Source organism: Myotis nattereri, assembly GCF_964212035.1.
Source record: "Myotis nattereri genome assembly, chromosome: 2".
Classification (NCBI taxonomy): Eukaryota; Metazoa; Chordata; class Mammalia; order Chiroptera; family Vespertilionidae; genus Myotis; species Myotis nattereri.
In genome coordinates this window covers 181,875,832-181,947,920 of record NC_138076.1, presented here as the reverse complement: position 1 = coordinate 181,947,920, position 72,089 = coordinate 181,875,832, and the positions used below count along the sequence as shown (strand labels likewise).

Below are 72,089 nucleotides of genomic sequence, written 5' to 3'. Positions count from 1 at the left end.
GAAGCATATTACATTGGGCAAAATTAGATTTTTCTTCTGTTTGTAGATGTCTGTCCATAGGTAGAATACAAAAAAAAAAAAAAATCTGTGACAACAAAAAGCTTTTAGACTTTAGAGAAAAACATTTTCTAACACTTTAAACATTAGAATGATCTACAGGGCCAGGTGCTTCACCTGTTCTGATGATAGTTGAAAAAGAAAAAATCCCTATATCTGTGCTGGTTTAGAGGCAATCCAGACCAACATAAGAATTGCTTCTGGTCTACAATACAACAAGAACCATGTTTCTGGTGGAAGCTAAATCCAACTGACTTGACTCTCAGATTCCTAATTTCAGGTTCTAGAAAACTTACTACATCAGAACTGGAGAGGGATAACTCCTTGGAGTCCCTGGGGCCCAGCACCACACCTGCAGTACCTCCTGAGAATTCTCAGGTACTACAGGTTATCAGCCAACCAACCGTCATCGGCACAGAACTTACTTTAATGTAAAAGGCAGCACTTATCTAAGTTTGTATTTTAAGAAACTTGTAACAGCTGCAAGTTGGCTGGGAATCTTGTTTTTCTTTTTTATTGTATGTATATGCCCAGAGGCTCTCTAATAGCTCTAAATATAAAGAATAAATAGTGTGCAGGAATTCGGTAATTAAGTCTCCTGTCATTTCCTGTGTGGTAATGTTCACAGAGACCACCATGAGGACTTACTCACACAAGGCCGAGGCAGAAAGGAAGTGCCAGGAGAAACCTCGGAAGGAATTAGCAATTTAGGAGGCAAATTTCATAATCAAACTTGCATATGTTAGGTTTTGAGCAAACTCAAGCCTACTAGTATCTTGAGTTTCGCGATGTAAAGTCACTTCAACTTTGGAACAAATGCCTTCATTTATAAAATTGAACCTGCCTGTCAAAGCACTCATTTCGAACCTCACCAAAGCTTCTTGGTACTATCTCCATTTTATATGGCTCTGTTCAGCTGAGAAGTGTTTAGAGCGGCGCTTTCACATTGGAGAGTGCAGATCAGTTACTGTGTTAAAATGTGGATTTCTGATTCAGTGGTTGAGCGTCGGCCTATGAACCAGGAGGTCATGGTTCGATTCCTGGTCAGGGCACATGCCTGGGTTGTGGGCTCGATCTCCAGTAGGGGGCGTGCAGGGGGCAGCAGATCAATGATCCTCTTTCATTATTGATGTTTCTCTATCCCTCTGCTTCTCCCTTCCTCTCTGAAATCAATAAAAATATATGTTTTAAAATGCATACTCTCTGAAAATAACTAGGCAATAGGAAGCTAGGGTGATTTTCAATGTCAAATGGTTATGCCTCAAGAGCAAGCTGGCAGACAAAAGCAGGGCCACGCAAGCCTCCACCCTGTGGAGGTAGAAATCAGTCCAGATCACCATGTCCAAGGGGTTATAGCGAACAGGTCTAATCAAGGCCATTTCAAAAAGGAAGAGCTGCAGTCTCGCTGAAAGGGTCCAGAAATAACCATAATGAACAAGAGGCAGTGATTTGTTTCAAAAGTGTCACTCTAGGTTGAAACTGGCTCCATCTATGCATGGGTGACCAGAGATAAAATCCAGGCTTGAGGTGTCTGGTCCCCCGTCAAATGGACTGAGACAGTGAGCAGGGTGAATACTAAAGTGATGAATTGTACCTGGGCAGAAATCCAGTAAATTAGGATGGATGGACACACAGGTTGAGGGTTAGGGAGAAAGCTCAGTGGGATCCCAACAGCTCATCCAAGAGACGCTAGATCAGTGGTTCTCAACGTTGGCTGCACATTAGAATCACCTGGGAATCTTTTTAAAATCCTGACTTCTGGGCCCCATCCTCCAGAAATTCTGTTTCTTTGTTATGGGGTGGGGCCACAACATTAGTAACAAAGAAACAGAATTTCCGGAGGATGAGGCCCAGAAATCAGGATTTTAAAAAGATTCCCAGGTGATTCTAATGTGTAGCCAAGGTTGAGAACCACTGCACTAGATGCGGGGATTAGGACAGCAAAGCTAATTTCATGCCCCTGAACCTCAGCTGTTATGCAGTATCAGAGCTGTTTCCAATTAATTCATGAATTGGGTGAGATTGTACCCGAATAAGAGGAGAATTATTCAATATTTGGAATTAAGTGGTACTTCGAAAAAGAAAGGTGTGGAGCTGCCAAATACTGTGTACCTAGGCTAGGCAAGCTGCTGGGTGCTTAATGATACTGTACTTCTTATACATGACTAAAGTAGGAAAACAGAATGAATAAAGCGTAATCCTTTGAAGAGTTACTAGTTATGTGGAAGAGTCAACCATTGACATAATTACAAGTTCTCACAGTCACCTAGATGAAAGGGGAAGTATAAAAGCAAAACTGGCTGTGGCCATCCTACACTTGACTGAATACAAGTCATTCAAATCAATGATTAGCAAGAAGAGTAACTTTTGAATAATATCGGGAGGAGGATTATTGCCATTAAAGAAAGTTTGCATTAAACTGCGGGAAACAGCCTTGCAGGAAATGCAAGCATTAACCTTGTGATCATGACAAAAGCAAGCCCAAGAAAAATACTGTTCCTTCTCAGAGGAAATATGAAATCACCTTCTTCTCCCCAGAGAACAACTAAACTGGTGAGGAGCTATTTTGGATGATCTCTGTCCCCATCACTTATCCTCACTTGGCTTCTTATGACCTTTTACTAGTATATTCCCTTGTTAAATCTCTTTGGAGAAGCAGACCGATTTATTCTATTTATTTAGGAGTTAAAAAAATATATACAGTAACTTGCAAAATATAACTTTAATATATGGGGGAGATAAATAAAAGTCCAAATGATTACAAAGATGATTCTAAATTGAGCATGATAGTAAGTATGGATTTGAACCTGGTTGCCATGCAGTGTGAAGTCAGCCCTACATTTAGTAAATCTATGAAACTGAATTTTATCAGGATGCTTCTTACCTAACTAAATTGCCCACCCCTCAAGTACACCAAAAAGGGAGTTCTTTCAGTCTACTGTGGCCACATAATATTTTCAAGGCATGCATTCAGGCCACAAACACTAAGCCAATGACATTTTATGGAGTAATTAGTGGCCCAACACAAATATTTTTCTCACCGATGCCTGAAATTTCACTGGTGATGCCTGCATTCATTTAGTTAGTTTGGGTTGTGCAACTTTAGCAGTCCTGAAATTCTTATTTTCTCTTAAGAACTATGTTTACAATTAGAGAAAATTATTGCTGGTACCTTATATGATTAACACTAGGTGTGACTCAAGTTAAATAATTTGACTCAAAAGGGAATAAAATTGCATATCATTTTCTTTCTTAGGAAGCCATAAGTAAGAATATTGTTGTTGTATTAGGGTTCTATAAAGAAACAGAACCAATATATATATAGAAGTCATATATATTACATAATATATTATATATTTTATGTATATAATGAAGACCTTCCGTATGTATTACACACCATGTGGTAAAAGTAGGTTTACAGCTGTATGTGAAAGAGTTTATTCTTACATTTTTACTTATAATTGTATTATTTTCCAGGTGAACAACTGTAAATCTTTTGCCCCAACCTGTATGACAAAGACCTTTGAAGAGCATATCATGGGTTTCAATATAATAATTAATTAATTTAAATTATTTATATATATATAAAAGCCTAATATGCAAAGTGTCCCCTTGGGAGTTCAACCAACCAGGAGTTTGATCGCTCTCTATGATGTGCGCTGACCACCAGGGGGCAGCACAGAATGAAGGAAGGCCCCAGCCAGCAGCTGGCAGCCGTTAGGGACTCTACTCGTGCACAAATTTTGTGCACTGGGCCTATAGTATTAATATAATAACATATATATGACAGAGAGAAAGAACTGGTTCATCAAATTGTGGGGGCTGGCAAATCCATAATTCATAGGTCAGGCTGACAAGCTGGAAATTAGATGAGACATTTCAGTCTTGAATCTGAAATCCACACCACAAGCCAGGCAGGCTGGTGACTCAGGCAAGGTTTCTATGTTACAATCTTAAGGCTGAATTCCTCCTTTTTTGTGTCTTAAGGCCCTCAACTGATTGAATGAGGCCCACCCTCATTATGGAGAGCAATCTGCTTTACTAAAATTCTATCAATTTAATTAATCACATCTGAAAAAATAGCTTCTGGTCCTGGCCTGATGGTTCAGTTGGTTGGAGTGACATCCTGTACAGCAAAAGGTTTCGGGTTTGATTCCCAGTCACAGTACACACCTATGCTGTGCATTCCATCCCTGGGCTGGGCACTTATGAGAGGCAACTGATCAATGTTTCTCTCTCTCTCTCTCTCTCTCTCTCTCTCTCTCTCTCTCTCTCTTTCTCTAAGATCAATTAAAACACACTCACAAACATATCCTTGGATGAGGATTTAAAAAAATACCTTCTGCATAGCAACATCTAGGCTAGTGTTTGGCTGAACAACTGGGCATCATGGCCTAATCAAGTCGATGTATAAAATTAACCATTATAGTTATATTCATGTGGAATATGAAACATAACTCATATTTGTAAAAACTAAAAACAACTAATTACTTTTTAATAATTTTATCAATCATTGTTTAATCTGGCCCTGGCTTTTACATCTGGGCTTGAGCTTCAGTAGATCACACATTCATAGGCTCCCCAACCAAGCACTTTAGGGAAGCTAGATTATGCCACTTATCCTGTGACAAGTGTTCATGCTCTGGATGTAGGAACATTCACCTTCTCCACCAGTCACAGAGTGAGGAGCTGATCACCACAGCATCTATTTGTGAAGTATCTATTTGCCCAGACTTTGAATTCATTCACTTATCCTATATAATAAAAGGCGAATATGCAAATCAATTGAACGGCAGAACGACCAGTCGCTATGATATGCACTGACCACAAGGGGAAAGATGCTCAATGCAGGAGCACTCCCATAGGGGAAGCGTCACTCAGCCACAAGCTAGGCTCACGGCTGGCAAGAACAGCGGTGGTGGCAGGAGCCTCTGCCACCTCTGTGGCAGTGCTAAGAATGTCCAACTTATGCCTCCTGGACTGCAAGAGGGCACAGGCCAGGCTGAGGCCCCCCTCACCCTTTCCACCCCCGAGTGCATGAATTTCATGCACCAAGCCTCTAGTTTTGAATAAAATTCCACCAGTTTACACTTTACACATAAACTGTTAGAAATTTTTTATAATATTAACTCATTAACCTTTATTACCCATGAAGCTGGTACTATTATGATCTCTAGTATAAGTAACTGATTCAAGATCACAGTGTCAATTGATGGCTCTTAACCACTCTCTTAATTATTAGACAACCTACATGGCATCAGCTTAGAAGAAAAAAAAAATTTAAAGGTTGAAAATTCACCCTTGCTCCCAGACCACCCCCCATTGTTTTGCTTGTTAGTAAACCAATGTAGAAGAGACACATTCTACCGTGAAGGAGACTGCTGTCTCATCTGATAAATCAGAGAAGCTCCAGTGAATGTATGTCGTCACCCCCAGGAATGACAAGTCTATCTTTGTCACTCTCGTGGGATTTGGGAGTTATCACTGTAAGAAACTTGACTAACGACCTTCTCCTGGGCCTTCCAAACTCGGCACGCAACTTCTTGACAAAGATCTTCATAAAGGCCAATATTCTCAGTTTGACAGGGTCTGGAGAAGGTCATTGAGCACTTTTACACTTTTACATTGTTGATAGTAACTCCTTGAAAAAACTTAGGTTTTGCTGCACTTGCAATTACTGACCCAAATCATTAAAAAAATGAATATGAAATATGTGAACCTCACTCAAATATACTGCTTTTGGCTTTATTCTTTCAAAGATATATGCGTATGAGGACAATTTATACATACATGGTTTGAATAAAAGGGCACATCATTGATGTTCACTAAGTTTAGATAAAATACCTTTTACTTTATAGTGTCTTTTATTCTAAAGCTGGCTAGCCATATATGGGTGTGTTGTTTTATCAATGAAGTAGATTAATTATAAAAGTGAATGGCAAGAAGTGATCTATTCCCCGATTCTGTGCAAAATTCCAAAGACAAAACTAAACTTTACTAACGATAGATTCATACCTAAAATAAAGGACAGGCCTAGTTGGTTTAGCTCAATAGATAGAGCATCGGCCTACGGACTGAAGGGTCCCAGGTTTGATTCCAGTCAAGGGCACATACCTGGGTTGCGGGTTCAATCCCCGGTAGAGGGCATGCAGTAGGCAGCTGATCAATGATTCTCTTTCATCATTGATGTTTCTACCTCTCTCTCCCTCTTCCTTCCTCCCTGAAATCAATAAAAAATACATTAAAAAAAGAAAGGACAATGCACATTGTATTTCTTATCCAAATGTTTGAAAATATGAGACACATTAATACTCTTCCCTGATGTATGGTTTCAGGTCTTTCTGGTGTACTCAATTCTTTTCATTCCCTCAATGTCATTTTGGTTTTAAAAATGCCACACTACATTTACATCCCATCACCAAAAACCTTGGAACAGCATGAAAAATGATAAGTAAGCATTATTATTTCATGCGTCTAACCTTGCCAATTTCAAGGGACTACACAAACAAGATTCTTTTAGGTTGTTTTATTGATGACAGAAGCAATGCATAATTAAAGATTTGAGGAACCTGCAAACAATGAAGACATTATTCCAGGTCCTTTAGACATTACAAAGTTCTTTCACACCACATGGTTCCTATGTAACAAAGCCATTTTATAAGGTTTAATTGTGCTTCTACAAAACCTTCAAAGAATGAGATAGTTTCCTTTACCCACTACATTTTCCACAATTTCATCATAACACTTTTAGTGAGCTTAAATCCTTTCAGTATAACCTTTCAACAATTTTTCATGAAAGCCAACTTTTCTTTACAAAGTGTTTATTTCCTTTTACTTGATTTTTTTCTTAAAGAGAATTTCAAGAATCACTACACTAGAGAAATTTGAGACTAGCAATGGCTGTGGTTTTTCACTACAATCAAATTTAGATGTGAGAACATGTTCTAAAAATTCCAGAGTTAAGCTGAGATTCTCCTTCTATATCTTTAAATTCTGATTTTAAAACTTCCTCAACTTAATTTCTCTCAGCCACCATAACAAGCAAGCACAAATTCTTCAGAACAGAAGGTTGGGCTCCATGTATTAGCTAGTTGAGTGCACTGCAGGGTCATTCATTCTCATAGATCAACATGGAAACAATTTATAGATGCAAACAGAGTGGTCAGCTTATTTTTAAGATAATCCAAAATCTACTTACAGCCATACTCTTAAGAGAATCCTTGAACTCTTCAAAAACTCATCAATGAAGTAGAAATTGAAGCAGTTATCTGAATTTCTTTCTTAACCCTGAGAATGACTTTTATGACTACGTAAAGTTAGCTCAAGGAAACTGCATGTTGTTGCACATTTTAGTTAAAAACTAAATGATAATCAATTGATTTCTAAATTGGTATTATTTGCCAAGGAAAGGGGATCGTGGTAAATACCATTTCTAAGGAGGAAAAATAGTCAGTCTATTCCAGTCACAGTCTACTCCTTGTCACTTATTTTTTTATTCAGCCTCAAGAAGCTTCACAGATCTTGGAATAAAATGATTGAAGAATGACACAACAGATCTTGTAGAATATGCAATTATAAAATGAATTGTTATCCAAACAGGTAGTAATCTAAGTGATTTCCATGTAACAGAACTCTCATCTTATTACCTGATAGCAATGGCCTAATTCTAATATCTGATGAACTGCCACTATATTTGGTTGCTTCCCAATTGGCACTATTTATATTTGTCACCTGTGGAAATCTGAAGATCCCGATGGCTGACAGAATAAGAAAAAAAGCTCCTTTGGAGAATGCAGAAGCAAGCCTGGTTCGTTGTGTCTCTTATCATTCTTTTCTTCCTCTACCTCCAGTTGTTCTTCCCTGATGTCTTCTCTAGATAAATGTTTCTCCATCATTCAATAATGGGTAATGAAGAACCTAGCCATTGTGATAGTGGATATGCAGGGAAATATGTCAATGAAACTACATTTTCATTCATTCCCATACACAACTAAGAGTTGATTCTTACCATCCCAACAGCAGATTCCATAAGTCGAACTCTAGTTTTAGGTTCTACTAACTGGATCTACACTGGGATAAAAAAAATATATAATTTTAGGCAGAATAAGTTTACTTAAAACTTCAATACTAGTACCCAGCAGATTTTAAAGACCACTTCATTTTCTAAGACTAAATTATATGCCTTTATCATTCATTAAATCAAATGTTTACATATATCTGATCCCAATAAATTATTTACCTACAAACACTATTAGTAGTATATCCTGTTGCTGTTTCTTTACCAACCGCCACCCCTCCCCCAAAGAAATGTGAGAAGTATCATAATGTATCCTGAAAATGAAAAATAAATCATCTTCTTCTACCTTTGTAGATTTAAAAGAGCCTTTTTGGCAAGGATAAAAATGAATCTCTTTGCAATAGTTTAAGTGGTCTTTTAAACCTCAAACTGTGAAAAATCATTATTAAATTAAAGTTAATTTCCCACCTGATTTTTCCTGAGTAGCTGGACCCACTTTTTCAAGCTAACTTTCTAAACACTTTGATTCATAATAGACATTTAAATAAATCACAGTAGGAACATTTTATTTCGGTATTATCTGACTTTAAGATCAGCAAAGATGCTGTAATTTGAAGTATTCCCTTGTTAGATGTACCATGACAACTCAACAGTGCTCCAAAAAAATGCAGTTAACAAGTGGGCTAGAGGTTGGCAGTAAGTAGTAAAACAGGAGGAGGTAATGCACATCTAACAGACAGTGGCTGAATGACCACTAACTACCAACTAGACTGAGTAGTTCTGACTAGAGGAAAGAAAGGAATGGAGAAAACAACAATTTTTCTTTAAAAATGAGATGAAAATATTTGTGATTTCTTGTTAACAGATGTGCTCTGGCTTTTCACCCCTTGTTATCTAGCTGCATTAAATGCTACTTTTATACCTAAAATTTTGTTAAGTATCATTTAAATAGCATGAGGGTAATATATGTACATATACCATTTATTTTCTAAAACTAACTTCCTAATCCCTTTTGCAAGTTGTGTTAGATGTACATTTGTGAGAACTCAATCAACATTTATCAAATTAACTGATCAACTTAGCTGTAATCTCCATGATCCTTGTCAATGAATAGGTTATGATTATTGAGAAGCTAGTACCCTTTGTCTCCTTTTTTGGGAAGATATCTGGAAAAGAAATAGCTGAACAAATTCTACTTGTAGCAAAGCAAAGTAAGAGGTGTTATAAAGTGTCCTCTGAAATTACTTGCCAGCATTACTATTTGTAACTTAGTTTTTTGCAAAGCCACATTACAAGGAAGAATTCTCCTTGATCATATTTAGAATCAGGACATGAAATAAGTGATCCTTACAATGTTCCTCTAACCCCTAAGCCCTTCACTTTAAGATATTCAATGAATATTTACGGCCTTAATATTTTCAATATCAGTCATTGAAAGTGGACAAATGCTATCATTTTCTGTTTAAAACACATTTTCCCCAATCAGAAGGATAAAATAAACACATATTTTTAAAAAGAAACTTTTTTTTAAGAAATAAAGAATGGAGTGATTGCACAGAGTGGGGAAAATAAATAAGCTTATTTGGCAGCTGATTTCACAGCACAAAGCCTTAAAGCAGAGTCCAAACTGCAGCTTCAATAAAGGGCTCCCACAATTCTTTTGACTAAGATACTTATCAATTGCCTTCAAGTGCCCCAAACTGGTCTGATTTGAGAAAAAGCAAGACTCTTTGCTTAGGTACAACTATATCAAGAAACACAGCTGATATGGTGAAGAACTTTAACCAGGGTGTATAGTGTGGGCTGCCCGTATTTCCAAGGCATGCTGACATGACATGTCATATAGTTGACATTATACTGCACTTTCTTGCTAACTCTGACCTTTTTGTTTTCTTACAAAAACAAAATCTATATATATATATAAAACCTTAATATGCAAATAGACCAAATGGCAGAACAACTGAACAGGTCGCTATATGCGCGGACTACCAGGGGGCGCACGTGGAACATGGCGGGCGTTGGTTTCAGCGAGATGGTGGAACAGGTAAGCGGGAGTGCCAGACTAAGGCAGGGCACTGGTCGTTGTCATCGGGGTTAGCCTCTGGTAGTTACTGAGAATTCTTTGCTCCCGCTTGCCACAGTCCCACCTGGTGCTTGCACCTGCTGCTGGCGCCTGTCGTCTGCCCCAATCGCTCAGTGCCATCAGCAGATATGAGCGGCGGCTTCCAGCCCCAATCACCCCTGAGGGCTTCTCCACCTCCCCCTGCTCCTGAGGGGCAATCGGAGCAGCAGCCGCTGTTTGCACCTGCTGCTGGTGCCAACCCCAATTGCTCCTTGCCGTCAGTGGGTGTGAGTGGTGGTGGCGGGAACAGGGCTGCGGGCAGAGAGGGGACAGGGGGCCGAGGCGGGAGGGGCCGAATGGGGGCATAGAGGATAGGCTGAGAACTGCCCCTGTGCCCACTGCAGCCTTGTGGCCCAGAGTTCCTTTCAAGGTGCACAAATTCGTGCACTGGGCACCTAGTTTTTTGGTTTTCATTTTTTTTTAAAAAAGCCTTTTGAGAAAAGAATAAATTCTGTTTACCAGGGAGGAAAAACATGATTCTCTAACAAATTTTCTTGGTCACTTTGCTTTTTGATTTTCCTTTGTGCTTTTGAAAGCAAAGGGTAAAGCAGGTATTATTAATTTATCCATTCCTGCCAGCTGCGTGGTCCCTGATATGGACTCTTGCTTTGGTGGACCACGAGTTAATCCTTAATAAATCACTATAACTTAGAGGACATTTCTAATAGCAACTATTTTTAGGAAATGCTCATGTTGAGTCTATGTTGGAATGCTTCCTTTTAAAATCTTGGTTTCTACTGATGTGCTTTGGAAAAAGCTTACAAACTTGGTCTGAAATGAAAAAAGAACCTGAGAAAATGTGGGAGGAAGAGAACATGCAAAGTAAGTTAATCATTATCATTTCAAGTGCCACCAGTTCTGTTTATATTCATGTACATGTGAATTGCTGAATCTCATTTGATCTACCAATTAAACATTAAATAGTTGCAGCCAATTATGCAAATATCAGCAACAATATTAATTTGTTGATCTTTTTGAGCGATTAGCCTTACATGTTCCTATGCTAGACTATCTTACGCCTTAAATGATCAATTAGTGTTACAATAACTAAATCTCGAAGAATGGATAATTGCCTAGTTATAATGTGCCACTCTTGCTGTATTAATCCACTGCAATTAAATAAAATAGTACACAAGGAAAAAGGCTGTGCAGATGTTCCCTTTAAATCTATTTCACAAATTAGCATGAAGGTCAATTTCTCATCTTATTACTTAAAGGGGAATGGCAGATTGTGTTCTCTGTTATATGAGGCCTTCAGTTTTTTTAAAATATGTATTCTCAAATGTCACAAGTCTGATGGGAAGGGCTTAAAATGCTCTTAAATTTTGAGAAAAGAAATCATACAGACGTAATGTCAAAACGTCGTTCTCTAGCTTTTGTAATGGACATGTCTTGCCATACTAAATTTAGGGATGCAAAGTATAAAAAGCATTTAGAGCAAATAAATGATTTCTATTTCTCTTAGGAATGTGGGCCTGGTCATGCATGTGCTACTTGAGGTTAAAATTACCGGGAAGTCTTTTCTAGAATACTGTATTAAAAATGAGTTCCCAGGATTTAGCCAAGGCGAACACATACCCTTAGCGTGCAATGTGGGGAAGGAGTGTGGAGGACAGAGAAAACTCCTGAGGGCTGAGAAGAACACTCTCCCAAGACTTCAGATCAACAATTAAAAGCCCCCTAAAAGATATTTTTGCCATTCTTTTTCATCTTATACTTCTCTAATTTTCATTTTACCATTCCTATCTGAAAAGACCCCGTGGCCAAAAATCTTGGGAAAGAATCAAAGCCCCATTTGCTATGTGCTGCTAAATGCCTTAAGGAAAAATTTTCAGTGCATCAAACTTTTAGAATGTTATTTTCCCTTGCTTTGAAAAGAGAATAAAATATGATCAGCAAGATGAAAGTTATTAGTACCGAAGGAAACCAAAACAGAATGTCTGAGAGCTGACCTTCCAAGGGTAAATGTTTCTATTTTATTTTCACTTTCCCCTAGATAACCAAGATACAATTTTAACTCAGAGCTCCTAAACGAGGAAAATATCATCCATAATTGCTCTCCCAGTGCCCTAACCACGTGCTCATCCAATTCCCATTCAACCGAAAAGATCAACTGTAAAACCAAACATATAAAAACCAGAGCACACCTCTCTTTGCTTCCCACTAAAAAACAAAAAACGAACAAAAAATAACTCATTATGATGATTTATTTTTTATTTAACACATAACATTTGTCATTTCCATTTGGTAGGAATGATATCATGACTTCTCTGTAGAGTTATACTTTCAATTCCAGGACAGTCTTTCCACATGATGTAATTCCTCCAAGGAACGGTGCCTCTGAGTATCTCTAATGACTTAGCAGTCCATGGAAAACAATTGGCAATAAGAGGTAAAAATACACAATGTCAGGATCAATCACCATTCTAATAAAGAGGTTTCATAATATAGAAACAAAGAAGGTTCACTTCTATAGAAGGTAAATATTCATTTATTCATTATTTACTGAGTACCTACTATGTGCCAGGCATTGGGGATACAAAGATCTCTAAGGCACAAGGCCCTCAGTGTTGTTGTGGAGCCTAACAAGCAGCCAATTACAATACAATGTGGAAATGTGCACGGATCTAGCTGACGCACAAGGAGAGCTAAGAGCAGACTGCAACATCAGGAAGAAGGAAGACATTGACCTTAAGGTGGACTTGGGGGCCTGCAAAAAAAAATGAGACATGAGGAAATCCAGTTTTTCAAAGTTTTTGATTAAAAACAACAACAACAACAACACTTTCTGAGGATGAAAACATGTCAGAGGAAGTGTTACCTATAAAATTTACTCAGATCAGTTTTCCAACACACACACACACAAATTCATTTGGTTGAGGAGCAGAATGTAACTTATGCTAAAGAATAAACAAACATTATTGTATCTGAGTGACATACTAAGGGAGGCACTAAATTATTGAGGGAATGCTATGCTATATGGCTTAGATTGCCATCTTTCTAAGGGAAGGTGAGATAAGCTTCTACTACCAAGTTTACAAAACACCATTTGATGGTTGCAATTCATTTTCTCTGGCATGAGGAGACAATCACCCTGCTAACCCTGATAATATATACTACATTATGCACAACTAAAAGCAGCTAGCCAAAGAATCTATCGTAATTCAAGAACAACAGTCTGTCCCATTAGCACACAGAAAATATCCTGTATTTTCTATTCAGGATAGGATGATTGTCCAGTCGCTCTCTTCTCTTCCGTACTGCAACAAAAACAAGAAAACATGTTTCAGTTTATCAGCTAACAATGCTGGAATAGTTTATAAATAAACTCAAAATAAACAACATTGTACAAAAGGTTCACTTCTGTTTTGAACATAAAAAATATATTCACATGAAAAATAAGATTAGACAGCCCTAGATGGTTTGGCTCGGTGGATAGAGCATTGGCCTGTGAATGGAAGGGCCCTGGGTTCAATTCTGCTTAAGGGCACATGCCCGGGTTTCAGGCTCGATCCCTAGTAGGGAGTATGTAGGAGGCAGCCAATCAATGATTCTCTCATCATTGATGCTTCTCTCTCTCTCCCTGTCCCTTCCTCTCTAAAATCAATAAAAATATGTTAAAAAAAAATAAGATTAGACAGAAACAACCAAATATCTGGAGTCACAAATCTTATAAATTGTTGTTGAACTCAAATTTACAGTTGATATAGGTCCCTTCTATGCTCACATGCATGCTGTTTCATTACCAGTTAGCTTCTGCTCTCCAAATGGCATAACTGGGTTTAACTCTGTCATCTTTACTCTGAGTATACACTGAATGGCCAGATTATTATGACCACCCCATCAGTACTTCGTTGGGCCACCTTTTGCATTCAATACTGCGGCGATTCTTCTTGGCATTGATTCCACGAGATGTTGAAAGGTGATGCGAGGAATCTGACACCAGGACTGATGAATAGCACTGTCCAGTTCTGTGAGATTTGATGGTTGTGGAACCAGCTGCCTGATGGCTCTTTTAACTTCGTCCCACAAATGCTCAATTGGATTGCGATCTGGTGATTGTGGGGGCCACCTAAGCAAGGTAAAGTCTCCCTCGTGTTCTTAAAACCACTCCTGCACAATATGAGCACCGTGGCATGGCGCATGGTCTTGTTGGAAGGAGCCATCTCCATTGGGATATGCCATCAACATGATAGGATGAACTTGATCAGCAAGGATACTTAGGTATGTTGTGCTATTCAGATGTTTATAATGATCTGGCCCTCTAGCAACTTCAGCGCGAAATTATAGCTAATTTGCTTACAAACGTCAGATGGTCGTAATAATCTAGCCACTCAGTGTATTTCCCAGATGAGTACATCAGTGTCACCTGGCAGCATGTTAGAAATGCAAAATCTCCAGCACCACCTCAGACTTCCTGAATCAGAAACTGGTCAGGTGTGTCCCAGCAGCCTGTGTTTCAGCAAGCATTCTGGGTGATTCTGATGGGAGCTATGGTTTGAGAAGGACTGCTGTAGCATCCCCCTACCCCCTTCTCCAGAGCCTTTTATGTTCACGGACAAAAATATTATATTAACAAGCCCAGTGGGTTTGAACAATGACTTTGTTTTTTTAAGTGAAAATTGTGTTATGTTAGCATCCCAATTTTTCTTATCCCTTCGAAAATCATGGATCTGCATCATAATCACAATTAGATTACCTGCATCAGCAAGTTAGCTTTCACCGACCTAAATTTTCATATTTGAAATGGAATTAAATGAAAGATTAAAATATTCCAGATGTCAGAGACAGGAAGCCAATTCCATATTCATGTGTTCATTCATTTGTTCAACAAACATGTGTTTAAATGAGTGCTCACCCTTTGAGCAAGTACTGCATGCCAGTACCCGTGCCAAGAACCTTACAGGCTTATTACCTCAGTTATTCCCACAGTAATCCCAGATAGTAGGTGCCATTGTCAATCCCATTTTATGAATGAGAAACTGTATATCAGGGACATTAAATAAGTTTCTTAAGGATGTGGTTCGTAAACGGGAGAGTCCAGACTCCAGCCAAGGTCTCTTTCACACCAAAGACCAGATTCTTGACCACCATCTGGATTTCTCTGCACATGTTCACATAGTCATGCGTGGAGACAGACCTGGAACCGACCCTCTCTACCCAAGTAGCATGCCATGAAGTCTGCCACTAGGCATTTGCCTGCATCAGAGGATGCCCCCTTTTCACATGAATTGGCTCTGTAGTCCTAATCTCACTCGGCTGAAATTAATACAAAACACCTGAAAATTCTGAATTGGAAAGAACCTTAACAATCCTCTTATTTGGATGAACCCAGTAAGTGGGGCTCTGGTTTTTACTTCACTTCAGAATAATTCCACTTTGACTGGTTTTGTATACTGGGATTCCAGGAAAGATTCCTTTTGCAGAAAGCACTGCTGCTTAAAAATCAACTGTGAACTCATAAACCAAGCTTCTCATTGTATATATGAGGACACTGAGTCTCTAGGAAACTTGTAATCGCAAGTTCAGTTCTCCTACGTCACATTGTCCATGTGCTGTGTTCAAGATCTCAGTGAGCAGAAACTACCGAATTGGAAAAATTACCGGGAGCCGAGAAAGGGCCTACCTACAACCTTCTGGTTTACATGAAAAGGAGAGTGAAGGAGCCCAGTGACTGACTGTACCTGACCCGCTTCATCCACATCAGAAATGGATACCTGAAGAGTGTGGCCTCCACTATTGACTCTTGCTTCATGGCGAATGCTGGATAAAACGTTCCCAGATTCTGCCTGATTTATGTACGGTGTCAACATGATGGAAGGTAAGAGCAAAATATATGTTTTATTTTTCTTATTTGTATTCCCATTAATACATTAGACACCTTTCCCATTAATAACACTTGGATGTCAGCATATTGACATTTTAGTAGATCTATAGAACTATGATTCATGACCACTATAATTTCACCTTCAATCTCATCAGTTAAAGTAAATTTGCGTTCAATTAGTTGTTTTAGTTTTAGAACCATTGGAAAATCAATTTTGGTTACAATAATAGTCATAGGCCATATTGCTCTGTGAACCTGCATAATATGTATTAAGTTTTACCCCTCTCATCCTGCAATTTAGGCTCTTATGTAAAATCACAGCATTCTGAGATGTATCCCAGAGATAGGATAATATGGGTAATTCATAATGCTAGACTTAGGCAGTTAGCAATCAAACTTTTCATGTGCATGATGGATAATTCAATTTAACTTTGAAAGGGAAAATAATTCAAAGTAGAGATGGCAGATTTTAGCAGAGATAACAAATTATATGTTTTCCCCAAGAGTAGGTGTCCCGAGGAGGAGGGGAAAGAGAACACGTGCCTGCCTGGGCGAGGCTGTCCTTATACCATTGTCAGTGTCATTACAAACCACAGCAGCAGGCCCACCCCTTCAGCACTGGGCAGGCCTTCTGTAAGTCACATTTATTAAGTTTTGTTCATCGGAATCAAAGATGGTGACTGCCCGGCCTCCTGAGACTCGGGTAACCAGGGCCGGCTGAGTCCTGCGCTGCGGCAGTGGCAGCAGCAGAGGTGTGATGGGAGCATCACCTTCCCCTGATGGCTGGGTCACGTCCCACCCCTGAGGGCTCCTGGACTGTGAGCAGGCCGGGCTGAGGGACCCCCCCCCCCCCTCCAGTGCAAGAATTTTCATCACCGGGCCTCTAGTAAAAATATAATAAGTGCTGTCTGCCAGGTAACAATCTGTCATTCTTCTTCAAATCCTATTCAATGGCCTTACAAAGTTCTGTAATGCCATAGCATGTGAAGAAGTGTGCATTAGGAAACAAGGAGAGGCTGAGAAGCTGGTCACAGGCCTGCATCCTTAAAGCAACCAGGAAATGTTCACTCAGAATGCACACACTTTGAAGGACAGCTCAGGACATCTACAGGGAAAAGGTGGAGCTCTACCTTCTTATGCAACTGAACGGCATCAAGCTGTTACACTGAAAACAAGAAAAATTCCATAACCACAAAGGGTCTTCCAAAGCTGTAGCGTCTAGTGAGAAAATAGATTTTTCTGTCAGCCTTTTCTTTTTCTTTTAATGTTTCAAACAGACTATCTTTTTTTATTAATACTCACCAGAGGCTATGTTTATTTTGTTGTTGTTGATTTTTAGAAAGAGGGGAAGGGAGAGAGAGAAAGAGTGAAACTTTGATATGAGAGAGAAACATCAATTGGTTGGCTCCCAAAACCCAGGTATGTTGTGCCTTAACTGATAATCAAATCCACAACCTATTGGTGTACAGGACGATGCTCCAATCACCTGAGCCACCTGGCCAGGGCTAAACAGACTATCTTGAAGTTAATTTTTCAAATTAAATTTATTGGGGTGACATAGGTTTTAAATGCACATTTCTATGATACATCATCTGTGCATTGCACTGTGTCTTGAAGTCACTACTTCTCCCTTCCTGAAACCTCAGAAGCAGCACAGCCAGTTACTCAAACATGCTCCCCTCATAGTTAAGACCTGGGTTCCAGCTTCTAGCTAATTCCGACACCAATCTTGATGTGTATGTCATTTTGAAAAATTCTAAACCAGATTCTCTGAAAAACTTTTGAAGAATAATTTGGCATTATTCAAGACCTCCTCCCACCTCCTCTCAGAATGTGTTAATATACAAGACCAACCCGTTTTTGCTCTTTGGTATGTGCTTGGTCTACTCCTCACCATTCATCCCTTTACTCATTTAATCAGGAAACATTCTTGAGTATGTACTATGGCCCAGAGTTTGTGCTGATGACTGGGGTTACAAAAAGAGAATTAATCCCTACATTCAAACAAGCCCAGCTCATAATTTAAAGGCCATCATATAATAATCATGGGTAAAAAGGAAGCTGGAGAAAGAAGCAGCATTGAAGTGGGTGAATGCATGTTTGTACTGAGGGAAGGGAACATTGTTCAAGAGAGATTTCAAAGCTTCCTCGAGAACATGTGTCTTAAGGACAACCAATACCTGACCACGTGGGCACATTGGAGAAGGTACAGAGGCAGGAGGAAGCAGCAGACAGCAGAGCATATTGGAAAACAGAGAAGACCCCAAATGGTCAGAGCAGGTGAATAGGATGGTGAGTAACTGGAGTAGACAAGAGTAATGGGAGGAAAAGGGATCATGGGCAACATGGAGAATGCTCTCCAAGTTTAGGTTTGGTTAAGTGTGAACACAGGATTGATTTTCTTTGTTGTTTAAAAAGAGAAAAAGAGAAAACAAGAAAAAAGAAACTGCCATTTGAAGTGTTCCCCTCCAAAGAGGTATTGGTAGTGTGATCTAAGACCCAGGAAACTATCGGAATGATTAGCCAGATGGGACGAATATTTAGCTTCAGAGATTCTTACTCATATACAAAAAACACAGGTTAAATGACAGTCAAATCTATAGTTAATAAGGAACTCCCACCCCTCTCCCCCTGACCCCCAGTTACCTTGGAAAGAATCTGAAGGGCTCTTTTGGCTGTTGCTACTCTCCTTCAATTTATCAGAGCCTTTCGTAGTTAATGTCCATGTTTCCATGTAATGTCAGAGAGTCAAATGTGAAACGTGACACAGTTCTATGCTTTTCCCTCAATAGTTACTTAAATTACTCCTCTTGGAAAGAAACAGACAACCTAGCAGCTGGGCTGACAGCACCAATTTGCCAACTTGCAAGAGAATAATTGTGAAACTTTGGGTTTTGTGTCCCAAACAAAATCACTGAAGAGGAAAGATGTGGTCTCAGATTCCGCATGATGGTCCTTTGTTACTTAACAGTTTGGAGCAGGGTTGGTGCTCTTGGTTTGTGACTGAATTCAAAATCATTTATATTATCTCATGGGTTCTGTAACTGTCTCCTTTTGTTTCTTTGTTCAGTCTGAGCTCTGAATGTATCATTAGTTTTTAGTGTTACTACCATTATCCATTATACTAGTACATTACTACCTAGGGTAAAAAGCAGAATTATTAACTTCTTCTTAGTCAGAGGCACTAAAGTATATAGAGAAAATACAGGTAAAAATAAAATACGTTTCTTCTCTGTTCTCTCTATCTTTATCTATTTTTAAACCTTTTTACATTGTGTCACATGAAAATTGAGTATTACTTTTGTCCTTCTATACCAGTGTGCTTTGACTACACTAATTATCTGTCCCTTTTAAAATATATATATATATATATATATATATATATATATATATATATATTATTGATTTTTTACAGAGAGGAAGAGAGAGGTATAGAGAGCTAGAAACATCGATGAGAGAGAAACACCGATCAGCCGTCTCCCGCACACCTCCCACTGGTGATGTGCCCGCAAACAAGGTTCATGCCCTTGACTGAAATTGAACCTGGAACCCTTCAGCCCGCAGGCTGACACTCTATCCACTGAGCCAAACCGGTTAGGGCTATTTGTCCCTTTTTTTAACTACTATCACTAGCACTTGAACACCCTGTTTGTGCTTAATACATATATTTGTTGAATGAATGAATGAATGAATAAAAATATCACTCTGTAACCTACATTCTTGGATTCCATAATTTTACTCTCAAAAATGCTCTTTCTGAGAATGTTTGCAATGGCTTCCCATCTTGTCCCAAAATTATGTCTTTGGGTTTCTCTTACTCATACGTTAGGGCTCTGATGCTTATTTTTCCACCATCCCAATGACGATGCACGTCTCTGCTCTTCGCCTTCCTTAGCCAAAGCTTCATGATTATATTTGTTGAACACCTCCACTTAGGACTTCCTTCCAATTCAAATTTAATCTGATTTTTCCCTCAGCCTAACTGACTACTTTTCCTTTCCATCCTTTATAACCAAATCAAGTCAGTTCAAAATTTCTTATGTCATATAATCTCCAAGAGGTAACCCTGATATCTCATTATGTATTAACTGCTATGAAATATAACATTCTTTCTGTACAATTTGTTCAAGAAAGTTGTCCAAATTAGTTTTTGTTTCTTATTACTATAATGCACTTCCTCCCCTCTTAAAAATCTCTCAACTTCTGTTTTGGATAAAGGTTTTTATAATCTAGCAAATTATATATTTTAGTTGTGTTTGTAGTTTTTATTTGAGCAAATCTCTAATAGCATTACTCCCATCAGATTTACTCAGAGAACTCTAAAAAATATAGTGTGTCCTCCCAAAAATGTATACATATACTCTGAGTAAGTATAAAAGCAGTGTTTATTAAAATACATTTTATTTTCAAAATTGAGCTATCAACTGTTAAAGTGTGCATATATTTGGGGGGGAGACACCAAAATATAAACACCCATAAAGTTTCATTAAATTTCTTCAAATTACTTCTAATTGTTTCTATGTACAAATGTAGAAAACAACTCTGAATAGATTTTATGTCTTCAATATTAAGATATTCCTTTATTTAATTTGCAGAAAATTCTTATAGAAAATGTTTGTTAAAGGGTGGAAGTTAAGATAGCTCATTGATTTAAAAAAAACCACTATTATTCTTTCCTTTTGTAAATACTATAAGTTTTACATAAAAGTTGCTAGGTATTCAAAAATACCATTTTTATCACTATCCGAGGACCTCAGTTGCTCTGCAGGACCTGCTGCCTTCCCAACCAACTGAATTTCTGCTTAGTTTTAAGACCCAGCACCATCTGATGTCACCCAAACTATCAAAGTTCATTTTATGTTTCATTATCTCAGTTCCCCTTGGTTATTTTCACCGACTGGCAATTGTGGGTTCAGCAAAATCTTTGAATAACTTTTACAAATTATAGAACAGTCTTGTATTTCCTGGTATTTGATATGCCTACCTAGAAAGATGCTTTAAGTACCTTGTGAGATGCTGGATTGTTACTTAAAAAAAAAAAGGCGCAACAAAGGTAGCATATAAAAAAAAAAAATAGGTGCCCACACTCTTTGACCCAACAATTCCAATTCCAGGAATTTATCCCAAGGAAATAATAAAAAATGTACTGTTTATAATAGTAAAAGAAGCGCTAACAAAATCAATGTATAATAGCTTTCTTTAAAACTTATGGTACATAGGCATAATAGAATTCAATTTAACTTCATATATGGAATTAAAGTTATTTTGATATGAAAAAGCAAATGACTTATTAAATGAAGAAAGCAGATAGAAATTATGTATAATTCCATTTTGTTAGAAAACAAATTTCTCTAAAAATATATAAATGCTTATAAAATATTAAAGGTTGAGATATCGAAAATTAACAGTGGTTATAACTTAGTGCTGGAATCACAGGTGATATTAATTTTCTTCTATGCTTTCTTCTACTTTCAAGATTTTTTTATAAAAGTATTATACATTTTAATGAGATTTATCAAAATTTATATATTTTTTAACTTTTAAATTAATTTTTTTAGAGAGAGAGACAAATAGAGAGAGAAATATCGATTTTGCTGTTCCACCTACCCATGCCTCCACTGGTTGCCTCTTGCATGTGCCAAGACCGGGAATCAAACCCCCAACCCTGGACAACCTTGGTACAACCCTGGTGCATCAGGACAATGCTGTAACTAATTAAGCCACCTGGCCAGGGCTCTCTCTATATGTTTTCTAATGTTAAGTAATTTAGATTCCCTAACAATTATTTTCTTCCTTTTTTAAAAAATATGTCTTTTCTTCCCCATTTCCGTATTGCTTATGCCCACACATACTATCAGGAACATCGTCCTTAAATTTAATTTGTTGACCCCAAATGGCAGTATTTACTCTCTTCTTGACATTGAAATATGATTTGGTTCTATGTGTTGATTAAAATAAAATGACAAAGAACGCCTTACCTGAATATCAGTCAGTTTGTCCAATATCCGGGTTGCAAGCTTAGTCCCATTCTCCACAGATGGAATGTGTAGGGTCTATAAAGAAAACCAGACACGAGATAATGAGGATATTCATGCATACTGTGCCACAAGCATGACACTCCGTGATGCCACTGTATGAAGGCACCTCCTGGAAATAAGAAATAGCTCTATTATAATCTGATTATTTTAGCTCCAAAGCCTATTTTCTATTCTAAATTTGAATAAAAAGTAACTAGCCAATGATAGCTTGTCCATTGCCTACCAACTGATTTTAGGGCACAACTTGTTTATATGCCAGTCTTCCAGATAACTTGAGAAACTGATGAGAAGCTATGGGTGGCTAAAACAGTGGCTAAACTTCAGAGACCCTACCTCTTCTAGCATTCCTCAAATCAAAAGATAAATGGTTGGCTTTCATATTCAACCCTCTCAGCAAGAAATAAAAACTCAAAGATACTTTGCATTATAGTAAGTCATTTAGGGACATAAATTAAAGTAAGTCTATGCCTTCGCAAAAGGGGCTTCTAGCCCTATGTCTGTTACAAGCCAAACTTCCAGGGACCACAGCCTCCATAATGTTGGATCGCATGGTTAAATTCAGGGCTGAAAAAGATTTAAAGACCCTAATTTATATTTCAGTCATGTCCATTCATGCCTCGCTGGCTTGCAGGCCTTTGATAGTGTGATTTTAGCATATAGTCCATGTTCTCACCTTTCTTATTATGCCCTTTAGGATAATAGGATAATTAGATGTACCTTTTGGCTCTGAATGCCCTCTAACACAAGACCATTAAAAACATATTAAATTTTATAAACTTCTTATATCTATAGGTGAAATTATAATTGGACTTAAAGATATCTGATCTAATGACAATCACAGTTCATTAAAAAAGTAACCGATGTCTAGATACTACCATAATAAAATATGAAACAGTAGCTTTAAAATCAGTACAAGCATTGAATGATAATAGAATCATTCTTCTCTCTTGAAAGTCTGTAGATGGAATTAGGTCAGGAACCATTCCCTAAAAGCAAGTTTAAAATTCTCAAGCAATGAAGCAGCCACCATTAAAATCAGCAGAGAAAAAACAAGAGAAAAAAAAATCTGCCAGCTGAGTAAAAAATATTATGGCGTTAATATTAAATTTCAATAAAATTTATATTTAATATAAGTGATTTAAGCCATCTCACATTTTAAGAATAATACTCAAATGATTTTAACTTACAAAGTTAGGTGTTGATGTTAATCATAAGTATTGGATCTTTGTTATAAAGGGGAAAGCAAAAAAACTGACCCAAAAATGGAATTACAGCACATATAAAATCAGACTGGTTTACTGGAAGGAGAAAATTTCTTCCAACTAAATGCTTGAATTGTTTTCTGGAAGATTTTAGTAAATGTTCCAGGTTTGCCAAATAAAAAAAAATTGTTGTAAGTGGTCTAAATAAAAACAACATCAATAATATTAAGAGTAATAAATGCAGGAATTGATCATTCAAATGCATTTCCCATAACTACTAGCCATTCCTACTCCAAGAATTTGGAACTACTTTTGGCAACCAGTAATCAAAATCTAACTACCTGTAGAACCTTCCGTACAAAGCCAGTAGAAAGTAATGAGTGGAAATCTAGTGACACATCTCAAAACCCGAAATTGACAAAAGGCAGTTATCCTTATCCAAGGACAAAACTGACCTCCCACCTTGTTGAAGCTTACACAAACTCACTGAAAAGGTAAGAGTAAGTAATTTGCTAATACAGGTTCATGAGGACAATCCACCCCAGTTAATGGAATGCCAAGCTAATAAATAAATAAATAAATAAATAAATAAATAAATAAATAAATAAATTATAAGCAGATGCTTAGAAAGAGGGGGCTGTCTTACCTCGCCCTTGTACAGGATATCAGAAACTGGGCAAACAATGCAGGCGGTGCCAGAGCCAAACATCTCCTTCACTCGGTTCTGCTCCAAGGCTGTTGTCAAGTCACCCATGGTGAGGTACCTCTCCGACACCTTAAATTCACCCTGTTCACAATATCAAAAATAAAGTGATACATATTTTTAAGGAAAAGGCATGGGGGGGGGGGGAGGTGGAAATGCCCTGCAGTGCTACCTTTCTATTTTACGTTCTTAGAGGGGAAAGCTGTAGAAAGCAACACCATCTGACTGGTGAAACACAGTGAGGTGTTAAGCACCTACTCCAAGGTCACAGGCTCTCTAAATGAGAGGATCAGGATACAAAATATAAGATTATCAGCATAAAATGCACGGTATATTTTTAAGACATGTGTGCTTTTTTTTTTTTTTTTTTTTTTTGGCCTTTTATTTGTTGTCATGGCTAAAGCCAAACAGGTTGATGTACACTGGTGCTACTTAACGTGTACTCTAAGCTGACAGGGTCTTAAGTGCTATTTACTATAAAAGAGAATACATTATCATAACATTAATAATTATAGCTACCATTTATTGAGCATCCATTGCATGCCAACTTCTCTGATTTTTAAGGTGGGTATTATCATCCCCGTTGTATAGATGAAGACATAAAGGTTCAAGGAAGTTGAGTGACTCCCCCTAAGGCCGCACAGATAGTAAATGGCAGGAAGTGGACCTGAATTCAGGTTTAATCCAACTCCCTCCAAATTTGGTCCTTTTTCTATTGTGTCTTTTATGGATTAAAAACATAGACTGAGTTTAAACATCTGGAAGATTTCATTACTTTAAAACAGTGAAAGTATATTTGGACTTTATTTGAGAAATTGCATTGTATATTTTTTCTTCCTAAATTAAACTCACTGATTCAGTTGACTTTACCGCAGTAATCCTCTCCCTTACTCTTAGAATCATATTAGATTTTCATCACAGAATTATATCGATATAACCTCATCAACTTCTGCTGAACTATTGGAACATTTTATTTGCTCCAGAATAGGACATAAAAACAAAAAACAAAATTCTGATTTTTTAAAGCTATTTGGTTAAACTATCTATTTAATACACATTCGTTTATGTTAGTGGTTAAAGCTCAAAGTTTGTCAACAGGCTATTAAGGACAACAAAAAATGGGCAGATTTTTTAAAATAAAATGAGAGTATTTTTTAAAACCTGCAAATCTACAATAGATAAAAATGGAAATCACAGCTCTTGGCAAGATTCAAAACATTAGAAGAATGCATCATGCTGTAAGCATATATTTGGAAGGGTAGGAAAATATGCCTGTGATAGAAATATGGCTTTTTGCAAGTTTCAATTTATCTCAATCTGTAATTGCAATTATGTTGTTCAAAGGTAAATAAATTCCAGAAAATCAGCCAAGTTAACTGAAAACAAGCTGAGCTCTGTATTCTGGAAAAGGAAAAAAAAAAATCTTGTAAATAAACAGAATTGTTTTTCCTCTGCTCACCCTTACTTATCTTTGGACAATTTCCCCTGTCTGGCAAGTAATGGTAACCCCCCACATGGCTCTTGGCATTTATGTCTCACTGTTTTAGAATAGCTTTTAAAATAAATTACAGCTAAGGAGTCAAGAAAAAACTTCCACCATAATAACCTATTTTCATGCTAGCAAATCATTAGTGTGGGAAAGCATTTCCACTTGCAACTTGTCATCAACCCTTCTGTACGTGGTTGAATTTTTTCTCTAATAAAACAAAAATTACTGAGCTTTGAAAATACATCTTTGCAACTGCAAACATATTTAGGACAGGGCAAGCTGTTTGAAATTATACAAACAGTTTGTAAATGCCATGCCCAATGTGCCAGCCAGCATGTGGCAGCTGTGCTATAAATAATTCTACAAAACCCCGAAGTAGACAAGGCCCATTTCCTCTATTTCCAAAGTCTTTTTCCAGAGGAAATGTACTGGTGCTCTCCTAGATAATGTGTGTTTCTAAACATTTGCCTTATTAGTACTGTTTGACCACAGAATGCTCACAGCCTTTTCATGTCCCTTGGACATCAGTTTAACACATGGGTCAAAAGTTCCATCCAAGAACCTTTGCCAGATAACCAACTCATTCAACATTCATCTTAAGTATGTCATTTCCAATACTAAATAGTTTAACATGCTTGCCTGTGTCACGTGAATCAGAAAGTCTACTGAAAATAATTTTACACTTGCTTGAGTGTTTTGATTTTAAAGTAAGTATGTATGAGAATTTGGAAGGACAGGGAGCATGAAGGAGGGAAGGGAAAGGCAGCCAAACTAATAATGTTATGTTAGTAAACGCTTATGCCAGTAGAATTCTTTAATTTCTATGATAAGTATGGCTATGCTGGAATAAACAGAGGAAGAGGAGAACTACAAATCATTGCCATGTGGAAACAAGACTTAGACATGAAAAGTTAAGGACTGGCTAAATGGAAGCACGCAAATTAGAAACCAGGTGAGTTGGTGGGAGACACCTGATATAGAGCTTGAGATTAGTACTAGAATACTTCTTCACCAGGACAACTTGACAAACTGGTTTCTCTCTGCCCTCCCTATAAACAATGCTTATTTGATAGTCTTGCCAAGATAGTTCTCTTAGAAGAGTTCTTTTCACTCAAGTTAAGATTAAAGATTAGATAACATTGGTTGCAACTTCAGGATAGTATTTCAACACGAAGCTGGGCTTATTTTGATTACTTTTTGTTTCCTGCTGAGAAAAGATTGCTCATGTCAAAAACCCACCCACTTGCGTGCCAGGTCCAGAATGCTCTGCCTTGTCACTCCCGGAAGAATGATGCCATCTAGTGGAGGAGTTGCCAGTTCTTCTTCTGTCAATTAGAAATTGGAATATTTTCAGACTTTAACTATATTAGCCATGCCTTATACCAGCGGTTCTCAACCTGTGGGTCGAGACCCCTTTGGGGGTTGAACGACCCTTTCACAGGGGTGGCCTAAGACCATCGGAAGACATAGATAATTACATATTGTTTTTGTGATTAATCACTATGCTTTAATTATGTTCAATTTGTAACAATGGAAATACATCCTGCATACCAGATATTTACATTACGATTCATAACAGTAGCAAAATTACAGTTATGAAGTAGCAACGAAAATAATTTTATGATTGGGGGGTCACCACAACATGAGGAACTGTATTAAAGGGTCACGGCATTAGGAAGGTTGAGAACCACTGCCTTATACCAATAGCCATTAAGACGACAACAACAACAACAAAACAAGCAAACAACAACAAAAAAGCACCTGTGTCTTGCAACTTGGCTAGTAATAAACATGAAGATGTTACTGTTCTGCATTGTCAAATTTCTCAACTCAATTCACACTTCACGTAGATCTTTATTCGAAGAAAAAGATGAAGAAGAAGGAGGAGGAGGAGGAGAAGGGAAAAAAAAGAGAAAGAGAGAGAGAGAGAGAGAAAGAGAGAGAGATACTACTCATCCATTTATCTTCAATGTACCCTTAACCAGTAAAAAATGAGATGGTTTTCCACTAACAAACAAGAGTTATAGACTACTCTTAGGAGGAACACTGTGAAGTCAAAATTTAGTTGGTTAAAGCTAGTTAGTAATTAGAATAATATAGATAGGATCATACTTGGGAACACTGGTCATTAGCAAACCTTTTAAGAATACTGTGGCCCTAACTGGTTTGGCTCAGTGGATAGAGCATTAGCCTGTGGACTGAAGGGTCCCAGGTTCAATTCCTGTGAAGGGCATGTACCTTGGTTGCAGGGACATCCCCAGTAGAGGGTGTGCAGGAGGCAGCTGATCGATGTTTCTCTCTCATCGATGTTTCTAACTCTCTATCCCTCTCCCTTCCTCTCTGAATAAAATCAATAAAATATATTTTTTAAAAAATTAGAAGGAAAAAAAAGAGTACTGTGGAGGAGCCCACTCCCAAGAAGAGTGGGTGCCTATTCAGGCCAGCCACTGCTCCCATACTACCCCTTGATAAAGCTCTCTAGAGTGATTTTCAAACTATAAAGTGAGTATACACATCATACATAGAATCGTTGACTTCACCCTCTGAGTTTCAAATGTAATAGGCAGGCTCAGGATGGGCTCAAGCACATATTGGCTAACAAAAAAAGAAAGAAGAAAAAGAGAAATCCAAAAAACAAAACAAAATTCTATAGGTGACTCAGAGAGAGCCAAGGCTAAGACACTGGTCTACTTCAGCGCAATCCCAGGCACTCCAAACCACCGTTCGGTCTGGCATGACTATCCATCTGCAAGAGCCAGTGTGGCCCATGATCCACAAACACCCCTTACATAAGGGAATCTCTGGTTCTCAACATCCCTTTCCCTTCCCCACCTCTGGCACCCAGGAATCTGCATCTTGTGAGAAAGTCAATCCTTAAATCATTGCTTTATAAAGATGTTGAACCTTGTAACAGACCATATGTTGCCCAGCATGTGTATTTAGGGGAATTCACAAGGTATGCTTGTAAGAATCACTAGGTAACAGAGGCTGTGCAGAAATCACACCGGTGACTCTGAGCTCCCCAAGTCATGTTCTGCCGCTGAAAGGGACTTTGGAAATCACCGAGTGCAATCCTTCCTTTACAGAAGTAACTAAGGCCTTACAAACAGAAGTGACTTGCAAGGTTGGTGACAGTGGGGGACAGTCAGGACCAGAGCTTCAGGGTCCCAACATTGGGGCCTTTCCTTTATGACGGGATACTGGGGTCTGGGCTCACCTGTCACACTGTGGTTACATCACACATCCCCAACAAACAAGCTGAATATGTTTTGGAAGACCAAAACTCTATATTCGTTCCTGTGTCCCCAAAACTCAGCATTCTGCCTGGCTCAGAATGGATGTAATACGTGTTTTTGAATAAAAAAAATAAATAAATAAATGAATAATCTCTTTGCTAGGATATAGCAGTACGATTTTCTTTTTTTGAATGTGTCTAAAAATCATCTGAAAGATGCTTTCGGGAAAGAGGAAAACTTGGTTTTGGCAACGTCCTTGGGGCTACTTGGAAATGTTGCTCTCAAAATAAGCCTGTGTTTTGCAAGAGCTAGCTAGACACACGAATGTATGGCTCTACATGTGTGTGTATATATACGCACACACTCCACACATAGAGACAAACATACTTCCAGTGGCCCCAAGCTGGACCTTTCCCTAGAGCCTGCCGAGCTCTAAGACTCCTTCAAGTTAAATGGAAACAGCGGCCCCGCCTGAGCAAATGCAGTTTTGTGAAATATATTTAACACCCAAACTGTAACCACTAGCCTGAGGTCAAGGAACAGAACATCTGTTTCCCTGGTTGCCAGACAGAGATGATGACATGACAACATTTGGGTGAGAAATATTCATTCTCCTCTGCAACCACAAACATGCTTAGGGGAGCCAGAACTGGCTCCAGATGGCCCAACATGAGGAAAACAGAGCCTACAAATGCAGCTTGTTTTTGACAGAGAAATCATTTTTAGAAGCTGAAGAATTTAGAAGCAACAACAGCAGGATTCATCTGTGACATCCCAAAGTCAAGCACTAATGGGAACCAGGAATGTGGGTTTGCGTAAGAGCCCTAAATATCATCAGCACCATTATTCATTTACTCAACAAGTATACAGATGGGCCTGGCCTAGCAATGCTTTGACATGATTTTTTTTTTACTTTTAAGATGGTGTGAAAGTGATACTCATTCAGGAAAAACCAAACTTTGAATTTTTTTTTTAATATATTTTATTGATTTTTTTACAGAGGGGAAAGGAGAGGGATTGAGAGTTAGAAACATCGATGAGAGAGAAACATCCATCAGCCGCCCCCTGCACACCTCCCACTGGGGATGTGCCCGCAACCAAGGTACATGCCCTTGACCGGAATCGAACCTGGGATCCTTCAGTCCGCAGGCCGACGCTCTATCCACTGAGCCAAACCGGTCAGGGCCAAACTTTGAATTTTGACCTTCTCCCAGGAGACAGATGTTTAGTCCGATGCTCTCATGGATGCTGGGCAGTGGCAGAGAATCGCAGCTCCCAGTCAGCCTTGTGATCTCGAGGGTAAACAACTGATACTCTGTGTACTGTGTGGCCAGCGTTTTGGGATATTGTGTTCTAAGCACAATAAGGTAGGCGAGGCTAAGCCATGATGGTTGGTAGGTTAGGTGTATTAAATACATTTCGATTTATGACATTTTCAATTTAACGATGGGTTTATCAGGCTGCAACTCCATCATAACAAGCATCTGTGTATTGAGTGCCCACCATATGCAGTTGGCTTATCTCTATACCCAGGATAAAGCAGTGTACAGAACTGACATAACTCCCTGCTTACTTTCTAATAGGCAGATGCAAACAATTGTTATGTTAAATAGTGTATTAGACGATGAAAGGAAAAAAGGGGCAAGGTGATAAATGCTGTGAAGTGGAGAGAGGAGTTTGCAAATATTTTTAAATGTATTTGTATTGATTTCAGAGAAAGAGGGAGAGGGGGAGAAAGAGAGAGAACCATCAATGATGAAAGAGAATCATTGATCGGCTGCCTCCTACATGCCCCCTACTGGGGATCGAGCCTACAACTCAGGCATGTGCCCTGACCAGTAATCAAACGGTGACCTCCTAGTTCATAGATTAATGCTCAACCACTGAACCACACTGGCTGGGTGAGTTTGCAGTTTTTAGTAAGGTGCTCAGGAAAGCCTTACTGAGAATAGGATATGTGGGCAAAGACTGGAAGGCGGGATCGGAGCACACCAACAGACGTCGGAGGGAGGAGGGCTCCAAGCAAAGTTGGTGTAAATGCCTGATGTCCAAGAAGGCTCTCAGAGCCTGAGTAGACTGAGCAGCATCAACACTCACTGCCAGGATCAATCATTCTCCCAAACTATCTGTGAACTCAACCACAGGAACTGGGTCCAATTCTCAGGGTGGCTCCCGTGTCCAGTAGAAGATAAAAATTATTCCAACAATCATATTAGTCTCTGCAAGTGTATGTGTTAAATTACTCATCCACTGAGTAAAAAGGAGAATCGAGGCTGTGCGATCTTATTACTGGAATCAAAATCCACACGAGTTACGGGACAATTGCCACATACAGTCGTCATGCAAGGCATGGTGCTGTGAACAGATTATCTACTTTAGTGACCTTTCAAAGGCAGCAGAGAGAGTGGGTGTGCATGACAGACCGCAGGTTATTACTAAAAGAACTCTGCATATACCTGCTTTTGGTAACATTTGTAAAAATCAAAATTTTGCTGATTTCCATTATTCTTTATATTTCCTTTTTCTTTTTCTAATCCTTACCTGAGGATATTTTTCCATTGATTTTTAGAGAGAGTGGAAGGAGGGGGAAAGACAGAGAGAAACATCAATGTGAGAAAGACTCATCAAATTGTTGCCTCATGCACGCACTCTGACCAGAGCCAGGGTGGAGCCTGCAACAAGGTACATGCCCTGGATCAGAATTGAACCTGGGACCCCTCAGTCCTCGGGCTGATGCTCTATCCACTGAGCTAAACCAGCTAGGCCTCTTTATATTTTCTTAAAGGCACATGGTATAAATCAAAGTTACTATAGAGTTGCCTCAATGTCTTCTGGTTTTAGCCCAAAGGTTATTCCTGGCATTCTACTGCATTTTCTCATAGTATTACCCAAACATTTATTCCATTTTCTTTCTCCTTTAATTTATATTTAATCTGTTAAATGGACACCCTCAAACTGAAGGGGCACATTCACATTAAAACTAAAGTGATCTCAGGCAATCATAATCTGAATAATAACTCTTAAGGTCTTGTATATTTTGTAAGAGTCAGAAGACAAATTCACTCATTTCTATTCTGACCTTTAAAAGCCATAGTGGAAATGGTCCATGACAATTGTTTGGATAAGGCTTAATTTTTCACCAGGCCTGTTTCTGGTTAAATCATGTAGCTCTGATTTAGACTGTGCTTAAATCCTGACATCTCCCATCCTTAAATGATGATGTAGACACTTCTGACTGATGTAACTGTTTTTGTTTGGAGTTGTGTGGGTTTTTGGGGAGATGATGGTGGGAGTGGACCAGTGGGATGAATGAGTTGAATCAATCTCTTATCTCCTACGTACAGAGTTCAACACTGGCTGTCATCTTTCAAGCACAGTGTATGATATATGTCATATGCAAAAACTCAAATTTAGAAATCACAAATATTCCAGTAAAATTTTTGTTTTTAAATAGTGCCAAGTACAAACAGCAGGGATGGAAGAATGAGCATGAGCTGTATCTGCCTTTCCATGTGCCAAAGATTACCAATGGCCTATCCCAGCCAGGACCAGTGTCCGCACCACACCTACTATTCTACCTCTCACTGGAATGTAAGCTCAATTTTATTAGTCTCTGCAACTAATGCTCAAATCAGGGTATAGCTCTTATGTATGCCGCAAGTCACCAGTTCCCTCTATTTGTAGCCAAATGACAAAAGAGCTACTTTAAAATAAACATTTCACTTAAAATTTTAAGTAAAACCAATAGACTTTATAAGTATCTGGAAACAATATTTTACATTTCTACACTCAGTACTATGAAATGAAAACCCTAAGTATGCAAACAAGCCTAAAAATGTCTCGAAGTTTTTTATGACTATTAAAATTCTAGTAGAAATAAATGCATACATCTGCACCCCCCATCCCCATTATTGGGCATTTAATTCAATACTACAGACATTGAACTTCAATGAACTCCTATGGTCTCTGCCAACTAAGAACAACAACAACAAAAGCAAGCTGCAGAGAAAGGATAAATGGTTATAAAAAAATAACACTAAATTTAAAAAAATAAAGAGAAAAAGTAGCAAAGAGAAATAATGAGCATTCAGGATATTAAAGGAAGTAAGGAAGTACTGATTTTTATAGTAGACATATATTGATAAACTTGAATGAACCAGGATTTAAGTACAATTCCAAAATAGAACAATATGTTCTAAAATTACTATGTTCCAATTAAAGTGAGCTCCAGAGTAAACTTGGAAGGCTTCTGATATATTATCAAAATATGTATAAAGTGTGACAATTTTTGAAAGAATTATAGCAAGGGAGTATAGTAAATTTCATATCAATAAAATCAATAGGCTGTGTTTATTACTATAGCATTTTATACGCACTATATGGTGTATGACCATTGAACTGATCTGAGACCTAACTCCAAATGCAAGGGATTTCCGATAAGAAAAAATGTTAGGAATAAGGTATCAAATCTTCAAATTGTGGAGATTCAAATTCCTTAAGTTGACATCTTAATAATACATACATATAAAGCCAAAAAATAAAACCTTTAGAAATTCTGTAAGCTTGAACTCATGTCTATTGGACAGCAAAAGCACAGCATGTTGTTTAGACATTGGAATTGTGCTACTTGTTTCTTTATTCTAAGGTCCTAGTTCTTTTCTTTCCAATCCCACTGAAAATGATTGAAGGGGGGAAAAAAACCAAGGAGCTGAAATCTGAGTGGATTACCTCCATCTTCATTAATCCAGTAAAGGAAAAGATTCATAGTTCCAACTTCCGTTATCTGATTATCCTCTCCATGGAGCCACAGAACCTGCTGACACCCGTTCTCCACTGCTTCACATTGGGCAAAAAGGGAGGAGCCATAATTCCTTTAAGAAACAGGAAACATACTGATTATAAACATACACTTACCCCATCTTCCACACCAAAATACTAAAGTCTTTAATCCACATGTGGATGTAATCAATGTATTATGTTCTTAATATGCACTATGTTCTTAACATGTTAACTTTCTAGGTAACAGCATAACATTCAATTAGAACCTAAATGATCTAATTGCACTCATCCGAGAGAAAGAACACACACAAAGCAAAATTGTGGAATTCTAACTTGGAAAGTAGAGATATGAGGACACAGATAAATAACCAAATTAATAACAGTTAAAAGTTATTGAATATATTTTTTTTCACTTTCCAAGCAATTTTACATGAATTATTTCATTTGAACCTCACACCAGTATTGAATTAGCCCCCAGGTTAATTTCCATTATTCAGATGAGAAACCGAGGCTTCTGTTTCTCCAACAGATCCACTGTTACCACCCTACTTACCTGAGCCAATCAATCCCTTTACTACTTAAGATGGCTTGAGTTGTTTTTTCAACATGCAACTGAAAGAATATTGACTCATGACTAAAATATTCTAGAACGCTATGAGAAATAGGCACTAGACTACATGGCTATAGCAATCTGGGCAATGATGACATTTACTCACATGGAGGTAATGTAAGAGTAATTAAAAGACCTTCAAACACAGGTAATAAAATATAAATTATTGGTTAATCTAAAGATAACACAACCCTGGTATGTGAGGCTTTTATTTAATAAAAAGTCAAATAACCTTTATTCAGAATCGATGTTATACAGGCAATAACTGAGTGAAATTATGAATATGTTTAAATAATGAGTATTAACCCAACTTTAGGGGGCGGTCCGATAGAAAGGGCATGGGTTTCGGGCCAGCAGGCTAAGGGCAGCTCCTGCACTTCTACTATTTGGCTCTATGTGAACTTAACTGAGTTCACATTTTTGCCTCACCCAATTCATCTGGCAAATAAAAACTCTTGTTATATACTGCATAATGTTGTGTAGAAAAAAATAAAATAACAATAAAAGCTAGGAAACAGGTTATAAAAGCCTCTTCCACGCTAATGAAATTCATTCAAAAAAATAACTATTATATGCCTAGCTGGGCCTCAGAGGTTGAGCATCTACCTATGGGCCAGGAGGTCATGTGCCGGAGTCCATTCATTGTCTTCACTAGCTGAGTGTAGACAGAGACCCCCCAAAAGCTAGTAACCTTTGAAGTCCTAACAAAGGTCAGGACTGCACACCACCCAGTTACTCTAGGAACCACCCAGTTAATTTAGGTAATGGTAGCTGAAGCATCATCCCCACCTTAGTTCCCTTAATTCCTTAGATACTTGTATAGATCCTTATTGATTATTGTTGATCAGATACTCTGCCTATTCCTGGAAATTGTCTACTGATGAGCTAATCAGATACTCTGTATATTCCTGGAAATTGTCTGCTGATCTGTGTGTCATTGAAACCTCCTTACCTTAAGGGCTACTCCAGATCAATAAAAGATTAGAGCGGCCTGAGCATTGGTGGAAGTCCTTCGGGACTTGCCCGCCTGGTCCCCCAATATTGCAAAATTATCTCGTGTCATTTTTCTCTCATTTGCTGTGCGGCTCCTCTTTCAGATACCGAACCCTACTCCACACAGAACATGGAGGGAGTCTTACACGACAGTCATGGTTCGATTCCTAGTCAGGGCATGCTCAGGTTGCGGGTTTGATCCCCAGGAGGGCATGCAGGAGGCAGCCAATCAATGATTCTCTCTCATCATTGATGTTTCTATCTCTCTCCCTTCCTCTCTGAAATCAATAAAAATATATTTAAAAAATAAAATTATAAAAAAATAACTATTATAATTGACTTTTCTCTAGTTCACAGACACAGCTGTTGAGATTTTTTCCATATCTGACAATAGAGAAATGATTTATCTCATAAGAAAAATTCCCTTTACTCTATTAAAAAATGTACAAAATTTTCACAGTATGAATATTTAGCTGTTTGAAGAAGTTTCTAAAAAACAAACATACACTCACTTTTGAGAGTGTGGAAGAATTAAAGCTATGATTCCTTAGCAACATCAAGCTGATTGGGCAGGAAAGAGAATTAAAGCTGACTGTTTCCGTGCATTGAAAGGAAAAGGGGTTTTATTTGTTTGGTTTGTTTAATCATCATATTCCATCAATGGGTGTGTGTTTTTTCCCCTCAAAATTCTCTCAGGCTTAAGCTATATTTTAATGTCCGCAGGGTAAGTGATACTGTAGTAATTTATTTGGTTCATTCCCATATGCTGCTAATATTCAGAAGAGAAACACATTTCCTTGGAGGAAAGAGAAAAACGAAAAAAAAAGGGGGGGGGGGACTGTCTACATGGAAATGTTTTAATATAATTTTAAATGGAATAAATATCTGAGAAAAGATATATTAAGTACACCTCTCCAAGAGTAAATTCCATTGTATAAAATCCAATTGATTGCTCCTAAGATAGAGTCAAGGAGATGAACAAGAAAGCGCTTCATAATATCAACTACTGTTTGTTGAGAGACTCCTACCTGCACACAGGGTACTAGGTACTTAATCCTCTACTAGAGATCAAGCCCGCAACCTGGACATGTGCCCTGACCTGAACTCGAACCGTGACCTCCTGATTCACAGGTCAATGCTCAACCACTGAGCCACACCAGCCAGACCCCATTATATCCCAATGTACCCATGTTATCATTTCCCTAGGCAGGTCGGCAAGATATACAGAAGATAAACGATTTTAAATTATTACCTCTTTATCAAGATTGTTGATTTACTGCAATGTGCACTCTAAGAGAAGTTTTAACAAAGTAATGCAGACGGTGTGCAGTGCATAGGAAGATGTCTGGACGAGTAAATGAGAAATCAGGAGAGTAAACTGAAGCAGTTTCAGCCTGGCTGGCCTAGGACACATTCAGGAAGGAGTGCTCTCAACCAGAAGGAAAAGAAAGGGACTTCTGACTTTAACAAACTGCACTAGGATTTCTCTATCTAGTGACAGAATGCAGTTGCTGAGACTATAAGCAGGGATGACAGGTCATAGAATTTTATAACCTTTTGTGTGTGTTTGTGTAGAAATAGAGAAAGACTGCCCGAGGGTCAAAGCCAGCTTCAGTGTCTCTCTCACACCCCAGCAGCACATCATTCGATTCTCCCAGGATTTCCTGACTCTGCATTTTGTACGAGGGCCCAGAAGACTGCCACTGAGCCACCTTCCAGGGCTGCTACTGCCCGGATAGGTGACCACATCAGCACTTGGTATTCATACAGGAAGAGCCCATGCTGGTTAACGCAGCTATTCTTGCTCACCCACAGGAGCATTCCCCATTCAGGGCCAAGTCCACCCTGACATTGTCTAACACTTCTCAAATGCTCTTTTCTTTCCAGCCAGCTACATATGGCCTCTGAGGCTGGCCTGCCGGAGCCAAAGCAGGGCTGTCCTTCAGCCAGTTGGCAGCAGGTAGGGCTACAATCTGTAGCAATGAAGACAGCACTTCAATGAAGCAGGCACCTTCCCCAGACAGGAGCCCTTGGAGCCATCGGAGGGCCTTGGCCCCAGCACCAGACAATCTTTAATGCCAGCCGACAGCCTGCAGCCAGAGGGCCAGCATCCAAGGGCAGTTCATTCAAATCACTGATTTGATTCCTCTTTTAATTACTTATTTCAATTCATGGCTAAGCACAACATCCAATGTTTCTCCCAATAGAGGGCGACAGGTTATTACTTTAAACAACAAGTTCAATGAAAACTAAACCCAAAACAAAAACAAGCATTATGATTGGAATATTCATCTATGTGCGGGTACCGAGGTGAAATGGCACTCAATGATCGTGAGGAACTCTTTCCTTCGGACAGAAACACAGATTTACTTACCCTCCCATCTTGCAGTCCCCAGTCCCACCTTTCCAGGCTCTTACAAACTTCGGATTGGCCCACAGGGACACGGGATTTAAGGTTTCCTTCGAAAAGTAAGATCCCACTGGGCTCAAGATCACAAAGATCATGGCTTTGGTAGGCTTCTTGACTCCAAGAGAAGGCTGCAATAAATTGAAAGTACACACAACTGTTCATTTAAAATGTACACACCAGCCTTAAAGTCTGGAATGGAGCTGTAACCATCTCCCAAAGGGGAGAGCAAAGGACAGATGCTGTTACTTTTAATAGTGAGTGACTCAAAGCCAATGGTCTTCTAAGAAGAAAACACAGAGAATGGAGTACATACGTTTCATTATGCTGTGCTTTCTGAGTTGTTTTGATTTTTAGAGGAAAAGCAAGTATGTCCCTTTTTGGTTAGTAGGGTTTTTAGTGAAGTATATATATATATATTTTTTAAATATTATATTGTTTTCTTACAGAGAGGAAGGGAGAGGGATAGAGAGTTCGAAACATCGATGAGAGAGAAACATCGATCAGTTGCCTCCTGCACACCCCTTACTGGGCATGTGCCCACAACCAAGGTACATGCCCTTGACTGAAATCGAACCCAGGACCCTTGAGTCTGCAGGCCAATGCTCCATCCACTGAGCCAAACTGGTCAGGGCAGTGAAGTATATTTTTAACAACCAGCTATATAACACCCTTCAATGTTGCATTGATTGGAAATGGAAAAAGGGAAGAACCCAGACATGATTTTAGTCTTTGGGGGTGAGAAATATAATATTTGCTTCTTCTTTTATTTGTTTGTTAATCCTCACCAGAGGATGTTTTTTCCATTGATTTTGTTTTTAGAGAGAGTAGAGGGAAAGGGAGAGACAGAGAAAGAAACATCGATCAGGGCTGGGGATTGAGCCTGCAACAGAGGTACGTGCCCTTGACTGGAATCAAACCTAGGACCCTTCAGTCCACAGGCCAACGTTCTATCCAATAAGCCAAGCCAGCTAGGGCTAATATTTGGTTCTTTAACCTCTCCTTCTGTTTTTATAGACATGCCAGGGGCTCTAGCAACAGGTAGATGTAGGAAACTGTGCATTACCAAGCCTCACTGTGACAGGTACAGACAGCAAGGGTGTAGCAATGCTAGAGGCAAACACCAGACAAGGTAAATCTAACTCCCCAAAAGGCAGAGGATGACAAAGACAGAGATGGCCTTCCCACCAACATTCACCAAAGACAACAGTGCAAAATCATATGCATTCCTTCAGCACAATGGCAGTTACAAGCAATTAGTGTCTGTTGTTTATTAAAGAGAAAAATTGAGAGGCTGGAAGTTTTGAAGGCTACCTATCATTCAGGCAGCAGAGGTCATGGGGCCATTCTGTGCCACTCAGGAAATAAGAAAACAAGTCAGGACTCTTCCATAGAGTGTCCTGGGATATAAAATGCTTGTGTTGAGTCTTCACTAGAAACTGGTTGGCTGGAAGGGGGTAGAAATCTACCAGGGGAAAAATGAGAGGAATTTCAATTACAATGGATTCTGTGGCTTTTGTCTTGTTTGATGAAACAAGCTGAAAGTGGATCTGATGATACACTTTTTTTCTGAATTTTAATTATATTTCCCACTCCCCTACCTAGGCCTTGTTCCCCCTACTTATGCACACATCATCAGGAATCAAGTAGGTAGCCCTGGCCAGATAGCTCAGTTGGTTGGAGCATTGCAACCAAAAGGTTGCAGGTGTTTTGTTTTGTTTTTCATATATTTTTATTGATTTTAGAGAGAGAAGGGGAGAGGGATAGAGAGATAGAAACATTGCTGAGAAACATCCAGCAGCTGTCTCCTGCACGCCCCCTACTGGAGATTGAGCCTGCAACCCAGGCATGTGCCCTGACCAGGAACTGAACTGGTGATCTCTTGGTTCATGGGTCCATGATCAACCACTGAGCACACCAGCTGGGCAAAAGGTTGCAGGTTTGATCCCCAGTCAGGGCACATACAGGAGGCAACTGATCAATTTCTCACATGGACGTCTCTCTCTCTCTCTCTCTTTCTCTCCCTTCCTCTCTCTCCAAAATCAATAAAAACATATCCTTGGGTGAGTATTATTTTTTTAAAAAGAAGAATCGAGTAAGCAAAATATTCATGAGCATAAAAAAAATGTGTCTGTATCTGGTCACACTGATGCCATCTGATGCCCTGAGGAAAAGGGAAGATGATTCTATTCACATCCCATGTAAACATGAGGACCAAGCCGGGTGGACACAGAGGAAATGACACTATGATGGTAACCAAGTAAAAGAAATTAGTCAATAAATAACAGATTTTTGGTTTTTGCTCATTCGTGTTCGTTCTTTAACAGAGGCTGAACAGAGCTCCCCCACCAATACAGAGCAAAGAGCCTTAAAGCTTCATTTGCCTTTTTTTTGTTTCATTGTTTGGGAGAGAACACCTCAGAAGACAGGCATCTGCCTTTCTTCCCAGCTTGGATAAAAACTGACTATCTTATCTCTACATTTTTACTTACCTATCAGTTTAAGAACAGTAATCCCTTCCTAGTACAGGAGCTTTGAAGCTTAATATTTTAAATTTTTATGAAGCCTCATCTTAAGAAATTAAGAGACACCTCTGAACATAATTTAGAAGTACAATAGGCAAGACACAGTCTCTGTGATTTATCCAGCTTCTAAGTTTCTGAATAAAATAGCTTTATTTGTGGATAAGCATGTTATTAGATATCACATGAATTCCTGCGCCTTCTTCACTCTGAACTCATGTATTTTTTTGCAACCTGCATTATTACTAAAAAAGTAACAAAAACTCATCATCATGAAAAATTTTTTCCAAGATAAATTTCATCTTATTCATTTCCTTCTCCCAATGCTAACCAACAGGCAAAGTTCATATATTCCACTAGGTGGTAGTAAAGAGCACCGATGGGAAATGGGGTAAATCCACTTGTGGGGGAAAATATCCCAGTAAATCTTTAAGTGATACTTCTATTCTTAGCAAGCAAGTAGATTATAGACTAGAACTTTTCAATGCGGAGAGAAAATGTGTTTATGTGTACTGACATTTTATTTTCTGAAATTTAGGGAAGGTCAACTGATGTTTTACAAGTACAACTGAGTTGCCTTCATCCTTAAATGATAACTCATCTTGACTGTCTTTCTAAGAAAAGAACTCTGTGGCTTTACTGAAAAAGGTCACAGGGCTTCGAGAGTGGAAATAAATAAAATGTAACTCCATTAGGAAGGGAGCTTGCTGGTTTGGTTTCTAGCCTCAGGAACCATTCTTTGTCTTAATTCTCCCTTTTATCCTCAAAGGCAATTTAAATTCTGTGCAACAGCTACAGCTAAGAGCAGTTTGTTATATAATATAAGTCAAACAGCATAAACATAATTTCATAATGACAAGGTCAGGCTTCTGATCAAATAAAGCACAAGCCATAAAAATAGAGAGAAGTAATGAAAGACAAAACAGCTGATAAGTTGTGTATATCAGTTTCAATGTCTCATTTCCTTATGAGGACTTTGATTTTTTCATTCTTCTCTACTAGTTTCTTTTGATTATTTTCACACATAATTAATTGAAGAGAGCATTTTAAAAAACACCCCATCGTCTGGTTGGTGTGTCTCAGTGGTTGAGCGTTGACCCATGAACCAGGAGATCCAGGTTCGATTTCTAGTCAGGGCACATGCCCGGGTTGTGAGTTCTATACCCAGTAGGGGGCATACAGGAGGCAGCCAATCGATGATGCTCTCTCATCATTGGTGTTTGTATCCCTCTCTCTCTCTTCCCTCCTCTCTCTGATATCAATCAAAACATATTTTAAAAAAATTTTAAAAACACCCCATGGAAAATGAGGAATATAAATCTCAGATGCAGAGTACATAACTTCTCAAGGGACCACAATGAACTTGAAATTGAAATTCTGATGTGTACAAAACAAGAAAGACTTTTCTTACTTTATATTATACCTCACAAATACATATACAAGGGTATTAAATACATATATGGTTTGCACAGAATAATAAGGCACTTGGGAGTGATGAAAAATAAAGAGACCTGTCACAGTGAAAATTACCACTCTGTCCCAGTCAGTCAGAAAATCAGCTTATAAAAAGGGCAGGATTTCAGAGATACTCTGAACCAAGGCAGAAAGGGCTTAGTGAGCTGAGGAAAGCAATAATAGTCACGCGTTTTGGCCCGGAGGACAGAAAAGAACAGTGGCAGTGAGGCTTGAGAATAATTCTGTCTAGGCAAGGCACAAAGGACAGAGAAGAAACAGGATAATTGGGAATAACAAACATTTTTCAGAAAGAGCAGCGTGACTTTTTTTTTTTAATCCAAAGAACAACCTGTCTTTGTTTTTGTTTTTTCAATCTTGCCAGTCCTTTTAAAAGATGAGCAAAGAAAACAGTAAAGAATATTGGACTCCAGGGTGGTCCATGCAGGGCCTTGAGAGTGTATCACAAAAGGAAGGGATAACAAATCCACCCACGCAGTGTTTTTGTAAAGAAAACTATTTGGTTTGGTGAAAGGTTTTTTAAAAAATCCTCAGTAATTATACAGCACTTTTTTGTTCCTAAGACATTTCACAGTCATTATCTCCTCTCAGCCAACAATCCAGGAAGTTAAGGGTTATAGTATGACTGTTTTTAAATTGGAGAAACTGAGGCTCAAAACAAATGATTTCCCCAAGGTTTCAGAGTTATTAAACTCTAGATCCTCTCCTGATAATTCAGAGCTCTTTTTACAATGTAAACGTTTAAGGGGGAGAAATCAGTGGGGTACCTAAGATTTCCTAACCTGAAGAGTTCAACTTGGGGCTCGCTTCCCTGCACCCCCAGCCTTCACCATAGCACTCACACTCTAAGCATCTTAAGCTTCAACCACAGGGAGCCCTTTTCCCTTTGGATTCCTCCTTACCTTCCTACCTCTGAATGTTTTCCTGTCCTACCCCCTTTACCTGGAATCCTCTCCTTCCATCCTCTCCCCATTATGAAGTGAAATGTACCCGCCCCCAATCTATATGTTGCTGCTCTAACCACCAACCCACTGTACCAGGAGATAAAGCCTTTAAGAAGGTAATGAAGGTTAAATGAGGTCAAAAGAGTGGAGCCCTCATCCAATAGGGCTGGGATCTCTCTGTAAAAGAAGAAGAGACACAGGACGATGAGCCTCAGCTCCCTGCCCATCCACCCCCTTTTCTTCTCCTCACACTCAGAAGGCCCTGTAAGGACACAGTGAGAAGGTGGACATCGACAGGGAGGCCTCACCAGACACCATTCCTGTTGGCACTTTGATCTTGGACTTCCAGACTCCAGAATTATAAGAAAATAAATTCTGGTGTTTAAGATACCCAGTATTTAAGATACGTGGTATTCAGTCGTGGCAGCCAGAGCAGACTAAGACACCCCCCTCTCTTTCCTAAGTAATACAAACACTTCCATCTCCATTTAAGTGTTGTTGAAACATTACTTCAGGAAATGAGACCTCTAGACAAGGTTAAGTACTCGTGTTATGTGCTGTGACAGCATCCTGCACTTCCTTAGGTTTAGATAAAATGCCTATCACACTTTCTTACAACCGTTTAATGTTCTGCCTCTGGCTAATCGGTACACTTCATACAGTGCCAGAACATCTTTGTCCCCTACACATAGCATCGCACATTGTTATATCAAGTTACCTAAATATTTGCCAAAGGACTGCACATTTAATAAGATATTATTTATAGAAAAGGGCTATAAAAGGAACCTAGATGACTATTTACCATACTTGAATTTTGTTGTTGTTGTTGTTTTTAATTTCATACAAAACCTAATATACTACATTGACACCAGAGAAAAAATGATCCTTTGTCTCTTGCCTGGTTTCCTTTAGTGAACCTCTAGACTAACAGATGATTAAATGTAGACTTTGAAAGAATAGCAGGGGAAGCTAAAGTCCCGACTCTCACAAGACTTGTTCTAAGCTGGGTAAGGAACAGGGCTGAGTTTATCTCTCAGTCTGTTCAAAGAGAAAGATAGTATAAATTTAACTGAGCACTCAACTCTCTTTTAGTTTTTAAATAAGAACGATCTTAAAATTTATTTTTACAAAAGCATACATTTTAAAGGAAACTAGAGATAAGGTGAACTAGACAAAAAGAATGTCTAACTTTCTTACCTAACATGTGAAGGCAGTGATGCCTGCTCATAGGGTCAGGATAAAGATTCCATTAAATAATCTGTGGAAAGCACCCAGGCCTGACCTTTTTCTAATTATTTAAGAAAGAGCAATTGTTATTTTTGTTTTTATAAATAATTGTTAATAATAGTAACAATGGTGAGTACATCCAACGTGTGCCAATACACAGAGCATTAAGATGACTGCCGATGTGACCACAGAACTAAATTCCGCACTTAATATTGGAACTGTGGAGAATAAGTATTGGGGAAAAAGACAAGAAATCTTATACAGATGACCTGGGAAATACAGGTTGGAAAATTTGAAATCAACAGAAATGTTAGCCTGAGTAGTTACACAAGTCCTCAAGACTAACTCGAGGGGGAAGCACTCAGGAAGAGCCAGAATGAGTCAGCCTCGGGAAACCATGCTTCACTTCCCTTTCTGAAAGGACTTCAGATCGGGGGCCAGAACTTCAGCCTGCTGCCCATTTGTTAAAAAGTTGTATTGGAATGTGCGCATTCATTCACGAGTTGCCTGCTGCTGTGTTTGTGATACAAAGGCAGAGTTGAGAGTTGAGCAGCTACCTAGCCCTTCACAGACAAGTTTGCCAGCCCCTTCTCTAGATGATAGGAAATTCCTTGTACCATCACTGAGCCTCAAAACCAGAATCTCCTCATGGACCTAGCCTCAGCACTCAGACCAACTTTGTGATTCCATCCAGCTTGGTTCCGTGGGCTGGGCCAACCACAGCACTGAGCCTGAGATAGAGACAGATAAGACCACCACGGGGAGCTGGCAACTACAATTAATAGACAAGACTCACTCCAGGCAACCATGTGAGGAAGAGGATCCTGAATGGGCTGCTGAAGGGGAAGGATGTTACACTCAAGGGAAGAACCTTCAATAATTCCCTGGGTTGTATATTTTGAAACTGCTCGTTGCTATATTACATGAAGTAACAGGAAAATGGAATCCCAGTAAGGGAACTGGGGCAAAGTGTGGTAGATGCCCAGCATGGAATACTATGCAACAGTGGAAAGTAATGGACTGGAAATAGACAGAGTAAACTGGATAGAAAGGAAAAACAGTGCTGAGGGAAAAAGTTAAGAAACACAGTGAGACCTACAGGGCAAAATCCTTTACATAAACTAACATTTCAGACATACAAAGGAATAAGAGATACTTAAAAACACATACAAACCAAAAGAATATTCACTCAATACATGAGAATAATTTCCAATGAGGGAGGAGGAGAGGAGTGGGAAATGAAGACTAAGGGGAATAAAACAACAAGAGGGACTTCATACAACCTGTGACAACAAGCGCCATGAACTGAGGGGTGTAATTAATTAGTAACCAGGTACACCATGACTCCAAAAAATAAAATTAAAGATAATAACAATCATCCCCTGTGATAAAGTTGAAATGGACAGGAACAGACTCAAGAGGGTTTCCATTGGTAGGAGTGGGCTGATAATAAGCTGATTATCACAGGCTTTAATCAATGTAAATAAGCTGATCTCTAAAACAGACTCAAGGTCCGAAGATTCTAGAATAGGGCTGTTAATATGAAACTTGTTAATAGTTATGCAAATGACAATTTAATGTTGTTTATAAGCACTCAGACGAATATATATCTCAAATAAGGTTACAGTAGAATACATTAAGTGTGAGCAAAACCCCAGTCAATGATTACAAATTGCTGCTTGTAACACCTAGTTTGCCAATCTATTCAGCTTCTTTAGTGCAATAGAGGCTAATTGTGAAAAGATAAGATATAAATAAACAAAGGCTGTGAATAAACATAATTCTTTCCATGGAACTGAACTGTTCTGATTAAATTATATGCGAAATGATTTTACAAGGTGATAAAAGGAAAAGAAAGGCATGTCTATAAAATGTTGTCCCTACCATCAGACTCAACCCCTCTAATGACACTTATTCTCAGCCCTGATTATTATTAAGTACTGTCTCCCTCCACCACCTCTCTAATGGAAAGAGTGATGAAATCCGACTGATTGAAAAAGTGGAAGGCTAGGAGCACAGATCACTGTAAGGCCCTGTAAGGACATAGTGCGCGTCATAGTGACCGGTCATTTCCGGTCGTTCTGCTGTTAGGATCAATGTGCATATTACCCTTTTATTATATAGGATTCCTACTCACTGGTTATAGAGGAAGAGGGCCCTTTACTCCCACTCCTTACCCAAAGAGCAATCCTAAGACGTCAGGAAAATGAAAATAAAAAGTAGCAGCTCTCTTTCCTTTAAATTTCAAAATCATTTCTAGTTCTAGGCCTGAAGAAGTACACCAGGAGCAGAGGCACTACACTGGTAAACTGAGGAAATAATGATTAGTCTTGATTAGAGGAAGGCAAACAACCTCATTCCTTGCTCATTCCTTTACTCATTTACATTCACATTCATGGCTACTTTTGTGCTATAATGGATGAGTTGAGTAGTTGAGATGGAAACTAGATGGCCCACAAAGCCTAAACTATTTACTCTCTGGCCCTTTAAAGAAAATGTTTGCTGACAGTTGGTCTTGATTATCAAAAGAAAGGAATCATTAGTGATGCTACTGGGAACTATTTCACACCCCACACTAGAAGTTTCACACAAGAATAAACAATGGTAACTTCCACACCAAAGTATCCCCAAACAGGGAGTCAGTTGGTACCTCAGTTCCAATGAGTGTAGGACGGATATATAGACTAGCAGATGTTGAATATGGAACCCATTCTTGATCCAATTTCACAAGCTGTAGAATACACTCCATAAGCTCTTCTTTGTCAAATCCCTGACGAAATGAAAAACATGATGAATAATGGAATTTTCTTCATTTGTAGCAATATAATAGAATCCTCAAGAAAGCTTTAGACTGTTAAAAAAGTAATAAAACCAAATAAAAATTTTTCAATGGTATTTCCTTCCCAATTATGATAGGGCAATGTACTATCCATATGGAGAAAATATAAAATTGGATCCCTACCTCTTACCACACCCCAAATATCAACTATAATTGGGTCATACACTTAAATGTGTAAAACATAAAACTTTTATTTTTTTAAAAAAATACAAAATTTGGTGTCACTTTAAGGTAGAAAAGAATTCCTAAATAAGAGCCATAAAGCACAAATCATAAAGAAAAATAATGAATACAATTATACTATTTAAAACATAAGGACTTCTATTCTTCAAAAGATGCAAGAAGCAGGAACTGGGTGAAGTTATTTGTAACATAACCTACAAAGATCATACTGGAATATGTTACAATATTCTGAAAATTAGTAAGAAAAATACAGATTACCCAGTAGAAAAATGGACAAAAGCTAAGATGCAGTTTATTTCTAAGGAGGAACAGATTCTCATATACTAAATGAGTGACAATCAATAATAATAAAAGGGTAATATGCTAATTAGACCGGATGTCCGTCCTTCTGGAACAAAGCCGGGGGCCGGAGCAAAGCCGCCTGGATCCCAGGTGCTTCCTGGCAGCCGGGGGAAGGAAGGCCTACTCTTGCACAAATTTTTCATGCATCAGGCCTCTAGTTTGTAAAATAAGTAGCTTCTACTCACTTGGAAGGATAGAGAAACATACTTTCAGAAATGTGGTAGGTTATCCAAGGTAGAAATAAGTCAGAAATATGTATCTGAATAGAGCTCATAACATCAGGATTTGGCTATTTAAATACTAATTTTTAACAGCAGTTACAGTGTAATAACATTACAGAAGTTAGGATGACTAAGACTTTAAAAACGTGCACCCACTTTCTTACCCTTCATGCTGTGTGGCTTTAGGCAAGTCATTTAACTGCTCTAGGCTTGAGTGTTCCTCTCTGTACGAAGGTGCTACTAAAATTTACAATACATACACCTTCTTGACAGTGGCTTACTGTTAGGATTAACCAGATGAAGAATGTAAAACCACATAATAGTTTGTAGCATAGTTGCTATCCAATAAATACTACTGCCCTTTCCTTCTGTCCCCATTTTAATGTTTTCCCCAGTGATCTGTCTGTAATGGAAGAAGAATGAAACTAGGATCAAGTCCAAAGAACTTACCTTCATTTCCCTTCTGCTATTATATTATGGCCTTAGAAGGAAGCATGGCTCACAAAAACAGAAAGAAGGAAGAGCCTAGCTCCATGGTCAGCAAACTGCGGCTCGCGAGCCACATGCGGCTTTTTGGCCCATTGAGTGTGGCTCTTCCACAGAATACCACGTGCGGGCGTACATACAGAGCGATTGAAATTTCATGGCCCATGTGCAGAAGTCGGTTTTCAGCCTGAGCGAGTCTATTTTGAAGAAGTACTGTTGATATTTGGCTCTGTTGACTAATGAGTTTGACAACCACTAGTAATAAGGAGTAGTTACTTGGGTTTAGCCATTCTGGGGTTCTTTTATGCACAGCCTGGGCTAGGTTTCTGGAGGCTAAGTCCTCAGAAGATAGAAATGGCAGCTGGTCACATCTCAGGGAATGAAAGTAATCAACATCATTTCCGCCTACATGTAAAGTTTAGCTTCTAAATCTAACCCACCTTATAATGAATTCTGCTCCATAACAAAGTCATAGCCAGGATCCAATGGCCATGAAAAACCAGTTTGATATCATGGTGCATCTTTTTAAAACAAAACTTGGGCTAAAATATCCAAATAATGACTTAAATAACTGTATACTTGCTAGTGTCTAAAGCAATTAAGCAAAATATCCCCCAAATACCTGTGTGGCACACCATGTTTTCCTTTTTCAATGTTATAATTTCATACAGACTTTAAATTTTATTTACTTTTGTTTGAGGCATGTTTTTATTCCTTATCCTTTTATGTCCCACATACACATTAATCCCCCACAGACACTCTAAGAAATAGATTGAGGAATTGCCAAATGGTACTGGTTGCTTCCTTACATTTTTACCTCACTAATTTACAAAGTAAATCAGATATAACTTCAGTGTTCATGTGGTTTGTACTGAATATGTAAGTATTCTGAAGTTATTTCTTTGGTGGTAAACTTACGTCAAGGAAAACACAAAAGAAATCCCTAAATTTACCTACCGGCAAAGTTGCCCTCAGAGCAGATCGGTGCATTCTATCCATGTTGAGGTTTGGCCGGAAGAGTCGAATTTTATTATCTACATCTCGAAATGCCTTCATTCCTTCAAATAACTGAAGATGAAAGAGAGATAAGTCTTAGAGGTTAAGTAAATGAAAACAATCCTTGTGTTCAAAGGAATTATTTGTCTGTGGGTGCTCATCTCCTTCATCCTGTAAAGCTGTTAACCCCCACCTCACCCAGAGACCCCTAAATCTAGAAATGCAAACAACTGACAGATTGGTAACAGTAATCGCAATAGAAAGAAGTCATTTTATTACCAATATCTGGTGGGGATGCAGTCATCCTGTGCTTAGATAGAGCCATATTGCCGATATATTTATGAGGATTAAACGAAAACCATCCCCAATAGCACAACATGGACCAACTGCCTAGACAACAGAAGCAGAAACTCAAAATACCCAGGTATCTTTTCATTGAATCTGGCTCATTCAGACTCTGATAGTAGATAATCTAGATATGACCAGAGCGGGTTAAGTTCCAAGAACCATAAAAACCAAGCAGGTCAAGACCATACTATGTCGGGGCTAGGTCACCTCCCTAAATGTGCTGCCCCAGACAAATCACTACACAGAGATGTGAAAAGACTGAGAAGCAGGTATGTACTGGCAAACACAAAAGAAAGGGGAAAATCAGTCATGTTAGTGGAAAATTTTAACACAGATTCTCTAGGTAACCAGCAGAAAAACGGGCTAAACTCAATAAAGGTATGAAAGACTTGAAAAAGAGCAACAAACTAACCCACTGGACAAAGCCCAGCCCCCACCACCTGCACAATGCATGGGGTTTTCACATGTTCTCCACCAGAAGATAAGCCAAAAATCAATACGAGAAATATAACTAGAAAATGTCCATAGTTTCGAAAAGAAGAAGCCCATTACAAAATAAAGCATGAGTCAAAGAAGAAAAATAGTGGAAATGAGAAAATACGTTGAACTGAATGGTAATGAAAAGTAGGGCTATTAGGAGGCTCCTAGCCTTAAAGCTTACATGAGAAAAGAGAAGAAATATAAATCATGTAGCACAATTAAAAAGCACAAAATTCAATATTGCCAGGGCAAATATAGGAATAATTTATTAAATATAATCAGAGTAAAGTTTCAGTTAAAAGATAAGGCTATCAAATTGGACTCACTAAAAAACAACTGAAACAAAAAGATATAGAAAGCAATATATTATACAAATACTTTCTAAAATAGAGCTAGCAGGTGCAAATAGTAGATAAATAAGCCTTAGATATTTAATGTACAGCATAGTGATCATAAGTAATATTGTACTATAAACTGCAAATGGCTAAAAAACTGGGTCTTAACTATTCCCACCACAACAAAGAAATGATAATTATGCGACATGATAGAGATATTAACTAAGGCTACAGTGGCAATTGTACTGCAATATACACAATGCACACCTTAAGCTTATAGAATGTTATATGTCAATTATATGTTTTTTAAAAACTGGTGGATTATATTACTAAATACAAAATGAAATAGGTAACATAGATCTTATTCACAATTCTTAAATTGTATGCATTTGATATAGATTCAAATAGATGTAAAGATGATATAATAATATTGAGTAAAATAGATGCAAAATATACAAAAGGAAAACACAGTATGACTAATTGGAATTTACCCCAGGAAGAGAGATTGGAAAATCAATTAATGAGATTATATTAAGTGTATGTGGGAACCAAGGGGGAAAAATATATATGGTCTTCTCATTGGATGTGGTAAATGCATCTGATAAAATCGAACATTCATTTATGACTTTTTAAAGTTTCCCAGATAATTAAGAAAAAAAAAAAGGGAGCTTTCTTACATGACAAAGGATATCTAAAATAAACTTGCAGAAAACATTATACTTGATGGTAAAACTTAAAGCTTGCCTTTTTGGATTGGGAATATCATAAATTGTCTGCTGTGACTACTTCAGTTCAATACTCTACAGCCAGTAATAATAAAATAAAATGCATTCAATTTAAAGAAAGAAAAAATAAACTGTCATAGAGCATGAAATATAGAAAAGATTAAATATCTAGAGAATCCAGAAAAACTGACACAACCTCTTGAAATCATTTGCTTAGGCAAAGTAGCCAGATACAAAATTATACTTCTATGGAACAGCAACATAAAAACTATGTATGATAAAATTAAAGATAAAAACTATTTGCGATAAAATTAAAAGGACTACTAAGGTGGGAAAATCTAACAAAAGAAGTGAAAGGCCCATAAGGAAAATACAAAACTTTCCCAAGTCATTAAAGAGCTAGCTAAATGTAGAAAGCAATCTCATGCACATAGATGGAACGACTTAATATGATATGATGCCAATTCTAACCAAATTAATTTATATATTGAGTGCAACCCAAATGAAAATCATGTCAGGGCATTTTATTTTCTCTTTGCAAACTGAATTATGAAAGTTGACTGGCTTGATAAACGGCATCTAAAAGTTACATGGAAAAGCAACTGACCACAGAGATCGAGGGCACTACGAAGAGCAAAACAGAAAGACTTGCCCTGGCAGACATCAAGACCCATTGTAATGACTTGGAGATGAAGACAGCGGCATTTGTGGAAGGTAGACAAGTAACAGAATGGAGACCCAGATGGACAAGACAATAGAACAAACTGTACACAGGAGCAGACCTATGCATACACAACAGAGGTGCTATGACATATCAGAGGGGAAAGGACAGTCTTCTTAAATAGTGCTGGGACAACTGGGTTTCTGTAGAAAAAAAAGAGAGAGAGAGAAAAGAAGAAGAAGAAAAGGGGGAAAAAAACAGAACCTACTTCATATACAAACCAATCTAGGATTAAAGACCTAACTGTGAAACACAAAAACCAATAATATGCCAGTAGGAGGATAGTTTCATAATCTAGGGGTAGGAGAAGAATCTTTAAACAAGATAGAAAAGTATCAAATATAAAGCAAAGATTGATAAACTCAATTTTTAAAAAAACAATGTATTTCTCATTATCAAAATATTATATACAGATGCAAGAGAACAGTGTCCTTGCCCTTTCTGTCTGTCTGATTTTGGCAGACAAGACTGAATGGGGGAATATTGGGGGGGGGGGGGGGTGAGTTATATAGAGTAAAAAGAGTGAAGATATTTTACTTCTACAAATCAAAAAGAAAGACAACACAATAGAAAAGTGAATAAAAGATTCAAACAAGCAGGCCCTTTAAATAAGAAGATATCCAATTGGCCATTAAACATATGAAAAAGTGTGCATAAACTAATATCACAATAAGATGCCATTACACTAAATTGGTTAAGCTTTTAAAATCTGACTTTACTGAGACATGAAAAGTTTGTAAAACAATAGAAACATTTATTCATGGCTAGTGAGTATAAAAATGGTCAAAACCACTATGGAAAATAATTTCCCCATGCCTATAAAATGGAATATATGTCCTATGACCAGTAGCACCATTCCTAGGTATATCCTTAAGCAGCATTTCTCAATTTTATTTTTTATTTTTTGGTGTCAGGATGCCTTAAAACTTATATTTTTAAAAGTTATGAAGATTCAAAGAGCTTTTACTTATGATGTTTTTCTGTCAATATTTACCGTATTAGAAATCAGAAGTAAGAAATTTACTTATTTATAATTCTAAATCATGACATGTTAAAGTATTTTAATGAAAAATACCTCAGTTTTTCCCAAAAGAATTAGTATGAAATATAGTACTATTTTCAATTATTACAGATCTTTAATGTTTGGCTTATGAGAAGACAACTGGATTTTCTTTTCTTTTTTATTTTCTTAAACTTTAATTGCTTATTGTTTGTTTTTTTTATTGCTTAAAGTATTACAAAGAGTATTACATAGGTCTCCTCTTTTTTTTCTCCCCTTGACATTCCCCCGGCCTCCCCTACCCCGCAGTGTCTTATGTCCACTGGTTATGCTTCATATCTATTTCTGCATTCAATTTTTTGCAGGATGTTGATTTAATTGAAGCACATGCACAAAAGAAAACCCAATCTCACACACATATGTAGTTGAGACAGGGAGAGGTATTTCTGGTAGCCTTTTGCGGAGAATTATGGATATTCTTCTCTGTTATTCCTAAACTTGTCAAGGGATGGTTCCTTAAAGGTTAGTTGTAATATAGAATCTGAAACCATATCAATGAAGTCTTCATGGTCTGTTAATTTATTAAAATCCAATTGTCTACCAGACAGGATTCAACTAGAGAAGAAGAACCAGTAGGAAATATATGTAATATTAACAGACTTATTAGAAGCAATTGGCCAATGCATTTGGACTCACTCTAGGTGAGTCCAAAATCTGTAGGGCAGGCCAGAAAAAGAAGGTCACCAGCAGGCTGGACCCTCAGGTGTGAGCTGTAGCTCATCCACGTGGCAGTCAGGAAGGGACACACGGGGCAGTCAGGAAGGGAGAGGCAGAGGAAAAGAGGGAACACGCAGGTCTAGCTAATGTGTGGGGTCTCTGACCTCATGAAATCCTAAGGTTGGGCTCACCCAGAATTCTCTCCCTTCTGATTTACTTTAAATCAAACAATTAAGCCACATCTGAGAAATTCCTTCACAACAGTACCTACACTAGTGTTTGATGGAAGGTGTGTGTATGCAATAAAACAACCACTGCTTCCCTCAGCACACAAGAGAATGTCTTATAGTCCATTCTAACCAAAAGAAAGCTAAAAATGGAATTCTAGGTACTGTAGTTCAGACTAGCCAAACTGACATATCAAAAGCCATCATGTGTTAACTATCGTTATTGTAGTAATTATATTGCAACTAATAGGTGTATCAAATCATTACATTGTGTATCTTAAATATGGTCCTAAGTCAATTATATCTCAATAAAGCTGGAAACAAAAGTTAAAATAAAAGCTATCAGAGCCTATCTTGCACTTTGAATCCTTACTTGTGCAAAAACGTGTCATGTCATGCAATGGCCATTTAGAAAATGTTGGTTCAATGAGTTATGCAGATCTTCCCAAAACTAACATCTCTTTCATGTATTTTTTAAAACCTATTAACATCACCACTAATATCACCAGAAAATTACAGGGTGTGTCAAAAATAGGTGTAGAGTTGTTCATGTGGAAAATACAATACACAATACAACAAAATACAGAACAATGAAAATACTGTACTTAACAAATAATCATACAAGAATAAATTCTGTGCTTCACATATTCACAGCTGTAAACCTACTTTTGCCCACCCTGGATTTAACAGCAGAAAGGGTTAAATTTGCAGTGGTAAATCCAAGTTTTCTGAAATTCTAATTTCTACTGGAGGGCTAAAATGCTAGCATTGGCACAAAATAGAGTCCTTTGTTTCACTTGAAGTCACAGGCTCACTTTGTTCATTTTTTAAGAAAACACACACAATATACTCCCATTTTACAAAAAAGTTCATGCAAGGTTAATAGAAAAGTGAGGATAATCGTTGCCAGAAGACACGGGATTTATGATGTGAAGGGGACACTGGGGGTGCTTAAGTGGTTTTTTTCTTTACCTAGATGAGCATTCATTTATAAATATTCATCAAATAGTATATATTTTGGTCATTTTTTCAAATTATATTTTATTTCACTAAATATTTATTTCAACCAGAAAAAGCAGTGCCAGTTATCATTTCATTTTATTTTATCCATATCCCCTACTCTTAGTTTACATTTCTCTCCTTCTCTGTTTGAAACTTTCACTTATTTATCAATCAAAAATTTGCAGTATTAAAAAAGCTACAAGTAGTTGTAGATCTCAAAGTAAAATGGATTCTAAAATCAATAGGGCTGATGAGTGGAAGAGAAAGATGGCCAAGTAATTCACTCTTATATTTACTTTTGTATTAAAAAATACAATAATTATTGAACTTAAAAATCATGTTGGCACATGATAACATAAGTGTGTCAGTATAAGAGAAAATGTCTCACCTAACATTTGGGAAGGAAACCTTGGAAACCAAGTATCTGCCTAACTTTCTCAGTGGGTGTTTAAAAAAAGAAAAGAATTCCGAGGGCAAGATCATGGCTAGTGTGTTTACCATCCGATCCCGAGCACTTTGCACAGTCCCAAGCACATAGTAGGCATTCAACGTCCATTGAATGAGTGAACAGGAAATGGAACAAATATGCCTCATGAGAAAATCCAGGGACCCTGAGGTTCTCCACACATGGCCATCACACTTCCTAAATTCCTATGATACTCTCCTAGTATCTCTCCTGTTAACTAAGTGCCAAATTGATGAAGAGGTAACCAAGCACATCGCTTTATCTCCCCATTTATTACTGATACATGTTACAGACTATATTTTCCAAAAATAGCCACACAATCTTTCCAGTCCCTCATGATCTTCTAGACCTTTGACATTCCTCTCGGGAGGTGAAGGGTATATATGGTATAGTATATTCCCTCCTGTTGAATTGGGCAGGCCTTTGTGATCACCATGACAACAGAGTATGGCAGAAGTAAGGCTGTGATTTTGATTCTAGGTCATAAAAAGCACAGAGCTCCTATCAGGGCTCAGTTGCTTGTGACAAAAAGCTTTGGAGCTCAAGTCACAGAGGACAAAGTCTAGCTACTCTCAGAACACCATAATGGGCGCACCATGTGGACAAAGCGTGATGCCAAGAGAGCCCCAGCATTTCAGCCACCACCTCTTTGAGTTTCATCAGACATATGTGTCAGGAAGCTTGAGCCAACTCCAATCCCAGCCACTATCTGACAGCAACCACATAAGAGACAACAAACCAAGAACTACCAGCCATCCTAGTCAACCCCCAGAATCATGCAAGATATAAAATGACAGTGGCTGTTCCAAGCTATTAATTTTGTTATGTCGCAATAGATAACTAATGTAAAACACAGTCCAGTTCTTAATGCAAAACACCCCCTGTGTTTATATTATTCATGGAAAACTGATAATACAAATTTCAGTTTTTATCTAACAAAGGATAAAAGCAATTAAAGGTTTTTTAAAAAACTATCCTGGTCACAAAAATCTACATTGGCAAAACTAATCCACTCATTTAAATAGATGTCCAGTGAGTTTTAAAAACCAATGGCTATCAAAATATTTTTTAACTTTCAAAATGACCTTAATCCTTTCTTGTTTACTTCCCACAAGCCAATGATTCACAAAATGTGGTTCTGAGAGTATTAAGATGACATGGGAACTTAGAAATCAGAGCCTCAGAAGGTGGAGCCGGGTGATTCTAATGAAAGCTATATGAGAATCACTGTCAGATTCCTTCTTTCAAGTTCATAAGCATTTTATTTCATTTGTTTTTCACTGTACATAATGACAGAGGCAAGGGCAGCTACCATTCTTATTTTATAATTAAAGAAACTGAGGATTGGACTAAATAATGTAAGAACTCATCGAAGTTGGTACAGTTAAAACACAAAGATGGGAATGGAAGCTTAGACTTCCAAATTCAACATTTAGTGGATACATTGGGGTAGCTAATATGTTTCCGATGATTTGAATTTATAATTTTGAACAAGTTAACTGGACAGGCCTTTTTGTAATTTTAGTATATATGTTTGGGGAAACTATCACAGGGATTATGAGCTTGCCATTTGAACCCTGACTCCTCCCTAAATGCTACACAATTTTGAACAAGAAACTTAACTTTTCTGAAGCTGCTTCTATAATAGGTGATAATAATGTTTCAAGGGATAGTAATAATAGCTAATAACAAGGCTCTCATTATGCATCAGGTATGGCTCTATATGCTTAAATGAATCACCTTACCTTCTTCTTATAACATTATGAGGTAGGTATCATCATCACTTCAATTTCATCATTAAAAAATTGGAAGCATATAGTCATTAAATAAGTTTCCCAAGTACCCTTTAGAGCAGGGGTCCTCAAACTACGGCCTGCGGGCCACATGCAAATACAAATATTGTATTTGTTCCCGTTTTGTTTTTTTACTTCAAAATAAGATATGTGCAGTGTACATAGGAATTTGTTCATAGTTTTTTTTTTAAACTATAGTCCGGCCCTCCAACGGTCTGAGGGACAGTGAACTGGCCCCCTGTTTAAAAAGTTTGAGGACCCCTGCTTTAGAGCAACAGAGACAGAATTTGAGCCCAGAAAGTTGGAATCCAGAAATATATGCTTTCTCACTTAAAATAATAACATGAGATGACCCATTATAAAGTACCCAATGCAGGGCACACTGCAGGAATTCAATTTAAAAAATTCATTATTGTTATGAATATTTAATATTACCATCTTTTAGTCTCTTAATAGGTAGACTATTGCTTATTTTAAGCATCCCAATATTCTAAGTATGTCTAACACATTACAAGTAAAATAAAATCAGGGTCAAGGGAATGGGGAGTGTATTGCGTATCTGGCTAAGTGTGAATCCTATGAAGGACCAGAGAAAGCATCTCTAAATATTTAATGCTTATAATTATTCCACTCATGCCTGAAGGATGGCCTTTAATTACATGTCCCTCAACATGCATAACTACACATTGCTGGTCATAAAAACATGCACTTAGCATTAAAATCTAACCAAATTATTGTACTCAATGGCCTCTTCTCAACCATTAGAAGATCTGAGAAGACAGGTGACTTTGTAAAATATTAAAAGTAAATTCTTTTTTATTGCAAATTTTCTTACCAACTGTCTTTCTTATTTGCTCTACATGACTTTTATTGACGTTATAGAAAACTCAAGAATATCTAAAAAAAATTCGTTGTTGAGACTTACCTTCAATGAGATTGTCTATAGGAAAAGTTTCAAAGACATTTATGACTCCCTTTAGTATATATGATCAAGTCCATGCTTCCCAAAAGCTATTTTAGCAGAGGGAGCTACTTGTTGCCCCAATGAAGAGCACCATGTTACCATCCTTCATTGCAGTGTGCTTACCTCCACTGCATAGTGCAGAGCCGACGAGGCAGGGTGCAACGACAGGTTTTGAAAAGGCTTGATGTGTGGTTTCTCCCATCCAAACTCTGAGGACCACTCGATTGTCAACATGTGGTCCGTGAAAACGGTTCCAAAAACCACAGAATTTGGGTCAGGTTTCTCCTTTAAAATGGTGGCTGGTGTGATTATTAGATCTTTAGCCTGGGGGGAAAAAAATCAGCCCCATTAGAGAAGAGTAACTGAACATCTAACTGGCTACAAATAAAGAGAGTAAAAAAACAACATAAAATTTAAGTCATTAGCCACTGAAAATTGAAATCGCTTGACTCTTTTTTTTCTATCCCCCAAATTTATTTATCTTATAATTGGAACTGTGTACCTTTTGATCACCTTCACGCATTTCCCCTATCCCCACTTGATTTTTTATTTTATTTTTTATTGATTTGAGAGAGAGAGAAATATGTTGTTCCACTTATATATGCATTGATTGCCTGATTCTTGTATGTGCCCTGACTGGGGACCAAACCCGAAACCCTGGTATATTGAGATGATGCTTTAACTAACTGAACTACCCGGCCACAGCCCCACTTTTATTTTATTTTATTTTATTTTATTTTATTTTATTTTATTTTATTTTATGTATGTATGTATTTAATCCTAAAAAAGGCAGACTGCCACATATAGTGCCTCATATGTGTGGGGTTTTTTTTAAATATATTTTATTGATTTTTTTACAGAGAGGAAGGGAGAGAGATATTTAGAAACATCGATGAGAGAGAAACATCGATCAGCCGCCTCCTGCACACTCCCCACTGGGGATGTTCCCCCCAACCAAGGTACATGCCCTTGACCGGAATCGAACCCGGGACCTTTCAGTCCGCAGGTCGACGCTCTATCCACTGAGCCAAACCGGCCACGGCCTCATATGCGTTTTTATTTTTTTTAAAATGTGTTTTCTATTTATTTCAGAGAGGAAGAGAGAGGAATAGAAATATCAATGATGAGAGATAATCATTGATCAGCTGCCTCCTGCATTCCCCCAAATGAGAATCAAGCCAGCATGTGCCCTGACTAGGAATCCAACCATGACTTCCTGGTTCATAGGTCGACACTCAACCACTGAGCCACACCAGCTGGGTGTAGCACCTCACTTGGATGTATCTGAAGTCTTGGAAGCTTGACTACCCTATGTTCTCCTACAAATGGTCCTTAAGAGCTTATTTGGAAGTTTGAGCAGAGGAGCACAGCTACTGTGTGCTCTTGATCGAAGACCAGTTCTCTTCTCTGGGGAAAAGGTCGTCCTCTTGATTAAGCGTGCAACTTCGGGAGGAAAGCACCTGGATTGCACCTGGATCAGTGAGGGAGGAAGAAGGGGACACCTGCCTAGCCAGCCAGATCAGCTGAATCAACCCTGGTGGTCACAGAGGTGACAGATGTTGCAGCCAGATCACCCTCACATCCCCCGCTTGACTTTTAAATGTTGGCAACTGACTCAGAAATTTAACATACGTGAGCCAAACAAATCATGCCGGCATTCAGAATCCGGCCTGTTGTTTGAAATCTCAGCCATGTATACTGCCTAATAAGTAGCTGAACCAAAATGCAGTGATATTCAGAAACAGGGACAAAAATAGCAGATGGAATAAAATGATGAAAAGGAGAACACACACCCTTGTTATCATCATAGGGCTCATGTTTAGCACTTGGCAGTGAAGAAAGGGAGGTCATCTCTAATAAATATAGCAACACCAGCAATCACTTGTTGTCATTAGGAAGTGAACATCTTGGTGATGGTTATAGTTCAGCTCCCCCAAAGAAGCCTTAACCACCTCCCCGTCCCCCGCAACTCCCACCCCAGAGGGAACTGTAGAAGCAATGAGCAGAACGAAGCAACTGTGTTCCTCTTTAAACACAGAGAAGTAGAAAATGAACACCAACATATTAATCCTCTGTTCTGTACTGAGGAAACAATGAACAAAGGGAGCTCTGACTAAGAGAAAGATAAATGAGAGTAATAGGAAATAATCTCACACATCAGTATTTCACCAACACACCACATAGCCGGCTTGTACATTACAAATGACCAAACACAAATACATGCAAGTCACAGGCAACACCATCAGTCACTTTTTAATAGCTATAGAATGCTGACAAAAACCACAGGTGATGGAAGGTTTTGACCGGTTATAAAACAATATTAACTAGGCACAGGTTCAACCTGTTAACAAGCTGTAAGGAAGGTCAAACTCCACTTATTTAAACACAAAAAGTACTTATCCATCCCCCCCACACCCCAAAATCAAATATAAGTCTTCACTTTATCTCATCAGCTCTTATCATTATTTTTAAACGATCTAATTACTTTTGATTAATTCACTGCCTTACAGCTGCCTTAATAATTTGGTTATATTATACATGATGACCAGTTTTATTTTTAGAATAATATTCCAGCTGAAATGCATTCTAAGACAAAAGCTCATTACAAATCTAAAATGGAACATAATATTTCTTCCAAAACTTGGTCTCTATTTCTAACATTCATATTACTTTCTACTTCTTTCCTTCTTACCCCTTAACGTGTTGAAAAAGGGCAATGCATGTTTATTATTTTACTTAAAAACTTGACTGTAAAGAAGGGAAGAAAATGAAAAGTATAAAATCCCCAACTACTTTCCGGGCCACCGCATTCCCACTCCCCAGAGATGACCTTCACTAACAAATTCCTTTGTGTATTTTTCTGTATTTTCGGTGCATCGTGTTACTTCCAAGGTCATTTGTCATTCTCATATTCTCACAACCCTTGGTTTCCCACATCAGTCACTGAACCGAGACACTTGTCTTTTCAAGTATTTCTTTTGTAGGTCTGATTCCAATTGCTACTACCCACTCAGTAGCAAATACTCTGTATCTTTTTCCTGTTCAATGTCCAAGAACAGTTACATGGCTACAGATTCATGTCCAAAAAATTCAGCCCAACTCCCTTTTTCAAATCTACCTCTCACTAATTAATGTTCTGCACAAGTCTTTTACTTATCATTTATTAATGCATCCAGCAGCACATCAGTCAAAAACTAATAGGAGTTGGTTTTCTCACATAACAAGTCTGGAGGAGCCAGGCCTGGCAGTGTTCTGGAACCCTGCGGTTCTGTGATTTTTCTTGGCTTCTCCTCAGGGTTAAAAAAGGCTGCTGCAGAGGTAACTTCAGTTTTAATCATCTAACCAAAGTCTAGAGGAAGAGTGGCGAGGACGATGGCAGATTTTTCTGTTTCCTTTAATCACAAAAACAAAATTTTGCCAGAATATTTCTTATGTCTTATTGAATAGAAATGTGTCACATGGATCTCTCTAGCTGCAAGGAAGGCGAGGAATGCAAGGTTGTCACCTAGGGCCAGTCAGTGAACTGCAAACAAAATCAAGGTTCTGTAACAAGGGACAAGAGGTTGGTGGGACTGTATTTTGGGTACATATCAGCCCAGTGCCAGAAAACAGTACAAGTCCTTAAGAATTCTGGGTTGCATACCTTTGTCTAACATGGAAGGAAAGACAGAAGGACTAAAACATGGTTACAGAAGCCCTCTCCTCCACCCCTTTTTTCTCCCTAGCATTTCCTCCATTTGTAGCAAGGGACATGAGATGCCCCCAGTTTATCCAAACTCTCTTTTTTCTTGCTCCAGCAGTGAGTGTGGAAACTGGCAGCCCCATCTGGATCAGTAACCTGTTGCAGTATCTTCAGCTTTCAAACTCCCTAGCATTTGCTTTACTTGCTGCTCATATAATCTCTCTCTGTAAGACAGCTTACCCTGCAAAAGGCTTGGTTTGGCTTCATAAAATCCTTTTAATTGATAGGAACAATTGGGAAATGGGAGTCAAGTTTCTTTCTTGTGTTGGCCTAACTCTCATTTAGTACAGTAACTATTATACATATCACTTATGTCTGATTAATTCAGTTCTAAACTTCACAGAACTTTAATTGATCTTCTTGGATTGGATACTGACAAGAGACTGGTACAGTTTTGTTCTTTTTTAAATGTACTTACCATAGTTCATAAAAGGCCTTCTGTTGTTGCAAACCCTTAAAGAATCAATGCCCATTATATAATTTTCACTACTTTTCTAAAAACTCTTCTTTTTTAATATATTTTTATTGATTTTAGAGAGGAAGGGAGAGAGAGAAACATCAATGATGAGAGAGAATCATTGATTGGCTGCCTTCTGCATGCCCCCACCCCGCGGACCTACCCCGAGGCCTGGGCATGTGTCCTGACTGGGAATTGAACCATTACCTCCTGGTTCATAGGTCGATACTCAACCACTGAGCCACACCCATTTGGGCTGAAGACTCTTAAAATACCTCTGGACCACCCATGATGAGCCATTGGCCCAGATATATCTACTTAGTTAATGACAAAACAGAGATACTGAATAAGGTGTTTTTATACTCAACTTAGTGCTCTTATAGTAAGAACTTGCTAATTCTAGTTAAGTTTCTGGAAATTGAATATAAAAAATATATATTACTAGGTAAACCACTACATTCTTTTGTAAGACATGCAATTTCTTATGATGTGAGTAGGAGCCCTCTAACTTTCTGCATAAGGATTGCCCTCCATGCAGTTTTTCAAAGTAATGCACTCTTTGGTGACTTTAGAGTTTCATCAACCATTCCAATTGTCTTTTATTTGGGAAAATTCATGCAATTCTGGAAACTAAGAATAACAGCTGTTGAGTTAAAAAAGAAATTATTCAAGAATACTAAATTTAAAAAATTAGATGATACAGTTGAATGAAGTTGAAAAGTACACAATATTAACTAAAGGTGTGTGATAGGTTTTGAGTAGGTATGAAATGAAGTTCTAAGGTAAAAAAAAATCACTGACATGAAAGAAACAAATTTCATAAACAATTTTTACCTGTGTTCTTTAAAAACCAATTTATTTTTCTACATTTCCTTTCTGAAGATGGATAAACATTAATTGTTTTTAAAATGCTACCTTCTGCCCCATGACTCCTGATGACTTCAAGTCAGGATGTTTCATACCATATACTGGTGGAAAAATTTGGAAGGCCACCATGACTGGATTGTGACATGACAAGAAATACTGGCAAAAACAGAGCATATTAAAAAAAACAACAATTTTTTAACTCAAAACATGTGCTTGGGTAATCCTTTCCTCTGAAATGGGGAAGCCTACAGGAGGCTAGTGCAATTTGGCGGAGAGCTCAGAGGACTGTATTAGCCAGCACTCTCCTGCTTCTGCTCGCCACTTACTACTGCATCTGCAAGTCTCTGCATTGGCCACAACATTTCAACTATCAAAGACAATCTCCGCATTACAACTGCAGCAGAAATTGCATAATTTTGTTCTATAATAAGTGCAATTTTTTTTCTACTGGGAAAGTGTTAGGCGTTCTGTTCATTATCTTTTAGAGACACTCAAAAGCCAATAAGGAGGTATGCAGAGGAGAATTACAGATTTGGAGTGTCACATTCTGGGATCTGTAAAGCAGAGGAGTAGGAAGAAAAAGACAGCTGGCCTTTTGGAAACAAAGAAGACTCTGGGGTCCACAAAAAGATGCCCTAGGATGTTCTGGTCATAAGGCATCTCATAGCTGGACCCTGCTGGAAAACTGCATTCTCACTGTAAAATGGCCACTTCAAAATGGGGGAGAGGATGCAATATGAAAACTATCCACAAGAGACCCAATGGCAACTTAAAAGTCATAAATGGCATTAATCGAGAAAGAGAGCCCTAGCCAGTTTGGCTTAGTGAATAGAGCATTGGGCCATGGACTGAAGGGTCCTGGGTTCAAGTCTGATTAAGGGCTTGTACCTCTATTGCAGGCTTGATCCGTGACCTGGTAGGGGGCGCGTGGGGGAGGCAACCAATCTATGTGTCTCTCCATTGATGTTTCTTTCTCTCTCTCTCTCTCTCTCTCTCTCTCTCTCTCTCTCTCCTCCCTCCCTTCTACTCTCTCTATAAATCAATGTAAAAATATCCTTGGATGATATTTTTTTAAAAGAGATTTAAAAATAGGTCAAAAGCAAAGATGGTCCTATAAACTCCACCATTTTCTCCCCCAAGTTATCAATTTCATTTACAAGCCCCATTAAAACACATCTTTTGATAGGTAAATACATGAATGTAGAATGTCAATATGTACCCTCCCCCCAACTAAAATCGAATACATGGAAGTCTAAATGAACAAATACAGACATAATTTACTTTGTGAATTCTTTACTTTGCAAAAAAAAAAAAATTATTCTATGTTTAAAGTGTAAAGAGTGTGTTCCACCTCCCAGGAGCATGCTCATGCCTTGCCCTTCCCTCTCTCCTTCCCCCACAGGCAGGCATCTCCTAGACACTAAGGGTCCTAGGAGACTAGCAACCAGGAGTGTCATGGGCAGTGGCAGCAAGTCCTGGGCTAACCCCCTAAGCTTGTCTCCAAGGCCCACTTTCCACTTTTCTGCGACTTTTCAGTGAGCCAAAGCAGCCCCACCTCGGCTCATTTCTTTCCTATGACATTTCTAGGGAGCCAAGGGAGCCCCACTGGCTCTCTCCTGCTGCTTCTTCTATCCTAAGCCCTTCCTTGTTTCACTGTCCCCAGCTCTAATAAACATACTCTCAAAAAAAAAAAAAAGTATAATGAACTTTTGGGGAAAGTTGTATTTATCTATACCCTTTGAGGAATTCATTTACTGTAGAAGATAACCCTTAGAGATGATCTAGCATGAGTCCCCTTTATCTTACTCTCTCAAAAACCCATCTCAACATCTAAGTTCCCAAAATGTATTAGAAGCAGATCGGCTACAAGGTTGTAGAGGATATTATCTCTAAAGGACCAGGAGTAATATGGACAACTAAAATTCACAAACTTATTTTAATGAGGAAATGACTGTATTCTAATGTTTTGATTTTTTTTAAAAACCTGAGAGCAGAGACTTTATCTTGCCTGTATTTTTGGACATCCACTGTCCAGCACAGTGCCTGGTACTCAGTAAGAGTTGGGTGTGTGTGTAAAATTGATGAGTCAAGGTTCACTCCCTTTCTGCATCCTGCCAGGATGTGAGGTCATGAGGACATGCTGTGCTATGGTTGACAATGGATAGTGACTGAGACAGGCAGCAGGAGAGCAGAACCAGCCTAAAGAGAAGCAGCAAACGCTCCAGGGTTGGGGAGGGAATATAGTGATTTATAGAGAAAGTCACACTTCACATTTGTATTTTCATGATTTTCAAAGTCCTTGAATAACATTCTTTCTCAATTGCCCCTCGCTATTCCTATGTGAAGTATGAGATTTAATACATAAACCCACAATCCAGTGAGGAAAGAAGAAAACACAACACTTTGAATGTAAAATATTGGGCGCTGCTTAAAAAAAAAAAATGTATGAGTTTAAATCTTTTCAGAAGTGGAGTAAAGGTGACACTTATACAATCAGATAAACCTTTAGGTGAATAGTCACGAATTGATTACTTGCCAAGAGAAAGTTATGATTTATGAAATACTGCAAGTAGTGAACTGCCCTGTAGTTTTAGATGTGATGAATGTACTCTGGCTCCCCAAATTGTTTTCCCCCTAAGAGTGGAATTTAAAATGCACAGCAGCATATCAAACTACTGTATAGCCTGCACGGTGAAAATCGCCCCAAAATGTCAACAAGCAATGAATTTATCCAGTCGAATTGTTGTTTCACGGAATCTCAGGCAGATGACTTACCTTCAACGTTCCCATGACCGGATTTGATCCTGCTTCTCCCATACATTCTCCCAAGCATCCATTATTGCAGTCCTTAAAGAAGAATGACATCCATTAAGCAAAGCCAGGTGGGTAACTGGGGCCTGGGGTATTCACTGTCACTCACCATTACCAGGTGGGCTCCGCAGCGGCACCCAAACAAGCAGGGAAAGGAGGATGGAAGGAACACCCAGGCACAGCCCCAGGGAGAGCGTCTTGGAGAGCGCTGCCCTTCACCCCGCCACCCTGCCCCAGGTCGTGGCTGCTTCTATCCGCCGCCGCCGGCTTAGAGCAGGCTGCTTAAAATCCAGGTTCGCCCCCGCAGAGCCAAGGTTCACCAGCAACGCACAGGAAGGTAATTGTCTCCCTTATATCCGAGTAAGTCGTCTAGACTAGGGCTTTAAGCCATTTATAGAAAAATCTCCCGGGTGCGCCAGCCTCGCGGTCTTGTCAATCACAGGCGCACAATAGCCAGGCTGGAACAGGGCAGGGAGGAGAGGGAGCCCTTCTCTCCCGGGAGGGTCCTCCGAGGCAGGCACACGTACATAGCGAACCCACGCACCAAGGACAAAACCTCCTGGAGTTGGAAGTCATCTAAAAGATACTTAGGGACACAATGGGAGAAGGGCGAATTGAGAAAAGATGCAGACCTTTAAAAAAATAAATGAAATAATATAAATACAACCTAATCTGCTAAGTAACTATGGCAGAAAGGGGAGAAAGGGATTCAAGGAGGCAGAAGGCTGCGGGCAAGATATTTGGGGGGGTGGGGGAGGCGAAGGCACGCAGGATGTGGCTGTCCGTCCTGGCAGCCCAGAAATCCCGCTCCCGCCTCCTTCCCCAAAGCGGCTTCCATGGCGACCCTCCCTTCCCCAGCCGCTGTGGGGGCGCCGCGGCGGGTCGCGCTCCCTGCGGGTCACGGTGGGGCTTTGGACTTGGTTGGCGAGGCCTCTCCGAGGCGCAGGTCGCCGGCTGGGACCCTGGATGTCGGGCAGGGCTGCGGGAAGAGGGGATGCCTCGGGGGAGGCGGAGCAGCGATGCAAAAGGTGAAGCAGGATGTTGCAGGCAAGGCGGCAATGAGCCCAGCCAGGCCCGAGCGCTTCCGAGACCCAGGGTCTAAGCTGCCCCCTTCCTCAAACCCCCTCCTTCCTCAAACGCCCAAGATCGAGGTACCTGGGGCAGGCTGGCCATGGGGAGCCTCCGGGAGCGGGAGCGCAGGGCAGCGAGGAGCGGCTGTGGCGGCGCGCAGGGCGCAGCTGGATGTGAAAGCGGGCGGCGCGACCCAGCTCTGGCGCACGGACCGCGTGGCACCGGCTGCCACCGGGGCTGCCACCGCCAGGGGCCTTGCGCAAGGGCAAGACGCAAGGAACCACACAGCATCCCAGAGAAAGGAGCCTCCGCCCGTCTGGTCCCTCTTCGGGCGGGAAAAGCAAAGCCCTAATCCCGGTCACTGAGTCTCCGGCAGGGGCACAAGAGTTCGTGCCAGCGGGGAGCGCCTGGAGTGCCTTTCGGAGTGCAGGCACTTCGCGAGCATCCTTATTTATTAAACTACCCCCTGGGTGAGCGGCCCCAACGGCCCTCGGCTATGGCAAAGGCAACCTCTAGGAAATATATTTACATAGGGCAAATTTTCCGTTGGAAAACAGACAAAAGGCAGTCCTGTCCCATCCCCAAACCCATCCCCCACCCACCACCACCACCACCCCTCCCCCCCTCCGCCCCCCCCCCCCCCCACGATAGTTTGAAGCCAGGATGGGACAGTTTGCAAGGGCTCTTATCTGCCACCGACCTCCTTGTGCAAACTAAGTCAGTCGGATTCATAACTTGGGGTGTCGCGGGGCTACCAGGCTCATATTCCCTGAGAGCTGTTTCTACCCACATATCCATCATTTTCAGGCAAAAGGGACTACCAAGGGCTCCCAATGAAACTGTTTTGACAGTATTCCGATATAGGCCTGGGAGAGCGATATTTAGAAAGAGGACTGGGAAAGTGATGCTTGAACTACGACTGGAATAGAAAGATGGTAATACCTATTGCCTCCTCTGGTGTGTTCCCCTGGCAATAGGGTAATGTCAGTCTACATTATGAGCCTTCAAAAAGGCTTTTAAAGTAATAGGAAGTGATGACTTGGGCTGACTTGAACTAGGGAAGGGAGGAGGGCAGTTTATTTTGGGTGAAAGCAATTAAACCTGGTCTGGTTTTAGAGTTGACTTTATACAGCCCTAAAGATAATACAGCTGTAATCTTATCAAAAAACAAACATTCCCTTCTTCCTCTCCCCCTCCCCTTTCCACAGGGCACAGAAAAGCCTCTTTTACTGGGTGGAGTCCCAAGCTCCAAGGACCTTAGAGCCCAGGCAGGTCACGTCATCAAAATGTGTCACTGGAAACCTGGAGTCTCTTCTTAAAGAAATTTAAAATCAAATCTATATACATAAAAGTCTAAGCGACCCGCCAACCATCCGACTGTCTGGTAGCTATGACGCGCACTGACCACCAGGGGCAGATGCTCAACGCAGGAGCTGCCGAGTGACAGCAACTTTGCAGAGTGCCCTCTTGCACTCCAGGACCCCTCAGGGGATGTCGGACTGCCGGTTTTGGCCCAATCCCCACAGGCCAGACCGAGGGACCCCACCAGTGCATGAATCCGTGCACCGGGCCTCTAGTTTTTAAATAAAAAAATAAAGACTATGTAAACACTATAGCTGCCAGTTTGAGACTCCTGCCCAAAGCTTAAGAGTAACTCTTGCCTTGCCCATGTGTTCAATGGCTAGAGCATGGGCCCATGCTCTACCTGGTTAGATTCCAGGTCAATGGCAGGTACCTGGAATACATGTTCATCCCCAGCCCCATCAGGATGCTTGTGTGCAGGAGGCAACCAACCCATGAATATCTCTCGTATGATCTCTCTCTCTCCCTCGCTCCCTCTCTCTCTCTTTTCCCTCTCTCCCCCTCCCTTCCACTCTCTCTAAGAAAATAAAGATCAATGGAAAAAATATCCTCAGGTGAGGATTAACAAAAAAAAAAAAAGAAAAGAAAAGGAATAAAAAAGAAACCCTGGGTTGAATAATTATAAACAACTTATTTGCACTCCGAAGGTTGATTTAAATGTCTACCAAAACATTAATTCAGAGCCTGTGATTGTTTTAAAGGTAGCCACTACACAACTTCATTTTTTTCATTTTTATTGCTATTTTTTAATATATTTTTACTTATTTCAGAAAGGAAATGAAAGGGAGAAAGAGAGAAACATCAATGATGAGAGAGACTCAATGATTGGCTGCCTCCCGCATGCCCTCTACTGAGGACTGAGCCTGAGACCTGGGCATGTGCCCTGACCAGAATCAAACAGTGACCTCCCAGTTCATAGGTTGATGCTCAACCATTGAGCAACACCAGCAGGACAATTTCCTTGCTATTCTAAAAGTTACCTATAAATCCACCCTTTTCAGTCAAGAAAGCATACATAATACAAGACTGGTGTTCTGAAAGAATAAGTAAGCACAGTGCCACCTCTACCTTTCCTCCCTTTCGAGCCAAAATCTTTGAAAGTGCCACCTGTATTAACTGCTCCTACTTCCTCCCCCTTCAAGTAACTATAGTTTGATGTGTGTCCAATGATTCCACCAAAACAAGGTTCCTAATAGCCTTCATTTTGCTCAACTCAATGGCATTGCTTCCTGTGCATTTTCATGGTTGTATCTATACACTGATGACTCCTAAATATAGTATATACTTTTCCATTCTACCTCTTTCCTGAGCAGTAAGTACTTAACAGTAAAAACATCTATCTGACATATTTTGATGTATGTAACATGTGTGAAGGCACTGGCCTAGGTACTGGGGATGCGATGTAAGTCCACATCCATCCCATTATCATGAATTGCCTCCAGCCAGGTAGGAAAATGTTACTGATGTAACTAATCCCACAAAGGTAAAATTGCAAATCTAAAGTGCCACCTATGCTTTCAGAGCCTCTAATAATGGAATGTAACACACTTAGAAAGGCCTGGAAAGGCTTTCCATCAAGATTCTTAAGCAAAGATCTAGATGATAAATATTTATATATTATATTATATTATATTATATTATATTATATTATATTATACTATACTAGAGGCCTGGTGCACAAAATTTGTGCACTGCGGGGGGGGGGGGCGGGAGTTCCTCAGCCCGGTCTGCGCCCTCTCTCAGTCCAGGAGCCCTTGGGGGATGTCTGACTGCCGGCTTAGGCCCAGGAGGGGGCCTAAACCATCAGTCGAACATCATTAGCTCTGGTGCGGAGGCGGGAAAGACTCCCACCACCACTGCTGCACTCACCAGTCATGATCCCGGCTTCTGGCTGAGCAGCACTCCCCCAGTGAGAGCTCACTGACCACCAGGGGGCAGCTCCTGCATTGAGTGTCTGCACCCTGGTGATCAGTGCACGTCATAGCGACCGGTCGTTCTGCTGTTTGGTCAATTTGCATATTACCCTTTTATTATATAGGATCATATCATATCATATCATCTTACCTAATAATAGACAAACACGTAAATTGACCATCCCTCTGCTACACTCACCAGCCAATCAGGAGAGTATGCAAATTAACCCAACAAAGATGGCAGTTAATTTGCATATGTTGGCGCAAAGCAGCGGAGCGAAGACTGAAGGCTCCGGCCAGAGCAGCGAATACTGAAGGCTCCGGCCGGAGCGAAGGTGTGGGTATCCGGTGCCGGAGGAAAACCGGTGCCGGCAGCCAGGGGAAGGGAAGGCCTATTGCATGAATCTCTTCGTGCAACGGGCCTCTAGTATTATATCATATTATACTAGTGGCCTGGTGCATGAATTCGTGCACATTGAAATTAATTAAAAGAAATATTTTAATATCACTATTCACCCTTTCTCTATACTAGAAGTGCCAACCAAATTCACAATCGACAATGACAGATCAAAACATATGTGTGCAATTGATGCCAGTGAGAGCTTTATATGTATCATCCATGCATGAGTCAACTTCGTCTTTTATATAGAGAGAATAAACTTGCTTAATTAGACCTGCTTTCTGATTTAGCTAAACTTTTTCCAGCCCAGTGAAGCACCCCACCTTCTCTTTCAGATAATTGTCAGCAACACAGCAGTAAATAACATGAAGCAGATTATTATTGTAGATCACACAGAAAGAACAAAGGGTAAAATATTGAACTGCAGCAGTGTTTAACTATATTCTGCGCAGTGAGAAAACCTGAAGTCATTTTCAAGGTCCATCGTTTCTTAATTCTTTTCAGTCGGGTCAAATGTCTAAGCCAGGGGTCCTCAAAGTTTTTAAACACGGGGCCAGTTCACTGTCCCTCAGACCGGTGGACGGCGGACTATAGTTTAAAAAAAAAACTATGACCAAATTCCTATGTGCACTGCACATATCTTATTTTGAAGCAAAAAAACAAAACGGGAACAAATACAATATTTGTATTTGCATGTGGCCCTTGGGCCGTAGTTTGAGGACCCCGGTCTAAGCTTTCTAAGTCTCTGTTTTCGGGCTAATGAAAAGAAAATAGGATTTCACCGAGTCTCCTCTCTACCTACTCCAGGACTTCTGTGAGGATAAAATGAGATGAGGCATGGGAAAAATGCTTCACAGGCTTTTGGTTAAAGTGTAAAATGTTTGCACCTGGCTATAAAGCAAGTCATGTTACTGGGCTGAAGAAACTGCAAAGAGGCTAGTAGCTAGGGAGAGGAAGCCAGGCGTTGCTACATGATGTCATTACCTGGCGCCCACAGCTACCGTTTCCAGGCTGGGCTGTGCTGTGGGCAGAATATTATCCGCCAGTGGCTCAGCCACTTATGATATACTGGGCATTTTGGGTACACATTTCTTATCTAATACCCCAAAGAGCTCCCCTCCATCACCACCACCACACACCATAGGTTCTATTTCATAGATTTCCAGAGAGGTAGGCTACATTTCCCAAGATCAAACAGCTGTAGGTCAAGTCAGTTTGACCACAAGCTTGGTCATCTTGCCTTCAGTTCCAATGACTCTAAATTTTGTTTCTGCACTCCTATTAATAATAATTTGATCATGTGTGGCATCTTCTATTTTCCAAAGATCAGAATGCATTTTCCAAAGATAGCTTCAACCTTTTATCTTTCATTGCATATGCTCTTCTGCTCAACCCCATCATGAGGTGGTTTATTTCCCCCATCCTTCTGAATCTAGGTGGGCCCTGTGACTCTCTGACGAATAGAATATAGCAGAAGTGTAGAAGTGGTGCTGTACCAAGTCTAGACATACACTTTAACTAGCCAGGGAGCCTTTGCTTTCTTCCTCTTGAAGGCTCTTGAGACTTCCCCATCTGGAACCCAGCCACCAGGCTGTAAGAAGCCCAAGCCCATGGAGAGCCATGTGCAAGCTCACTAGTCACCAATCCCAGATAAGCTCCCAGCCAACATCCAGCATCAACTGCCAACCATGTGAAACGTCTGTCTTGAACATTCAGTCCACTTAAGCCTTCAGATGACTGAAACCACATGGTAGACCCCAGACTAAAACTATGCAGCTGAGCCCAGACAATGCAGCAGATCGATTTTATAGCGATGTTAACCAGAACAGCATGCAAACCTAACATGTTTATTCTGCTATTTAAGAAAATAACCAAATACATGTCATACAAAAAAATAAGAATAAAAAAGATGAGATAAACATGAAATGATTAGCATTTTAAAATATCTTCCTAATTATGATTGTTTTCTTGTACC

General features: G+C 39.2%; 1 protein-coding gene across 5 annotated transcripts; it reads right to left on the bottom strand.

Moving 5' to 3' along the window:
• Nucleotides 1-12,386: 12,386 nt before the first annotated feature.
• Nucleotides 12,387-67,045, bottom strand: BCAT1 (branched chain amino acid transaminase 1). 5 transcript variants are annotated; one of them, XR_013995519.1, is made up of 12 exons: nucleotides 66,524-66,911; nucleotides 65,333-65,404; nucleotides 57,615-57,815; nucleotides 48,675-48,785; nucleotides 46,297-46,416; nucleotides 37,448-37,611; nucleotides 33,420-33,562; nucleotides 26,695-26,780; nucleotides 23,910-24,050; nucleotides 22,002-22,076; nucleotides 12,714-13,456; nucleotides 12,387-12,553 (listed from the first exon to the last, which is right to left on the bottom strand). XR_013995519.1 is itself a non-coding variant. In XM_081083126.1 (11 exons), exons 1-11 carry the CDS (start codon nucleotides 66,728-66,730, stop codon nucleotides 13,415-13,417), a joined length of 1,362 nt encoding a protein of 453 aa, XP_080939252.1. In that variant the 5' UTR covers nucleotides 66,731-66,911; the 3' UTR covers nucleotides 12,387-13,414. The 5 variants fall into 5 exon arrangements, 3 of the variants coding, with proteins under 3 accessions (XP_080939252.1, XP_080939254.1, XP_080939253.1); XR_013995520.1 differs by lacking the exon at nucleotides 66,524-66,911 and adding an exon at nucleotides 65,478-65,735; XM_081083126.1 differs by having other exon boundaries at nucleotides 12,387-13,456.
• Between the last annotated feature and the right edge of the window lie 5,044 nt (nucleotides 67,046-72,089).

Excerpts from the sequence above, each read along its gene's own strand:
- BCAT1 (XM_081083127.1), bottom strand. The coding sequence starts at position 66,730 with ATGCTGTGTGGTTCCTTGCGTCTTGCCCTTGCGCAAGGCCCCTGGCGG. Across the intron at positions 37,612-46,296 it reads CTACACTCATTGGAACTGAG|CCTTCTCTTGGAGTCAAGAA; the intron begins GTACCAACTGAC and ends AATTTATTGCAG. Across the intron at positions 24,051-26,694 it reads TGGACCTGGCACGCAAGTGG|GGTGAATTTAAGGTGTCGGA; the intron begins GTGGGTTTTTGA and ends TATTGTGAACAG.